The sequence below is a fragment of the Populus trichocarpa genome, chromosome 9 (assembly GCF_000002775.5).
Source record: "Populus trichocarpa isolate Nisqually-1 chromosome 9, P.trichocarpa_v4.1, whole genome shotgun sequence".
Taxonomy (NCBI): Eukaryota; Viridiplantae; Streptophyta; class Magnoliopsida; order Malpighiales; family Salicaceae; genus Populus; species Populus trichocarpa.
The window spans coordinates 5199309-5270223 of record NC_037293.2 but is presented as its reverse complement, the minus strand read 5'-3'; the positions used below and the strand labels follow the sequence as shown (position 1 = coordinate 5270223).

The 70915-nt window shown below is 32.7% G+C and overlaps 7 protein-coding genes and 1 long non-coding RNA gene across 21 annotated transcripts; 3 read left to right on the top strand and 5 right to left on the bottom strand.

The window, feature by feature from the left end:
- Positions 1-5084: 5084 nt before the first annotated feature.
- LOC7482347 (protein SMAX1-LIKE 6) lies at positions 5085-9862 on the bottom strand. 2 transcript variants are annotated; one of them, XM_024608207.2, is made up of 4 exons: positions 9624-9862; positions 8186-9414; positions 7254-7500; positions 5085-7124 (listed from the first exon to the last, which is right to left on the bottom strand). In XM_024608207.2, the coding sequence occupies exons 2-4, from the start codon at positions 9391-9393 to the stop codon at positions 5235-5237; spliced, it is 3345 nt and encodes a 1114-aa protein (XP_024463975.1). In that variant the 5' UTR covers positions 9394-9414; positions 9624-9862; the 3' UTR covers positions 5085-5234. The 2 variants fall into 2 exon arrangements, with proteins under 2 accessions (XP_024463975.1, XP_024463974.1); XM_024608206.2 differs by having other exon boundaries at positions 8186-9821.
- An 18801-nt stretch (positions 9863-28663) lies between these two features.
- Positions 28664-41900, bottom strand: LOC7468557 (phosphoinositide phospholipase C 1). Of its 11 annotated transcripts, none has more exons than XM_052455645.1 (11): positions 40172-41900; positions 39475-39569; positions 38991-39389; positions 33171-33970; positions 32774-32967; positions 32360-32495; positions 31807-32264; positions 31379-31496; positions 30215-30358; positions 30030-30116; positions 28664-29773 (listed from the first exon to the last, which is right to left on the bottom strand). In XM_052455645.1, exons 4-11 carry the CDS (start codon positions 33468-33470, stop codon positions 29462-29464), a joined length of 1749 nt encoding a protein of 582 aa, XP_052311605.1. In that variant the 5' UTR covers positions 33471-33970; positions 38991-39389; positions 39475-39569; positions 40172-41900; the 3' UTR covers positions 28664-29461. The 11 variants fall into 11 exon arrangements, with proteins under 11 accessions (XP_052311605.1, XP_052311608.1, XP_052311609.1 ...); XM_052455648.1 differs by having other exon boundaries at positions 38991-39569; positions 40172-40230; positions 40422-41900; XM_052455649.1 differs by lacking the exon at positions 39475-39569 and having other exon boundaries at positions 40172-40230; positions 40422-41900.
- Positions 35694-37747, top strand: LOC7468558 (peptidyl-prolyl cis-trans isomerase CYP20-1). The gene is made up of 7 exons (XM_002313342.4): positions 35694-35838; positions 36026-36104; positions 36462-36509; positions 36604-36627; positions 37010-37192; positions 37266-37341; positions 37446-37747. The coding sequence occupies exons 1-7, from the start codon at positions 35764-35766 to the stop codon at positions 37582-37584; spliced, it is 624 nt and encodes a 207-aa protein (XP_002313378.1). The 5' UTR covers positions 35694-35763; the 3' UTR covers positions 37585-37747.
- Positions 41901-42048: 148 nt separating the features above from the next.
- On the bottom strand, positions 42049-50124 carry LOC7468560 (SMR domain-containing protein At5g58720). Of its 2 annotated transcripts, XM_002314066.4 has the most exons (11): positions 49258-50120; positions 48505-48530; positions 47977-48099; positions 47009-47088; positions 44660-44892; positions 44340-44416; positions 44170-44226; positions 43286-43353; positions 43097-43203; positions 42933-43003; positions 42049-42512 (listed from the first exon to the last, which is right to left on the bottom strand). In XM_002314066.4, exons 1-11 carry the CDS (start codon positions 49871-49873, stop codon positions 42390-42392), a joined length of 1581 nt encoding a protein of 526 aa, XP_002314102.4. In that variant the 5' UTR covers positions 49874-50120; the 3' UTR covers positions 42049-42389. The 2 variants fall into 2 exon arrangements, 1 of the variants encoding a protein (XP_002314102.4); XR_008060060.1 differs by lacking the exon at positions 42049-42512 and having other exon boundaries at positions 44170-44246; positions 49258-50124.
- A 1093-nt stretch (positions 50125-51217) lies between these two features.
- LOC7468561 (inositol 3-kinase) lies at positions 51218-54802 on the bottom strand. Of its 2 annotated transcripts, none has more exons than XM_002314067.4 (2): positions 53696-54795; positions 51218-52140 (listed from the first exon to the last, which is right to left on the bottom strand). In XM_002314067.4, the coding sequence occupies exons 1-2, from the start codon at positions 54563-54565 to the stop codon at positions 51856-51858; spliced, it is 1155 nt and encodes a 384-aa protein (XP_002314103.2). In that variant the 5' UTR covers positions 54566-54795; the 3' UTR covers positions 51218-51855. The 2 variants fall into 2 exon arrangements, with proteins under 2 accessions (XP_002314103.2, XP_024464931.1); XM_024609163.2 differs by lacking the exon at positions 51218-52140 and adding an exon at positions 52229-52471 and having other exon boundaries at positions 53696-54802.
- A 2765-nt stretch (positions 54803-57567) lies between these two features.
- LOC127905795 (agamous-like MADS-box protein AGL62) lies at positions 57568-58764 on the top strand. The gene has a single exon (XM_052455942.1). The coding sequence runs from the start codon at positions 58006-58008 to the stop codon at positions 58477-58479; it is 474 nt and encodes a 157-aa protein (XP_052311902.1). The 5' UTR covers positions 57568-58005; the 3' UTR covers positions 58480-58764.
- A 4838-nt stretch (positions 58765-63602) lies between these two features.
- On the bottom strand, positions 63603-64410 carry LOC7481477 (uncharacterized). Its single transcript, XR_002983572.2, has 2 exons — positions 64127-64410; positions 63603-64039 (listed from the first exon to the last, which is right to left on the bottom strand). It is a non-coding gene; the product is annotated as an uncharacterized LOC7481477 (long non-coding RNA).
- Positions 64411-69768: 5358 nt separating this feature from the next.
- LOC7468563 (agamous-like MADS-box protein AGL29) lies at positions 69769-70621 on the top strand. The gene has a single exon (XM_002313344.4). The coding sequence runs from the start codon at positions 69835-69837 to the stop codon at positions 70438-70440; it is 606 nt and encodes a 201-aa protein (XP_002313380.1). The 5' UTR covers positions 69769-69834; the 3' UTR covers positions 70441-70621.
- The last annotated feature ends 294 nt before the right edge of the window (positions 70622-70915 follow it).

The following is a 70915-nucleotide window of genomic DNA, read 5'->3' as shown; positions in this document are numbered from 1 at the left end:
GATTTTTGCATATCCCCATGAGAGAAGACTTGGTGGTGTTTTTGTCAAGTACTGCATTTCAAATAAGGATTGGATAAATTTTGAATTGTTTTTATTTAAAATTAATTTTTTTATAATTTTAGATTGTTTTGATGTGTTAATATTAAAAATAATTTTTTAAAAATAAAAAATATTATTTTAATATATTTTTAAATCAAAAATATTTTAAAAAATAAAACTTTAAGAATAGTTGCTTTCAAATGTATTCATCCTTTCCCCCATGCTCTCGATGACTATTGGCCGGAGGAGGGAAACCTGTCACGACATTATTACTCTTTACGACGACTTAATGTAGACTTTTGTTCCAGGAAAAGAGAATAAATAATATACAATGCACTTCCTGTAAATTAATGCATAGCTCGTCTTTGAAATCCAGTATAATATTGTTTTTGATATTAAAAATAATTTTTTTAAAATAAAAAAATATTATTTTAATATATTTTTAAATAAAAAACATTTTAAAATACAATATCATACTTTCAAACACTCCACAGATACATTAATAAAATTCCTGACTTTGATGGTTGATGTTAGTCTGATCAAACCCGAGCACATTACCATTAAACCCTAAATCTCCATCATATGATCCAAGGTTCAGGAATAAAAAATAAAAAAACCCTTGGATGTTCTAATTAGACAAGGCATCCTAATTGTTATAGGATCTTTCTACCGTGAACCGGTTCTAAGTGAAAGTACCCGGAAAGATCAATTTTGAAAATAGAATTACATTACTGCAGCTAAGTACTTAAAAGTTAAAGCACAGATGTTTAAGATTTGGCAGAGGAAAATTCTAAATTTAAGCGATGAATATGCCACAGTATTTGTAACCAAAACATGTCTGTAGTGTAATAAAAATTGATTTTTAAAGTTTTTTTTTAAATATATTAAAATATGTTTTTAAAAGTTATTTTTATTATTGGCATATCAAAATAATATAAAAATATAAATTAATACTATTATATATATAGAAAACATAATTAAACAACAATAACAAATATATATGACCAAGTGAAAATACCAAGTTAAAGTTTAAAAGGTATAAAAAAAGGCTAGAATTAAAAGTCACGCAAAGTAATAGTCTTGTATAGTTATATAATAAAAAAAATGTTTGAGAATGTTGTAATAATTATATTTTAAAAAGTATTTTGATTAGAAATGTATTAAAATAATATTTTTATTATTTTTTAAATTATTATTTATATCAGTATATTAAAATAATATAAAAAATTATTAATTTAAAATAAAAAACAAATTTTTTTTTAATATTTTTAAAATACAAAACAAACCAGCAATAAATTTTAAAGCTCTTTACGCGCGTGTGTGTAAGAGGTTTGAATAACATTTGTATCAGTTGAATTATATTTCATCAATATATAATTTTTTTTATCATTATGATAATAAAAGCATTATATATTTGAAATATGTGATGTCCGATGTGCGTAGAGAGTGGCGTTATGAGATTTATTATTTTTTAAAGTAAATTTTTGTTAAGAAATATATTAAAATTATATATTTTTTATTTTTTAAAAATTATTTTTAACATCAACATATTAAAATGATATAAAATACTAAAAAAATATTAATTTAAAATAAAAAATTAAATTAAATTAAAAATTTTTAAAAACATTTTTAAAATGCAAAATTAAACACGAGAAACGAGGAAGAAGAAACAGAGAATTGATGGGTCGAACGGACTTCCAAAAAGGTGAGCTTTGATTTAAATATGACATCACTGCTTAGTTCACCAATCAGTATGGTCCCTGGCATGCAGCTGAAAAGTCAGAAAAGTACGTCAGTTTGGCTTTGCCACGCTGCAGATTTTAAATGGCTATTCTGCCTCACTGCTCCTTGGTAACTTTTTTAGCCAGCCGCCTCGGACCTTTTCTCCTGGGGTTCCGTGGACGGAAAACTCAAAGAAGCTAGCTTCAACCAAAACCCACAGTCCACTGGGCCACAAGCACAGGCAGGATGACGACGGAGAATGCTCATGTTAGAATTTTCTTGCCAAACCCTCCTCTCCATTGGTGGTTGCAACATCAATAGATAGTCTTCTGTCTGAACAAAATCAAGGATTTGATACTTTTCATTACAATAGTATATTAAAACGACTTCGAAGGACGTTTGGTAAAAATAATAATTCAAATCAATGTTTTTTCAAAGAAGAAATGTAGTCTAATTTAGAATTCATAATTTAAAAAGTTCAAATTTTAAAATTTGATTAACTGTAACAATTTTTTATTTAAATGAAAAATTATATACTTATATTTTTTCTTTGAATTAAAAGTTAAAAAATACTTAAAACAATTTGTAAAAAGCTTGTCAAACACGTCCTTCACCGAGTCTTCCTATTAATATTTAATCAAACCTCAGTTTCCATTTAGTATCATCATAACATGTGAGATTTATGTGCATGTAGTCTAAATATATAATTATAGTTAATAAATTCTGCCTAGCTAGCTAGCCACGTTGACACATTGACTTACTAACCCACGACATCATTTTAATATATATATATATATATATATATATATATATATATATATATATATATAATATTTAGGTTAATTACGTTTATCCAACTAACCCATAATCCAGCTTTCTGAATTTATTTTTGTATTTTAAAAGTATTTTTAAAAAAATTTAAAATTTTATTATTTTTTTGTTTTAAATTAATATATTTTTGGTATTTTTAAATCATTTTGATGCGTTGATATCAAAAATAATTTTTAAAAAATGAAATGACATCATTTTAATGTATTTCCGCGTGATAAGCACTTTGAAAAACAACCGCAACTATACTCCCAAACAATTATCCCTGTTTTTTTCTGCGTTTTAAAAGCGCTTTTGAAAAAATTTGAAATTTTTTTATTTACTTCAAATTAATATCTTTAGTGTTTTCAAATTATTTTGATGCGTTGATGTCAAAAATAATTTTTAAAAAATAAAAAATATTATTTTGATACATTTCAACACGAAAAATTATTTAAAAAACAACCACAATTATATGCAGCACCATAGATCCACTGTTGAAGCAATTTTAGTAAGGTTTCACCACGGAATGATTATTTCATGGTCAAAATACTTATGAGAGAAATTGCTCAGAAATTATAAAAGAAACAAGAAGAAGAAATTACTCAGAATTTGTAACGGACGAATCCAAAAGAGACAAACCGATAATTATTACTGATTACAGAAAACCATCGACCCCGAGAAAAAAAAACATCAAACCATGAGACTGCATTTGAATTGTTCTGTCGTTTATTTTAACTGAATTAGAAGAGTGTTTGTTTTTGTTTCTAAAGTGTTTTTTTAATTATTTTTTATTCAAAAAAAATATTAAATTCATGGGTTTTTTTAAATTTTTTTATGATAATTTAATGTGTTAATATATATACAGATAATATTATTTTAATATAATTTAAAAAAACACTCTGCACTTTATTATCATACACACACTATGAGGTCATTAGCGACTGCATATTTCAAAACTAGATGACAAGGAGAAGCAATATTAGCTATAAACTAATATTATATAAAAATTATCTCACAGTATATTGAACAAATACATGTCATTAGCATTATTTATTTTATTTAATAAAAAAATATATTTAAATCAGTGTACACGTCATAATAATGGCCATGGCTCATCCCACCTCGTTCCATTTTCAACCTGTCAATCAATTTACAGTGTGATTCCAGGTGCCTCGCCGCCTTCTTCTTCTTCTTCTTTGTATTGTTTATTTTTTGTCTGCAATGGGCATTTCAAAGTGGAAAATACACGTCACGATGCATAAATCAACTTTAATAGCTGAAGGGTGGAAAAAGGTAATGGGCACTGCTGCATAAATAAATATTCACGAAATACGGAAGAAGTGATCATTGAGAACCCAAAACTGAGTTTAGGACCATCACATAACACAAATTTTCAGGAGTGGAAACAAAAAAAAAAAAAACATGCAGACAAAGGGAGCTTGTCATGCTGCCCCCATTAAGGTGGCAGTGCGCTCTGGACTATCCTAACACCGATAGGGTTTTGGATGTTGAAAGAAATAGGATGTTGATACAGTGAGCTATATGCTGTATTGCTTTCAACTATCTAGTAGAGAAAAAAAGGCAAACAGGAGCTTTCAAATATAATACTTTCAATTAGTTTGGGCCTGCCTGTCTTTGTTCTAGACAGGCCAACTCTACATGATGGTGAGAGAGTCTGAACTCACCCTGCTGCAAGCCTGCGATCTTCAAATGGGGATAAATCTTCCGAGCTTTGAATCCTCCAGGAGGAAGGGAGGAAAGTTTTTCTGATAATTTATAAATGATGCCAAGCCTTTTCTGTTCATTCACCATAGCTGCAAATACAATGTTTGTGTGTGTGTTGAAGGAGATGGATAGTTTGGTTGGGCCTAACAGATGGAATGGTTCAAAGTCTTGAATCTTATCATCCATATTTGCCTTTGCCCTATTGCCGGGCAAACCTGAAGCAAAATCAACCCTCTCTACCACTGTTATCACAGCAGCTATCAATAGCACATGGAATGCTGCTGCACACCTGAACCTCTCTACTTGATGGTGGAGCCACTACCTGGCGCACTAGACAAATTGAAATACTTATATGATACATGCAGGAAAATCCATCAACTTGTTCTTGTGTTTTTCAGAAATTCTCGACATACACTTGTTTTTTCGGAGAAACTCCTGTCACTCCCTGGCGCACTAGACAAATTGAAATACTCACATGATACATACAGGAAAATCCATCAACTTGTTCTTGTGTTTTTCAGAAATTCTCGACATACACTTGTTTTTTCGGAGAAACTCCTGTCACTCCCTGGCGCACTAGACAAATTGAAATACTCACATGATACATACAGGAAAATCCATCAACTTGTTCTTGTGTTTTTCAGAAATTCTCGACATACACTTGTTTTTTCGGAGAAACTCCTGTCATTTGTAATTGTATTTCAAGTATGGCATGGTTGATAGTTGAAGCTGCTTTGGCAAGTGAAGGGCCAACTACTAAGAGGCATCCCCTTTTCTTCCACAAAATATTAAAAAAAAAAGTTATTATAAAAAGTTACACAATGATAGCTGCACAAAAAAGATTCTGGGATCAATTGACCAAAAGGGCTTTCCAGATACTAGAGCTATACGCTACTATACATATAATTACAAGAAACACTAATCAGTAAAAAATCAGTTCACAGATTTATTCTTGAAGGCAGGCATATTCCAGGAGCTTGCTCTTTCACCACAAGGCCTTTACAAGTAACTAGCTTTACAATACACTGGGCACCAGCTTGGGATTTCTGCTTGGCTTCACTGAACCCTCTCCCAACAACCTCTTCAATCCAATCCCCCATCGCTCTCTTCTTCTCAGACAACCACGAAGCTGCCAGTATCTGTACCATGACTTCATGATCAATCTCCAGCAATACCTCGGATCCGAATACCCTCTGACATTGTTTGCTGATTTCCTTCATTGTCTTCTCAGCAAGAGAATCAAAATCAAATGGCTTGAATACCACCTTTTCATCCACTTGATCAGAAAAATATTCCAACCAAGCTTGTGAGCTTTCAGAAATAGAGTCACTGTCATTGTCACTGCAGTTGGCACACTCTCCTGTATCTTCTACAGGAAGATTCAAATCCAGATAGGATCGCAATGGCTTATGGGCCCGTTTGCTAGACTCGCAGGTGCTTTCCTGCTCCATAGAGTCACTGGTTACATCTAGTTTTCTTTTATTTCCAGATGAGACTGCAGAGGTTACTTCTCTTGACATCCTAACCTTCATTTGACTGCTTTTAGTGGCAGCCTCTGCAACATGTTCCACTAATATTTGCATTTGCCAGCTTTTAGCTCTGAGTATCATTTCCTCAGAAAACCTAATGGTTTCTCTCTCTGAGAGTAAGTTTGTATTACCCACTGTAATTGTTGAGGTTGCCACAAAAATTGTACTGTTGGTGCTAACTTCTCTTCCACGTGAATCTGGAAATTTACCAGTCCTCAAAGCGTAGGACAAGCTATTTTGGACCAAAGGATCAGCCTTGTCAACATTTTCAAGAAAGATTAACGAATGGGGTTTCTTGCTCAACTTTGAGGCAATATAATCAACAAAAGTTGTCGACCTCCCTAATTCATCATCATGTAATTCTTGGCTTTCAAGCATTGAGTTTGATGATTTAACCTTACCATGGGAGCCCAAATCCATGGAGATGAAGCTTTGGATACTGCCAAACATTACCATAGCAAGTGCTGACGCGATTTTTTTCTTTCCAATTCTGTCAGGTCCAAGGAAAGCAAACGATATATCTCCTTTGGAATTTGAACCATGGTGTCTTCCATGTCCAGCTTTGCAGCGGGATACAGCTTCGCTAATAGCAAGCGTGGCTCTATCTTGCCAACCAACTTGTTCAGAAAGAGCTCTCATCACTGATTTGAAATTTCTTAAATTGAATTGCCCTCCGGAAGAAGGGCCAGAGCAGGAAGAAGATTGTGCAATTTGAAGTGAAGTATTGTCATCATACTCCACAGAACTGGAACCTGAGAAGTGCTCCTGATGCTCCCTAGGGTCACATAATTTTGTAGTAATCAGCTCTCGAGTGCTTGATGCATAAAGTGTTCCCAACCCCAAATCTGTGGTTACAGAAGTGACAGAAAAAGATGATGTCCTGTCAGTGGGCAGACTCACATTGGCCATAGGGTTAGGGGTAAGCCAAGGGCTCTCTTTCTCTTCTTGCTGACATCTTGGAACTTCTTCAAGTAGCTTAGATTGGTGATTAACATTCTCAACTTCAGAAACCGCACAGTATTTCCCTGGAAAGATCTTTTGCTTGTCCAAACAAGCGCCAAGATTTAGATATGCACATTGATTCTCGTTTAGTGATGAATCTCTGCTGCTACTATTGCTTCTGCTCTCTTTCCTACCTGTTAGGTACTGAAAACCCTCAGCAATGGCGGCCTGGGATGTGGCTTGGGAAACATCAAATTTGGAGAATGGCTGAGCATGATGGAGACGTTGACAAATATCATCCCATCTATTTTGCAGACCCAAAATTTTAGCATTCAATGAAGTACCGTCATCTTTGGTCTGCACTGAAGATGAAGCACACGCTTCCATAAATATTGCCACTAATACCAAAGAAAAACAGAAAATACATAGTGTGCTGTGTGTGCATGGTGAGCTAAGTCAAAGATTTGCATCCACGAAGTGACACACCTTGACCATGTCCACTGCCTTTCTCGTGTCAAGTTCAGCCATTTGTAGCGAAGAAGGTAAGTTCTCTGAGCACTGTTCAGCAACTGATATTGTTGGTCCCATCTTCAGAATAGCAGCAACATCTTGCTCATACTTTGCATTGCAAAGGTGACAACGAGTGATTGATTGGTTTATGCTGTTTGATGGAATTTTGAAATCAGATGGGGTAGAAAAGAACCCACCAAACGGAACAAAAGACCCCAACAAGCTGTAAGTGTCATGAGCAGGTAACTGTGAGATTGAATGGGTAAAAGATGGTCAGAAGCTAAACTGTATGCACAGCATACATATTTGCATAATTGATTTTTGAATATCACTAGCCATTAACATGGTGTCATATCTCATTTTCAACAAAAAGATAAAAATGAAAAATATAACCACAAGTAAAAAGATCTACACTAAATTTGACTTCATGGAACAAGAATAATGCTTCGGTAGCAAGAATAAGTGCCATTTGAACATGGTAATACTTGGCACACAAGCAATATAACTAACAACAAGCACAAAGGAATAGAACCACCTAGTAGCCAAAAAAAATTATGTAAAGAAAAAGCTTAGAAAATGCATATACTAATGTAATCAAGACAACAAATTAAAACACGAGTAAATAAGTCTAAAACAGCAGCAAACTCTGGCTCATGGAAACAATCATTAACAAATAAAATAAAAATAAAAATATCAAATTCAGGCCAATCTTTTTCCGCCATATCCTTTCCCCTATCTTCTTCCTACAGTATGCTACCATCAGAAATGCACACATCAAACTTAGACTCCACCACCCTGCATAGAAATTCTTGCATCCAAATTTTAAAAATATCCAACGAAAGCATAACATTATTTTCAGCTTTTGACGCAACAAAAAAGAAGGGTTATCACAGGATAAAACAACTCACCTCGATTTCGTGCCAAAACCTCCAATGGGACTCTTATAAGAAGTAATAGGCAGAATCCTAAGATCCCAATCCTTTTCCACACCGGAAAACCGCCCTACAGACTTCAAATATGTGTCATAACTATCTGCAGCTCCCACCAACCAGATTTTCTCCCTAAAACCCTCCAATAAACCCGTCAATTTCGAAACTAAATAACTCAAGGCATCCCTACACACATTTTCACCAACCAAAACCTTGAGATCTCCAATATTCACAACAATCCCCGGACCCGAACACCGCTCCAATTCCTGACCCAACTCGTCAAACTTCAACCTCATCTTCTCTTTGTCTCCCCCTCCTTCACTAACAAAATGAATAACCTCATCTTCAACGCTAATTACACTCACCCCACTAATCTCACTAGGCAAAACGCCTCCTTTGTTATCTTTATTTACACTATCAACAAAACCCTTTAAAGCATTACTTGCATAAACCCCAACAAGTAATAAGTTTCTTCCCTTCCCTTCTCTCCTCACTAAAGCCTCCCCAATTCTCCTACAAACATCATCATCGCCGACATCATCATCAAGCCCACTACTAAACGGAAAACTAAACCCGGGTGGTCGCCCAGGAACTGTACTATTCGAGCCTGGTAAGTTACATAGAAATACGGGGGCACATCCAGCCCGTGAGAATTTCGAACTTTGAATAACCGGCGGGTGAACTATTGCCATCTTTATATCACAACTCCTAAACCCGGCTTCCCCAAATACGCGACTCACAATCGGATCATCCAAAATCGATAAAATGAAATGTTTCATTTCAACTTTCAAAACCGACGCCGCTTGCTGGTTACAGTGTATTTGGTGCATATGAAAATTATCAGGGTGTCTGCGTTGATTCGCCTGTGACCGTTTGATCGCTGCCATCAGGGAGTTCGATATTGGCGGGTCCTCCTCGAGCGTCTTCGAAGATGGTAACCGGTCTAGAGAGACGCCAACGCAGAGGTCGAGGACGTGAAACTGGCGGCGCGAGGAGTACGCGCTCGTGGTGGTACGTGAGCAGGCGTTCTTGAGAGTTGAGGCCGGGAGAGCTAGTAGAGCAGAGACAGCGTGCAGAGAGGTCGTCTGGGAGTGGCTTCTTCGACGCGCCACCGCAACGGCTTCGTCTAAAGCACGCGCCGCCTCTTCTGTCAAGCATTGCCTCGCTACGCCTACCGGCGTCGGCATCGCCGGCTAGCCAACAGAGACCTGTGCGTGTATATGTGTATATATTGAGGAAGATAAGGTCTGAATTTCTTTATGATTTTAAGGTTGTAATAAAAAATAGGACAAGGTGTTGTTTACTTCGACAGCTTTATGAATTATTTATTGATGAAGAGAGTGGGGAGAGGTGAGGTGGAGTCGAGTCTGGGCGTGTGGGTCCGGTTAGTTAAGCAATGGAACAAAAGAAAACTCACCGTTGAGTCTCGGCATAGATTCTCTTCTTCTCGTGGGTTTTATTTACCTCCACTCTTCTTCTTCTTCTTCTTCTTCAGGCGTAGAGAGAGAGGGAGAGAGGGAGAGAGAGATGCTGTGCCCACTGAAGCATGTCACACGGAGCAACAATGACAGGAGAGGGGATGGCAGGAGTCAGTGTCTCTGCTTTTTGGGTGTTAAATTGAGGATGGAATATGAGAAGATTGTATTTGATAAGGTGATAGATTTGGTTTTGGATGTCTTTTTAATTAATTAGCATATTAGGATGACCTTGCAAGCCTGCACCACCACACATTTTTCTTTTATTGTTTCGGACAACCAATGATCTCTTCAGATGATATATTAGTGGATTAATGGTGAGTTTAGCAGCGCGGCAAAACATTAATCGTTTAAAATTTAATTATTTTTTTAAAAAAATTAAATTGTTTTGATGTACTATAATTAAAAAATATATTTAAAATATATATATTATTTGAATATATTTCTAAATAAAAAATACTTTAAAATACAACCTTAGCATAGTCCCAAAAAAACTCTAAGTTTATCTAATTATAAAATAATTATTAAAAAAATACAAATAAAAAAAAATTATAATACTAATAAAGTAACTAGATTAGTTGTGAGCTTTGTTACTTTAAAGAAATAGATAAATATAAAGAATAATAATAATAAAAACAATAACTCATAAAAAATAATAAAGAATATGTTCACCTAATATATTTTTTTCCTATTTATGTTTATTTTTTAAAAAGTAAATTTAAAGAGGAATTAATAGAATATCAATAATACTTTCTAAAATCATAAAATTTCTTTTTATATATTCTATATAAGGAATCATTAAAATTTAAAAGTCACTTTTAATTTTATTATTATTATTATTATTTTGCTATTGCTATTGCTATTTAAACACTATGAGATATTGATTTCAACTTGATTTTTTTAAAATCTAAACTATTTTTTTAAATTAAAACTTTTTAATGTTTGTGAATCGTTCTATATGTTGATGTAAAATATAAATTTAAAAATAATTAAAATAAATATTATTTTAATATATTTTTAAATAAAAAAATATTTTAAAAAAATCTTATAAACACATAAGGATTCGCAAAGATGTTTGATAAAAAAAAAATTATAATCCTAGAAGTAATCCCAACTCTATGGGCTAGAAGGGAGGGTCGTAGGTTACAAAAGGTGCTGGAAAAACATATAAACATGGAGGATCTCGAGCGTTGAGAACAAGAATGTACTTTCTCAACTTGACAACATGTCTTTATAGAGCTATTTAAAAAAAAAAACTATCACGTCAAGAAAAATTATCAGAAACAATAAAACGTGATGGCTCAATACTGCAGAGAACATGGTTTTGTCTTTTAAACAAATTTAAGTTTTCTTTTAATGTTTTATTTTGTATTTAATTTCGGAAAAATTCTTTTATTTTCTATATATATACACTTTATTTTATAAACAAATATTTATTTTAAAGTTATATTTCTTATATATTCAACATTGCATAATATATATTTTTTCTTTATTTTATTCACTTAGTTTTATAAGGATCTCTATTTCTATTATGTTTTAATGATTTTAATAAAAAAAATTAATAGACATGAATGGGTAAATATTTATTTTTATAAAATTATATATCTTAATTTATATTTAATTTTTAATTTTTCTTTTAGTTATTGTTATTTTTTTTTGTTTATTGACACTAATGATTATCGATCTATTTAATTAGATATTCAAATAAGTTTTTTAATCTATATTTTAAAATTATTTTATATAAAAAAAAAACATTAAAATAATCTATCCATCCATAATTTTAAAAAAATAATTATGAACCACGATAGAGTGACAATCAAATATCTAGTATCTATCAAATTAACATAGCCAAAAAACAATATCCGAGGAAATAACGAAGCTGCTATGCTGCGTTATTGAAGATAGCTAAATCTAGTTTTTTTTACAAAAAATATAAAGGTTATATTTTTCAAAACAACATAATTTACTAAAAAAGTTTAATAAATTACATTGTTTTATAGAGGTGATTACTTTCGGTTCGGTTCGGTTTTTATAAAAAAAATAACCAAACCGAATTTTTTTTAAAAAAAAACCAAAATCGGTTCAAACCGACCGGTTTCGGTTCGGTTTGGTTTTTTAGGAAAAAAACCAGTTCAAACCAGTTTGGCTCATTTTTTCAGGTTCGGTTCGGTTTTTTCAGTTTCAGACCTATAAAGGTTATATTTTTCGAAACAACATAATTTACTAAAAGAGTTTAATAAATTACATTGTTTTCAACAATATAACCACTTAAGATTTTTTATATTTATATTATTCACAATAGTATCATTTAAAAAATAAACAAAATTTCAACAAGTTATATTATTTTCAACATCATAACTTATTAAGAATATTAAAAAAAAAATTGCACTTGGGGTTGCGCTCTATTGGAAAGATTCTGGGTTTTTTTTGTGTTTTTTAAGGTTGTGGATTCGTTTAACAAGGTTTCTAAAGTGTTTTCTAAATGTTTTATGTCAAAAATTGGTTAAAAATAGATTTGTTTGTAAAAAAATCTAGGACCCTGTTTTTTCGGCAACCACAATAGCCGGATTCTAGGGATTTTCAGATGATGTGTTAACTGCTGATGCAAGCGACACATTTTTTTATAACTGGGGCGGATAGCATGTCGTCCGCCCCATTAAATTTAAAAATAAAATAAAATAAAGGCCCGCACACTTGGGCTGACCCAACATATTCGCGCAGGGCCCGTTGCTTGATAGGCAAAGCGCTAGGCCTCGCTTGTCAGGCTCAACAACATCTAGCCTAATTCTGCTAGTTCTTTATTTTTTAATTTTATTTTTTGAAAAAATTAATGCCTTATTTTATATGTATTTTTAAAATAATTTTTTTGTTTATGTTTTAATTAATACCTCATTTATGTCCCCCCCCCCCCCCCTCATTTAGCCTTTTTTAGACTATGATTATTCTTTAATGATATTGGGTGTGTTTAATTTTTAAAGAGGTTAGTATGATTCATTTGTAATTTTAAAAAAAACTATATAGATTAATTTTTTTAAAAAAATATTGATTTTTTTTCATAAGATTTTTAACATGTGTAGCCTTGCATGGTATTTTTTTACTTTTATCGTATTCAATAAATTTTATGTGTGTCGGTTTCTATTACAAATTTATTTTGATTAATCAATTCATTAAAAACAACTAGGTAAATTACTCGTGTTGCGATATTAAATATTTTAATCTAGATTTATCTCTTGGTTTTTTCAGTTTCTTTTTTGTTTATTGTTGATGATTTTTTTTTTCATTTCTTTACATAATGATTATTTTTTTTAGTTAGATGCGTGCATAAGTTTTTCCATTTACATATGGGATTTTTTTATGTAAAAATACATGTTGAAAAATTCTGCATGTTTGATTTTTTTTATCATGTTTTTACGCTTTAGATTTTGATCCTTATTCCTATGATTTCTGATTTTTTTCCCTTGATTCATGTTTTTTTATTTTTTGTCAGAACAAGAGACTCCTCGATACTTAAATCAATAAATATAGAAAAGGAAAAATATACCAAACATAAAAATATTTATTACTCTACACTTGATTTATTTATATCATTCCTATTGTTCATATCTTTATTCTTTTGTATTTTTTGTATTTTTTTCTCTACACTTTTTTTTAAAAAAAATTACCACACAAAGACCAAGAAAATGGTGTTTCACTATAATGGTTGCAAAATGTTTCCATTCTTATGTTACGTTAAAAAGTAGCTTGATATCTTATATGTTTTTATTGACGCATGTGATCTCTACTATGTTTTATTATATGCGAGCATCAATTTTTTGATTCACGGTTATATTTGTTACTCGATATAAAAAACAACCGTTAATAACACCTTTACATTAATTCTTTTGTATTAGGAAAAAAATTATTCAACTTGTAGCGATGCGAGTTGAATAGACACGTTAACACTTTATTTTTTGTATTTATTGACACAAATAGTTCTCTCGATGTATTTAATTAAATACATGCATAGACCTTTTAATTTGTATATTTATTTGTTTTTTATATAAAAAAATTATCTGACACGTGTTAAATCAAGATAAAATAACTAGAAAAAAAATAAAGGGTTGGTGTTTTGGGGGTGAGGATTTTGTTTTAAAATAAATTAATGCATCAAATCCTAAGAAATGCATGAACAATTATTGAAGTCTTTCCAACCGTAATTTTTAAGTATAAAGTTTGTGTATTTACGTGGCACATGAACCTTTGATTAATTGAAATGGGAACGAATACAGATAGAATCTGTTTTGCGTGAAAAAGAAAAAAGAGAAGAGAAATGGTACAGTTTGGGTAATCGTGCTCGTGAAGATGTTATCAAATTTAAAATAAATATAGATAAAGGGTTGCATTATTAAAAACAACACAATCTTTAAAAAATAAATTTAAAAGATTGCGTAAAAAAGAGCAGCGCAGCCTTTATGTTCTTTTTAGCACCTCATTTGTGCCCAAATTGACACAAATGAAAAGAATACAAGAGTAGCACAACTTTTTAATTTTTTATTGTATTTTCAAGGGCTGCGTTACTTTTCAATAACACAGCCACTTACACCCTGTTTGTTTACTTTAAAGGATTTTTTTTTAAAAAATAAATTTTTAAAAAATAAATTATTTTCCATTATTTGTTAGTGTAAGTTACAAAATACTTTCTAGTGTTTAGTTATGTCATGAAAAATAAGCTGTAAAATAACTTATTAATATTTTATTTTTTTCAAGTTTATTAAAATAACGAGAAACAAATCTTACAAATTAAAAAGTTGAATGAGAATGAAATTGAAAAAAAAATATAATTTCATAAATTATATTAAATAAAATAAATAATAATCAAAATAATAGAGATCAAATCTAACAAATAAAAAAATTAAAAGATTAAAAAATAAAAATAAAAATAATTATAATTTCACAAATTATTTTAAATAAATTAAGTAACAATCAAAACAACAAGAACCAAATTTGATAGATAAAAAATTTCAATTAAAAAAATGATAAGAGAAAAGCAAATAACAATCATAAAAATAAGGATCAAAGTTAATATAAAAATCAAATTCTAAGGGATGAAATTGAAAAAAAATATTCAAAACAAAATATATATAGCAATCAAAAGTTTGAGGACCAAATTTGATACAATTAGCAAATAATATGATATTTCTAAATTTTTCACAACTTTCAAAAAGTGTTTTCCGTCCAAAATATAAGGAAAACACTTTTGTGAAAACCAAGCTAATTTTTTTTAACTAAAAAGTATTTTTTATTGATCAACTTTTCTAATAATAAACAAATACAAAATAAATTTAAAAAATAATTTTAAAAAAATCATTTTCCGATATATAAACGGTTCCTTAAATTTCATCATGTTGCGCTACTGAGATTAGCATAACCAATTAAATTTTTTTTGGTTACGCTACTCGGATTTTGTCGATTCCTAAAAAAACAATTTCAACTTTGCTAGCTTGTAATTTTCCCCACCTGTTCTATTAAAAAAAAACACTCCTTTTTTGCTGCATAAAGTTAACAGAGTGTTTGTTTTTTTACATTTAAAAAGCTTTTATGAAGATTTTTGAATTTTTTTTACTTTAAATTAGTATTTTTTTATAATTTTAAATTATTTAAATATGAAACGTGTAAAATAAATTCATTCATCAACCAATCCATCATTTTCAGACAAACCCACTTGACTGTGTAACTCAGGGACCCCTGCCTCTCTTTACACTGGATCACGGAGGTTTACAGGCACGACAATGAGAGGTCTTTGTCTTGGCATTTTATTTTCAAATCTGTACACTTACTTACACATTATAATTATAACTATTTCATTGGTTGGTGCTGCTGATTGGATTATTTAAAAATAATAATAAAATATATTAAAATATTATCACTAATATCACTAATATTATTAATATTATTATTTTCATCATCACAATTATTTATGCCATAATCATAAAGACCATCATAATAAACTATTATTAATACCACTGCTAATATTATTAATACTATTATCATTAATATCATTATTGTTATTATTATTACTATTACTATTATTGTTGTTGTTATTATTATTATTATTATTAACATCATTATTATCATTATCGCTATTACTATCATAAAAAAAACTACTAATATTACTACAATTATTATTACTATTAGCAGTATTATTATTGGTTTCATTATTCCTATTACATTATTGTTATTAATATCATTATTATTTTAATTATTGTTAAAAGTAATTTTCTCATTAATACTGAATGAAAATAAAATATTTATTTTTATTGTAATTTTTTATATGATTTTCTCAAATTCACTGTTCTTGAGTTTTTTTAATATAAATGTGTAAAAACAATTGATTCATAAATTTCTAATTTTTTTAATTTAAAATTTGCTATCAGAATTGTAACAAGATTTTACTTTGGAAGCAATGCTTCTCATAAAAAAATATTTTTATAAATAAAAAAAATGCACGGGTGAGAAAATTAGGTTTTTTATTAGATTTTTTTTTCTTTTCAATTCAAATTATTATATTTTTCTGGTTATTATTGCTTTTTATTTAATGAACTATGCTTCTAATAAAAAACCATTTTATTATCAAAACAAAAATATTGCATGAGTTAAAAAATCATTTTGAATTTTTTTCCTCTATAATTTTTTTCATTATCTTGTGTGCTAATAGCTATTTTTTCATATAGTTCAATAAAAAATAAACTTCAAAAAATTCATTGCAATAACACAATATATAGTAGATATCACTGGTTCTAGTATACAACCTGTTTATTTTTACATTTTAAAAGTGTTTTTGAAAAAATTAATTTTTATTTTATTTTATTTATTTTAAATTATTTTTTTATATATTTTCAGATCATTTTAATGTGTTGGTATTAAAAAAATAAAAAATATTATTTTAATCATTTTAAAATAATTTTATTTTTTAAAAAAACAAACAAAACCATAAATAGTTTTTCGTCCCTTCCCTTCTCGAAAGGGGAGGATGCGGAAAAAACAGGCATTTGATTTGACTTTTTGTTTCTTCCAATGAATTTGCCCACATTAACGTCTTTCAACTTCTTTCTTCGCTGCAGTTAAACCTGTAGAATATTCATGAAATAGCATAAAAATGGCCCTGTACTTTTCAATTTCACAGCACACTAGATTCGTGTTATATGCCACACTGTGGACCGGGTCAAAAAAAAAAAAAAACATGAAAGGATGATCAAATAAAGATAGTGTTTTTAAAGGAGTAAAATAATATTGGTTAATTTAATATTATAATTAAAAAAAGTCAATAATAAAAAAAACTAAAAAAACAACAACTAATCAAAAAATGAATATTTTTCAATATTATAAAAAAATACCATTTAAATATTTTTAAAATATATCAACTATCTTATTTAATAATAATAAAAAATTTGAAGTTCAATTACCGTCAAAGCAAACATTAAAGGACAAGTTGGAAAAAAAAGAAAATAATTTTTAAAAATGACAAAAAAACCTAACTAGAGTTAGCATACCAAATTCTCGGCTTTGTCATAAGACATAAATAACCCTACATAAAAGAAATTGAATAAAACAATGAAGGTCAATTCTTAAGTAAACTAAATGATGAAAGACAAAACAAAAAAATTAATTTAAAAAAAGTAAAAAAAAACTAAGTCAATTTGGGTTAACTCGACTAGCCCATGACTTGAGATATGAGATCGGGATAACCCCGTATAAATGAAAGAAAAGAAGATCACGGAGCTCAAGGCCCAATAACCCAATACTAAAAGATAAAATTAAAAAAAAATTGTATTTAAAAAAAGAACTTGAAAAAAAAGACCAAAGATAAATTACGCTGATATTCGAAAGTTGTGACTTGGTATTGAAACCAAGATTATCCAATAAAAAAGCAAACACAAAAAAGTCATAAAGCAAAATTCATAATCATCCGGAACTAAAAAAAAGTAGCAATTAAAACAATAAGATTGAATATGGTATAAAAACTAAATGAAAAAAAAGGCTACTAGATTGAAAAATAAAATAAATCAAGAAAATAATAAAAAACAAAAAAATATAAATCAAAAGAATGAGGGTTAACTTAGATACAAGAATTAAATGAAATAAAATGTTGATAGATGAAATTAAAAAAAATAAAGAAAATAATAAAAAATTACCAATAAAAAAAACAAGGATCAAACTAAATACAAAAATAAAATAAAATAAAATGTTGAGGAAATAAATTGAGAAACAAAATCACTTAAAAAAACATCAAAAGTAGAACAAATAACAATTAAAATAATAAAGAGCAAAACCGGTACATATATAGACTCAAATGACAAATTTAATTTTTGAAAGGGTTAGTGCAAAATTCAAGGCAATAATAGAGGAAAGAGAGAGGAAAGAAAAAACAGATCACTGAAACCCACTAAACACACGTGTATGATCACAAAAAAAGAACGGAGCAATGCTTCCAATATTATTGTGGAAGTCAGTAGTTGACTACCATGAAACACTACATGTGTCATCCAAAAAATTTGAAAACCTCTCACTTGCTTGTGCGTGATCAACACACATGAGCCACTTTTATTTTTTTAATTATATTTGTATATGTTAACAAACTAGATTAATTCTCATTGATTCAAATGGATTATAATTAAAAAAAAAAACAAAAGAACTCTAAGAAAGCACAGCATAGGCAACTCTAAACAATAAACACTTGAAATGATTTTCATTTCATTTAAATGGCAAGCTTTTGTTCCAACCAAAATAACAAAAGCTATTATTTTCAAAATCTGGGATCACAATTCACTCGGTTTCTCTTCCAATCTGGATTCTCGAAATATACATGAAGTGGATTAAATTAAACCCCAAGACGGTAAAAATAAATTAATTCTCACTCAAAGGTAAATTAAAATTGAACTCCAAGAACTGGGGCACACAACATGACAATATTTGTATCAATCATGATGAAATTGCACAAGGATGATCCCAGCTGAAGCACGTGAAACCTGCATTTACCCGGCACGTGTCGAAGTGCAAATAATTGAGATAAGGGAATCGAATTAACTGGATTGTTCGAAGCTTTGAAATATTTTGAAATCGATCGCTTCGGCACTCATTATTCAAGGAAGGCGTCCGTGTGATAAATATTCTGAAATACTCTGATCATCTGATTATCAGCATATTACAATTATTAAAAATAACATTTTTTAAAAATGTTAAAATGATGCTTATGAATCGTGTAAGATGAATACATGTGTATTAAAACTGACCACATCTTGAATTTGCTTCTTAATGATTATGAATTTGAGTTTTTTTAGGATCACTGAAAATTTACATGCTTATTAATTTTAAGATCCATAAAATTAGTTAAGATATATACAAATAAAGCCAAACACTCACGTTAAAAAGAAAAAGACAAAAAAAAAGAAACGAATAAGAAGCGTTTCCTTTGTTAAAGAAACATTCGTTGAACCTTGAACATGGAGCTACGCAAGGAGGTTTTCTTTCCATTTAAATATCCATAGAACGAGAAATATAATCCACAAGGTCCATTGAATCTAAAGATGGGCAGAAACAAAAATAAAAAAACAGAAATTTGACTTGCACCAGGAAAAAAAAACACATCTTTTCCTCTTCTCTTTTTTTAATCTCATGGTGGCCAAAGGTAGTTGAAGCACCTCTTTTTTACAGGTGCATGCAAGTCAACTCATTTAATAAACTTTATTCCCATATGCCCCTCTTACAAGCCTAAGTTCATCGAGGTCCTAATCCACCAGAACTTTATTGTGCTTATGTTTAGAGGACATGTGCCGAGCCAAGAGGCAGAACTGTGATCTTGGAATAGTTGTTGTCCCAAAACACAAACCCATTTGCTCTCTCTCTCCTATAATGGTGGTTGGATGGCCATGGATCTTCAGCCAAATCCTCCATCGCTTTCATTTTCTTATCCCTCGACCTCAATAACCAGGAGGGCCATCCACCGCGAAAAGCTACTTGCTTGTGACAGCTTATTTTGGACTTACACTAATCCACTTGCAAGTTGCCAGGTCCAATCACCATTACCATCTGTTTGCTTTTCAACTTCAGAAACACGTCCCAATTATTCATCAATCTGGGGCTGAACCGATTTTCTTGTCTCGAGAGATAAAGCTTCCTTCTTCGATTTGTTTAAAAACAAAAAATATATATTGATCAGAACTTAACAGTTGATGAAGATCCCATCTGGTTTTCATAGTCTATATATGTGAGATCTGAACTCTAGTTTCTTTCTAGAAAGGATTACTTTTTTGACAAGTAGCCCACTACCAACAGCTTAGTTCATCACTGCGTTGCATCTCTCAACTTGGCGCAGGCATGGCGAGTGGATATATATGGAAGGACTGATTTTATTCTTTGAAGTGGTGATGATAATGGAGAGAGGAGAAGAAAAGGAGGAGCCAAGTAATTAACCCTCACTTTCTGTGTAAAGTGGGTTTTGCTTGAAATGGAATAGTAGCATATCATATTTTTTTTTGACACCTTTTCCACTAATTGTCCGTTCCTAGATTTGCCGTCTTCTCTCTTTTAAGCCCAGACCAGGGCTACCCGAGGATCTTGTCTTATAGCTTGTTTCGTACGAGTCCAAGTGGATTTCCATTTTCCACCATCAGGCCAGCTCAAAAGGTTCGAAATATATAGCATAGATGAAAGGCATGATAAGACATCGCACAAAGCAAAACGTGTTTCTTTGAAGTTCGGTCCTGTAGCCTTGCAAGGTCACTTAATGAAGAGGTTGTTTTAAAAGTGTGTTTTTTTTTTTAAGTATATTAAAATAAGTGTGGCCTTGTAAATTATAATTTTTTTTTTTGGATTTGATCTCTTTAAAAGTGTATTTTGTGGGCTCAGGTGAACGAGTAAAACCCCAATTGTTACAGACTCTTACAAGAGATGGACGTCTTGACTAGAACTCGAGACCTGCTGTGCAGATCTCAAGTTCTTTACCATCACGTTACGCCTCTTGAAACTTATAACATGTGTAATTAACTTATATCTATGTGGAAAAAAAACAAATAAATATATTGAATAAAAAAGTATTTTTAACACTGAGATGTAATATATTATCTCTCATGTTTTATCCAAATTTGATTATGTAGTGAAAGTATTTTAAGTATTACACATTCAAGAGTGTTTTAACCGAAAACTTTCCGAGAGAAAAAAAATCAAGAACTTCCCCGACTTCGAAAATATCACTGTCACTTCTTCTGATGAATTTGGATCAGGTGCCACCAATTAACCTATATATTATTAATAATAAAAATTTTAAGGGGTATAGTTTAATTGGTTAGGATCTAAATTTATTTTTTAGATATTACTAGTTTAAGTTTTATAAATTTTAAAGTTACTAGAGAATTACATAATTATTAATTTTAAAATTTATGAAATTAATCGAGATATACACCGATATAGACTTATATATTAATTAAAAATAAAAATAAAAAAAGGTTAATCATATAATCGTGAAAATTACTTGTCGTAACTGATTTTTTTTTTTTTTTAATCGACTTGATCCTTTCCCGGTACCTAGTCAGCCAGTGTAATCGAATCTTGACGTGTCAATCAAAGCATATTGGCTTGAGATATTTTGATGTGATATGGAGGATTGCGAATGTCCTCTCTATAGTTGAGAGCCAATTGTTCACATAAGGCAGCCATAGAAGGAGAAGCAATGACTTTAGCTTAGGGGAGATGTTTACTTTGTCGACAAGATGCCACGCTTTGGACCCTGATGTGACACCATTTCCTTTCCTAAAACAAAGAAAAACTCGAGTGGGGAGGTAGAAACAGGAGGACAGGAATGATGAAAGGAAAATGGGGCGGTGTTTTGTGGGGGTGCTCTGTCATTTTTCTTTCAAGCATTTGCTATACTTAAAAGAAGAGCAGTAAGGAGCTAGGTTATCTCAAAACCCTGGAAGAATAATTTTATAAATGGAATCATAAGAAGTAGAATTGCTGCAATTGTGATATTACTATTCAAATCCAAACTCTCTTGGCAAACCCCAGGTTTGAGGTAACCCGCCACCGTCAAAGAAGACAACAATCCTCGTGATAAATCCTGGGTTTTTTTAGATTCTCGATGAGCATATATATTCGATCTTCCACTAATTTTTAACTGAAAACTGCTAAGGTCCCTTGCCACAAAATGAAACAATTCTTGGTTTCTTATTGTTGGTTTCAGAATTCTTGAATTTGCAGAGAAGAATATATTATTTGATTGCAGCAAATTGGGCTATTTTATAGCCTTTACAAAAATGAAAGGAAAATAACAGACCCACGCTTTACAAGCCTATAACGTGGCAACTAGAATAGAAAATAAAAAACAAACTTTATTCTCCCTGAAGACCAGCTCTTCCTAAAGACTAGGACTTCTTCTCTGACTTAAAAACAATTATATCTAACATTCCCTCCCTTAAGCTAATGCGTCTGCACTAAGCTTACTTCAGTTACTCCAAGCATTCCACGAAGCTTCTCATACTGCTCCAGCTTTATAGGTTTTGTCATAATGTCTGCAATTTGATTTTGAGAGTTGCAGTAGCTCAGCTCAACAATTCCTTCATTCACCAGGTCTCTTAAGAAATGGAATTTTACATCAATATGCTTGCTCTTCCCATGAAACACTGGATTTTTAGACAACTGTATAGTGGAGCTGTTATCACACATAATCACAGTACCTGATTTCTCTTCAATTCCAAGCTTTTCTGTCACCCTTCTGAGCCAAACACACTGACATGCACACAATGCTGCTGCTATATATTCTGCTTCCGTGGTAGAGAGAGCGACTACTGTTTGTTTCTTTGAGGACCAAGAAACAGCCCCTGACCCCATCATAAACACAAACCCTGATGTACTTCTCCGATCATCTAAATCGCCGGCATAATCACTATCTGTAAAAGCCATGAGGCTCAACCTGCTTTCTCCCTTTTTATAAAGAATTCCAAAATCAGTTGTACCTTTTAAGTACCTCAAAATTCTTTTTGCCGTAAGCCAATGTGACATAGTGGGACTGGACATAAACCTGCTTATTAAACTAACACTATACATCAAGTCAGGTCTAGTTACAGTCAAATACATGAGGCTTCCAACCACCTGCTTGAATAGAGTTTCATCAACCCGAACTCCTCCCTCATTCTTGGATAACCTTGTACCTGGTACTATGGGATTTTTCACTGCATTAGCACTCTCCATATCAAACCTTGCTAACACTTCTCGAGCATATCTTTTCTGACATATGAAAATGCCATCTGCACATTGTTTAACTTCTACTCCAAGAAAATGTTTCATCTTCCCCAAGTCAGACATATCAAATTCTAGCATCATTGATTTTTTGAATTCATCAAACATGCTCTTATCATTACCAGTAAAGATCAAATCGTCAACATAAAGACTTACTAGCAATATTTTACCTTCTTTCGACTTTGTGAACAATGTGTGCTCACTAGGACACTTTTCAAACCCTTCACGTGTGAAATACGCTTCAATTCTGCTGTACCAAGCTCGAGGTGCCTGTTTAAGGCCATATAATGCTTTCCTCAGCCTGTAGACTTTCTCTTCCTCTCCTTTCTTTGTGAATCCTTCAGGTTGCTGTACAAACACCTCCTCTTTAAGCTCCCCGTGAAGAAAAGCACTCTTCACATCAAGTTGAAAAACTTCCCAGCTGGATTGAGCAGCCATTGCAAGTATCATACGGATGGTATCAAATCTTGCCACTGGAGCAAAAACTTCAGTGTAATCTACTCCATGTCGTTGTGCATAGCCTTTTGCCACCAGCCTTGCTTTAAATTTTTCCACATCCCCATTTTCGTTAAGCTTGGTTTTGAACACCCACTTAACTCCAATAGGTTTAACTCCTTTAGGCAACACAGTGAGTTCCCAAGTCTGGTTCCTTTCTATGGCTTCAATTTCGGCTGACATTGCTTCTCTCCATTTTTTGCTCCGAACTGCCTCTTCAAACAAAACTGGATCATTTTCAGTCACCATCATTGCATTCAAGTTGTCATCTTCAAATAATCCCTCTCCTGTTTCATAGTCTGCCATCCAACTTGGTGCTCTTCTTCCTCGTACACTCCTTCCTTCAGTCAATTCTCCATGTGTATCAGGATTTGGCTCATTTGGAGGTGATTCTCTCAGACTGCTACCCAAGCTGTTTGTGTTGCTCTCGGAATTGTCTTCATACATTCCATCATGTAAGTTGCTGTCAGAGTTGTCTGAAGAAGTTCCACCATTTTCTTCATTATTCTGGTCATCCTCTCCATCACTTTCATCTTCATCTTCCCATTCTAATGTGTCTTGCTTGATCTCTTCCTCTGTTCTGCCCCAATCCCATTCTTCTTCTTCTTCAAACACAACATCTTTACTGATGAGGATCTTCTTTGAGACTGGATCATATAATCTCCACGCCTTGGACTCATCACTAACACCTAGGAAGACACATTTTCTGCTCTTATCATCCAGCTTGCTCCTCATTTGATCTGGTACATGAACGTGTGCTATGCATCCGAAAATCCGAAAATAATCCACCACTGGTTTTTCACCATTCCATGCTTCTTCTGGGGTCTTGTTTGGAACTGCAGCTGTTGGGCATCGATTTTGAATATGCACACACCATCTTGTTGCCTCAGCCCAGAAAGCTTTAGGAACTTTCTTCTCAATTAACATGGACCGAACAGCATTCATAATCGTCCTGTTCTTTCTCTCGGCAACTCCGTTTTGCTGAGGAGTAAAGGCTGCTGTCAACTGCCTTCTGATGCCTTGTGATTCACAAAACTCTTTAAACTCCTTTGAACAGAACTCACCACCTCTATCTGTCCTTAAACAAGTTATGTATGCACCTAATTCTTTCTCAACACAGGCTTTAAAGCTTTTGAATATAGCAAAAGTTTCAGACTTTTCATGTAAGAAATAAACCCAGGCTTTACGAGTGAGATCATCGATAAAGCTTAAGATGTACCTTTTTCCATTATTTGACGCTGGCTTAATAGGACCACATAAATCCGAATGCACAAGCTGAAGTTGCTTTGATGCCCTCCACAAACTCCTCTTCGGTACAGACATTCTATGTTGCTTGCCTGTTAAGCATACCGTGCATATCTTCTGTGAAGATTTCAAAGAGGGCAAGCCAATCACCATTTTATTTAAAGAGAGTGTTTGCAGTCCCTTGTGATTCAAGTGCCCAAAACGACAATGCCACATATAAGCTTCTTTCTCTGATACATCTTCAGCTTGTAAGCATAGAGAGTTTCCTGGTATTATGGAAACTGACAGATAAAACATTCTATTGCTGCTCATATCAGTTTGCATAATCAGTCCTCTCTTAGGATGAAATACTTTACAAGTTCCATCCTTAATTAAAATGGCTAGCCCCTTCTCTTGAAGTTGTCCTATGCTTAATAAATTATTTTTAAGTTCAGGAATGTAATAAACATCAGATATTACCTGAGTCATGCCATTCAATTTCACCCTTATGCTTCCTTTTGCTACCACTGCCATTCTCATGTCATTCCCAAGTTTCACTGTCCGATTAACAACTTCTTCCAAATCTGAGAACCATTTCTTGTTTCCAGTCATATGATTACTGCACCCCGAGTCAAGAAACCATACCTCTTCTTTCTTTGTTTGATGAAGCTCGGTGTAGGACATCAACAGTAGCTCATCTTCTTCTTCCAGCTCAGCATAGTATGCTTTCTTTTCCCAGTTTGGACACTCATCTTGAAAGTGTCCCAACTTATGGCATTTGAAACATTCGATGAGTGCTTTGTTTAGAGGTTGTCTCCCTCTACCTCTACCACGTCCTCCTCTAAACACACCTCGACCTCTTCCTCTGCCATATCTATCTTCCTGAGCCACTTTCAGAACATGCTCCTCCTCTTGTTGTCCCTGCATTCTTTGTTCATGGACAAGCAGACTCCCATGCAATTCATCAATGCTCAAATGACTCAAGTCATTTGACTCCTCTATTGAACAGACGACATAATTGAAATTGGGGGTCAAAGATCTAAGTATCTTACTGACCACTGTGCTCTGCTCAATTTTCTCATCATTGGACTTCATCTTGTTCACCACAGTTAAGGTGCGTCCCACGAAACTGTCTACCTTTTCTCCTTCTTTCATGGCAAGTAACTCAAACTCCCTTCTCAAAGCTTGAAGTTGTGCCCTTTTCACCTTCGTAGACCCTTGAAATTTCTGTTTCATGGAGCACCAAATGGCCTTTGACGTCCCCTTGTCAAGAATTGTTTCCAGGATTTCTCTTCCAATTGCATGAAACAGGTAGTTCTTGGCTTTCATATCTTTGAGCTTGGCCTCCTCCACGGTCTTTCTCTGTGCTTCACTTGCAGGTGATGTCCCTATTGCTGGTGTGGGGATCCCTTCCTCCACCAAACTCCACAGCTCTTTGCTTCTCAAAAAATTCTCCATCGTCATTGACCACCAATCATAGTGGCCATCGAAGAAAGGGAAAAACTTGTCTGGGGTTGTCATTTTGATCTCTCTGTGTTTCACTCTCACTCAATTTTCTCACAATTTTGTTCGCTATGTGTTTCACTCAAATCTCTCACAATTGCTCGCACACACTCTCACAATCACTCACACAGATCACTCACACACGCACTCTCTGTGATTCACTCGCACACACAATGTTGGGCTCTGATACCAATTGTTGGTTTCAGAATTCTTGAATTTGCAGAGAAGAATATATTATTTGATTGCAGCAAATTGGGCTATTTTATAGCCTTTACAAAAATGAAAGGAAAATAACAGACCCACGCTTTACAAGCCTATAACGTGGCAACTAGAATAGAAAATAAAAAACAAACTTTATTCTCCCTGAAGACCAGCTCTTCCTAAAGACTAGGACTTCTTCTCTGACTTAAAAACAATTATATCTAACACTTATTGCATGTATTTTACCTTTTTTTTTAAAAAAAAAAAACCTGGGTGGAGAGATGGAGCTCGATCTAGATAGATTCAAGCACCCCGAGCAAAATACATTCATAAGTTATTGTGGTCAAATACAACGTTATTTTCTTCTGGTACAAAGAAGAGGAAGAGGGAGAGATTGAAACCCACGATTTCTATGTTACATAGGGGAGGTTGCACCACCCTGACAAGCCCAGATATAGCTCGCCTTGGTTTTTTCTTTCACTTTCCCGCCGAGCAAACAACGTCAACTAGGTATGGGCCAGGCATGGAAAATTGATTGTTCTATATTAGTGCCTCATTCCTCAAATAGAAGAGTTAATTAATGAGATGAAGGTTAGCTGGTGAGGGATCCGATGCGAGAAGCCGATGACCATTCGGGCCATGTTCAATTTATCCTAGGGTTGTTTTTAATTTAATTTATCCTTGTAAACCTAACTGATCAGTTTTATCAATTCCAAAATATATGCTAAATTTCCAACCTACCATTTTGATAAGATTTTAAAACTAAACTATCAGAAGTAGTCATCCGTGATTGCTAGTTAAAAGCCTATAGAATTAGGGTTTAAAGATTGCAAGGTTTTTTACGTATTTGCTTGCCAAAATCCACAAGAGATCACAAGGAACTGAGACGTTCATTCTTAATTAAGAACCAGGAAGTCTGGGTTTCAAATTGGAAATGACCTCAACGTTGCTGCTACAAATTAAATGGAGAAGAGTCAAAAGGGCTTCCTCGATCGGGGGTTGAAGTTCGTGTTATGATGTGAAGCAAGCAAAAACCTATAACGCTCCTCCACCCTTCTGCTATCATTCTCTACGTGGCCCTGGTCAGGTGCAACAATAGCTTAAGATTACGTCTCAGGTTTTGATTAATTCAATGCAGGAACTTTGGAAAAGTTTGCCATTATCTAAAAGCTGAGATGGAATGCCAAGAGGTGGTGGACACTGGACAGGCAAAACAAGGATGTCTCGAGGCTGGCTCTTTTTTCTTAACTATGAATCATCCAATAATTAATAGCTTTTGTCTCTCAGAGTTTGTTTATGAAAATATTTTTTTATTTAAAATTATGGTTGAAATTGTTCTTGTATGTTAAATTACTAAAAATAACAACTAATTTATATATCAATTTGCATTGTATTTAAAAATGTATTATCATAACAACTAAAAAGAAAAAAACTTATTTATCCAAATCAGAATTCGAAGATGGTTTCACAAAAACAAGTGGTGGAAGGAAGACTTGGGAAGCTAGTTTGAGGGATGCTAAGAACTAGCTTGACAGTGTGGTTGCGGTTGCTTTTCAAATAACTTTTCGTGTCGAAATGCATGTTAATGATTTTTTTTATTTTTTAAAAATTATTTTTGACATTAACACATCAAAACGATCCAAAACATACAAAATATATTAAATTTTAACAAAAAAAATTTGAATTTTTTAAGAACACGGTTTGCACCGCGTTCCAAAACGGTCTCTAAACCAATAATTTTAGGAACAAGAAGATGGAAGGAAGAGAAAAAAAAAAGAAAAAAGACAAATAGGATACTTGAAAGAATGTGAAGGTGGAGACGATTGATAGGTATTTTGGAAGTGTGAAAACAAACAGATTTTTTTTCTCTTGATAAATATCGGTTATAAAGAATCACCCCACAAACAAACTCCCTAATGAAGGTTGTTTGACAGTAAAACGTATTGGATGGTAGATCTGTGAAAATTATTAGAAGAAAATTATGTTAGATCTGAGAAAAAAAAAATGAAAGAACAACATGAATGAAAAAAGGCACGATGGGGATGAACAAAAGATGGAGAGGGTGGGGGTATTTTGGGAAGTATAAAAACCAACGACTCGATTTTGGAATCAAAGGTTGTTGGTGGAGAAGATTTGAGTTGTAAACTCAGTAAAAATCATGTTAACAATGCTATTTCATGATCTGTGATCAAAATAGAATAAATTATGGGTTTCACAGATTTTAAATTATATTTCAAATTTAACCAAAAATCATTAAATTATGATCTGCCTCAAAAGCAAGTCAACCACAAAAACAATTACACTTAACTATATACTTTATGCATTAATGATAATATCTAGTTCCTTGTTACATGTTTATACTTCGTGGGGCTCACGTTGTTTTAATAGACTTGAAAATGTATGCATATTGGAAAGAATCTATGGCGGTAGTGCTGTGAAAATGCATGAATTGACTAGCGACATGGCATTCCAGACACCGGAAGAGAATTCTGCAGTCATGGTGAAAGCAGGTGCGCAGAGGAGTTGACAGAGAATCTTAGGAGAGTTTCACTAATGGATAACCAAGCTGTGTAAGAGTCATGTGCAGCAGCACCCACCAACTTAGTTACCTCTTTCCTCTGCAATGGAGCGTGTATCTTCTGCTTCAGGAGATATTTCAGACTTTCACTATCAGTCTTGATGAGGAATTGATCATGTTCCAAATAATATCTCCACCTTTCAACAACCATCGAAATAGCCATGAATTCCTTCTCATGAATCGATAATCCCATACGCTTCACAATTAATGCCTTACTGACAAATGCCATGGCTTAAAACAGCTCCCAGCCCTGTAAAACAAGGTCCGTTGAAAATCTTAAATAAGTTTCTTAAATCACCAGTAATTACCTATAGATATCTTATTGGTGTTTTATTTTGACCCTTAACACTCTAAAAATACGTAAAAAGCAGATCAACACGAGCCAATAATATTTAAAATATGAAAAATAATAAATTGGATCCTGATTATGTATATATACAGACACTAGTTCCTCTAAATAGACTCCCTGGTTCAATCCGCTGATGGAGACGATCAATCTCGTGATTTTTGTCACTCGGAACATTCTCGGGCGTCTTTTAGGTCAAATCTCATAAGAAGCCTTGCACTCTTGTATCTCACTCCTGTACGATCATGCAACGGAACTGCTCGAATACCAGTTCTCAACTCTGATATAGGCAAATATGTTTGGCCAGCGAAGTCATGACTTCCATATTTATCATCGTCATTGACTTCGATCCTAAGCACTGACAATTCAGGAGCAGGCACTTCGAACTTAAATTCCTCGTTCCATTCCGGTAGCCAGCTGTTTTTAACTACCTGTGTTCTACTGGTTTCACTAGCATGGACCCCAACAATTCCAACCTGTGAATCCAGTAACTGGTTATCAGAAGTAACATTTTTTCCATGGTCATGTTCCAAAAGAGGGAGATCTATTCTGCCAATGAGTAATGCAAGTGATGTGCGTTAAGACGATCATAAGAAATTCGGGAAAACTGCTGGCATGTCAAAGATCACAAACAAGTACAGAACTCTAAAGGTGAAACATTTTCAAAACTTGTGACTTGAAACTCCTACAGGCGCATTTAATAATTATCACACATATTTACTTTGATCTTACTTTTACCAAGAAGTCAGGTGGAGAATATTGATCAAAATGTGTGTGGCGAAAATCCAAATGCCACCCTTCCCCAGAGTAGATTTTCACCTGATAATTAGAAGGTGAGTCCGATCCAGATGCTTCAGTATTAAGGAGATGAGAAGTGGAATTTAAAACATTTATTGTTACTATTTAAGTCCACACACCTTCAATATTTTATAAACTGTTGAGGGCACACTAGGATCAAAATCATCATTTTCCCTCAATAAAAAATCAGGTTTTTTCACATAACCACAGCCACCATTGGCTCTAAACATTCCTTGCATAATCCGAAGGTGGTTCCCATAGCCCTGTCAAGGAAATAAAGGTCAAGAAAACACACAAGGCCATAACACAGAGAGTGGACATCTGTCCCAACAGTCAATTGAAATGGAGCTCAAACAATTCAAAATTCTCTTCCTGTTGAAATTGATCAGTCAAACCTGAAAATGGAATGTTAGCAGAAGAAAGCAAGCATAATTATTCCATTATAACTGGAGCTTCCAGGAATACAAACACCCAATTTAGATTTAAGACAAAGTTTGATGATAGTGTAGTCTCATACACTGTTGGTGTTTTTTTGTTTTTCAAATAACGTCGTGGCCAGAGAATCACTGTTCTTTTATTGGAAGAAGTTTCCTAGACTTGAATCATAGTGGCACGACTCTCCAGCATATAATACACTACCGAAAATTTTAAAGCATGCTGCATGTTATAGAGATGCTATATCTTAAAGCAAAATGACCACAGATTTCTAAGAATTCTTAAAAATTTACTCAGAATACTCCAGAATTGTCGTCATTGATCACTAAAAGAACTTGCATTTTAGATATGGGACCTGATTTACCTCGACAATAATAGGCTGTTTTTTTTTTTTTAATAGACTAGTATTCCTAATCCCTTTTGATGAAGAAAATGCTCAGAGCCAACACAGTAACAAGAAAGTCATAAACTATACGTATCTTGCCTGCAAGAAGCATATTGCAGGATCTTTATGAGACCTGCTTTTATTTGTTGCATCGGCTGTACTGTTGGAACAGTTTTTCTACCTAAATAACTTTTGAAATGAAGTTATATAAGGCTTTTCTTTTCAAGTATTCATTTGAGAGTGTCTTGTTCGGTCTTATGTCCTCTAGAGAGTGATCAATGACAGGAATAATGGAACAGAAAGCTACAATTCCATCCTCGCTTCTTTTGAAGTGAGGTGTATTCTAATATAGAATCAGAAGATATGCATGAGAAAATTAGAAATAGAATTCAAAGTCGGAGATATCCCTAGAGTACAAAGTATCAGTACTCATTCTATCAACCTAAGAAGCTAAAAGACAAACCTGCATATTAAATGCAACCATTTGAGCTCCATGTTTCCATCCGACGAAAGGATCGTAATTAGATGAATCCAAGCGTGTACCTTTGGGGTATACCCGCAACAAATTGTTCTTGGTGAAACTAGTGGAAGAAATCATTAGACTTGCTAATTAGAACTGACAATTAAGATGGCAAGCAAGGTAAGCAATACCGGTGGTTATAATCAGTAGGAGCACTGGAACAAATTTAGAAAAGCATGCCCTGCCTCCGTAAGGAGCAGAAAATCAAGGTGTTAAGACTCCCAGCACTGCAATGCTGTCCCCGACTTAACAACGTGGGTTTTTTTTATATCAATGAAGCACAGAATCCTTGTCGATGAACAAAGCTAGTTTTTTTTTTTTAGGGGCGGAAGAGAAGGATAAACTTATTCTGAATACATGATCTTATTTACCTGACAATGTCTTTTCCATATGTTCTTGTAGCCTTTTCAAGTTCTTGCTCACTCAAGCTCAGACGTTTTACTTCTTTCTCATCTATTCTGAGCCATTCTTCTAATCCACCTTCTGGCTTCCCTGAAGGAATGGCAATTAAATCCCTGTATTTAGGTATTGTCATCTCCTCATCTTCTCCTTGAAGCTGTTCTCCCTCATCAATCTGATCCTGCTTAGCGAAACACATGGATGAGCAACTAAAAAGGTTAATTCTTGAAGAATGCAACTTCTCATCACCCCCTTGTTCCTCTGATGATTTTTTTGACTCGTGCGGAGTGTTGCTGTCTTGAGTTTCAAGATACTCTCTTGGCGGTTTAGTTGAAATCAAAATCTTCTTCTTCAATGACTCTGGTGATAATTTCTCTAATTCATCTGTCTCGGGACGGTACAGCATGTCTCCGAATGTTTTAGTGACCATCTATTGCATACCAATTTTGGTTACACAAGAGGTACACTCGAAACCATGCCAGCAATAAAAGAACATAAAATCCCATGATATAAGTTCACTCTCACCTTAGCAACCTTATCTTGAAGATTGGCAGTCAGGTGGTCTTCAAACGTTATCACAACAGGATATTCGGATACCTGAAAGGCAAATTCCTTAATTGCACGCAAACATCTGAGGAGTTTCACTGATGTTGTCAGGGTCCTGCATATATAAAAGAAATCTTATCAATTCATAATTTTGACAATAATAGTTAATACCGAAACCTAAATATAGCTTCAGAAGTAAAAGAAACAAAAGGGTTTTGCGTATCTTTGTTTACTAGAGCCGATGCAATTAAGCATGAATCATTTTCACATTCTTATTTTCAATGAAAATCACATATTTATATTACGAAACAAAACAAACCTCGAGCATAAATTAGGTAGACACAAGTAACACAATATGAGATCTAGAGATAAAAGTGAAAATTAATTCCATACCCTCCATGGCGAACCACCACATCGTTGTTCCTGGCTGGCCATAGATCTAATTCAATTACTCTTACACCATTTTGCAAAGCTTTTTTGATAGGTCTAACACCGCTCTTACTGCTTAATTGATTCCCAGACAGGTAAGAGTTGTGGCCTGTGTACATGAAATAATGAGCTAGTGGAGCAGTCATGTCCTGGTGCACCTGAATTAAGAAACATCGATATCACACACAATTACCATTATAGGAGGCACACACGAAACAGAGAGGAGGGGGGGGGGGATTTGGAAAAGTTATATATCAATATTGCCTATGACACGGAAGATTTAAATAATCAAGATGTTAAAGATGGATGCATGAAAGATGTTTGGTGTTATTCTGGAAGTGCAAGAGGAGAGGAGTATTACACATGGAGAAAGAGGAGTATTCAGGTCGCCAAGAAGATATCGATAGAAGGCTTCTAGATTAAGACCCTTTCTTGGGAAGATGTTGAGATGCTTGAGACTATTAAAGATCGCCTCAGCGTCTTCTTCCTTGGCATTGTTTTGTCCTTGAACCTTTGATAGAAATTTAAGTAGATCATCCTTTGACATGGTGCCATTCTGTGAGTAGTCCTGGAAAAGTTTTTTGACATCATCAGGGGGTTCAAGCACCCTGTGCATGAAAGTTCTTATGCAAAAGATGCAGACCGTGAAAGGCTGCTCCATTTGTTGAAGAAAAAGAGATGAGATCCTTGAGTTGATGTTGTTTATGCTCCCATGTATATTGATTCTGCTTTATTTGGAATGGAGAAAGAGTAGAATATCTTCAAATGGCTGTACATCACAAGAGTGTTGGTAGAGCAAACTGAGCATCTAGGACGCGCAAATTGTAAGAAAGCTACAATTTTCACAACCCGTCCTCTTCATTTGTTGTTTCAGAACAAACAATAGTGGTCAGAAGAAAGTAGTTGTAGTAATTCTACGAATCTTACTACTGAATTAAAGGAAAGAATATCTTGTCGCTGCTATTAACCTTGAACCACAAACAGATAAAAAGAATGAAGTGGTGGGGCAAGGAAATGCATCCGTCCCTCGAGTTATAAAATTCTTGGCATTTAAGCTGCAGAGTTCACTGGAGAATACAGAGGTCATTATCACACCCTGTTTAGACACCCCATTCGTACTTAATAATATTCCCATCAGAGAAGGGAATAGCATATGCAACTCTGCAAGAAAATAAACCAAGTTATTGAGTTCTCTGCTTTTAGATTGATTTGCTGCTATCCTTTTGGTTTCATTTTAGGTTTACAATCACGTTATTGTAGTTTAAATGATCTGTAATATCAAGAATGACACTGCTTTTATAACGGTTTTGCATTTTCATCTGGGCAAATTTACTTCCATCTGGTTTTGCTCCTCGCCATATTGAATTTGAGATTTTATAGTGCTAAAAAAGGAGAAAGCAATGAAGTTCCAACTCAAATCACTTTAGGAGATCAGATGCAGAAAATTGTTAAGCCCGAGACATTTAAGGCTCCACGTCGACTACGCTCATGCATGCGGTTCATTCCCCATTGTAAATAGTGCAGAGAGCTCTAAGCAAGCAACTTAAAACATTGAAATTCAGAATGTCTCACATAAATGAACATGCCTGATCGCGTAACCTAAAGAATTCTACCAAGCATTTAGAGTGTAGAGTATGCAATATGCGTAAAAAGTAACTATTGTTGTTTAAAATATAAATAAATTTCCATCTAAAAGACCATAATCAAAGAACAGCCATGAGTTCTCCTTCAATATGCATGCAAAGAACCTTAGATTATTTGTCATGAGAACCAACTCTTTTAGCCAACGAGCAGTCAAAACGTGAAAGCATATACCATAGACTAATCCCTCTAAAAATAGCACAAACAAGTGGATGATTGATTCCGGGGTTCGGTTTTGTTGTGTAGCACAAACTTGGAAGGAGAAACTGGCAAGTCGGCAGAGGCATTGTAGATGCAGGGGCGGCGGTGGATATGGGAGAACCCACTTGGGTACAGTCGCACTACAAGTCTTCTCTTCTTCTGCTCGAGAAATGGTAGTCAATATTAAGTGCACAACTCGATTACTAATGATCAGATGATGGATTTTTAATGGAAGTAAAATGTGAAATCACTAAAAAAAAAATAGAGGGTGAAAAGTTTAAGTTTGAACCTAGAATGCAAAATGTAATGGCTTCTAAAATAGAGGACGGTGGGGGTAATTAACTTTATTTATATTCTTCTATTTTTATTTCAAAATAACGTGAACTAGTGAAATGACATAATTAACAAATAATCATATTTTTACACGAGAGGTATTTTAAATAAAAACATGAATATTATAATTTTACGTTTATTTTTTATGTAATTATTATAACAATAAACATGGTATTTATTATAAATAGACTAAAAAATTATATACTTAATTAGTATATATATGAAGAGTGATAATTAAATTCAAAAGAGAAAAAAAATGAGATGATTGCTGATCCTCCCGTAATCATCATTACAAAGTACTATTATATTATTGAAAAACAAACTTAGATAACATAATGTCTATTTCTTATATATATAACTTCATAGTTTACATTTTAATTAATTATATCAACATAAATTATTACGTTTATTTAATTTTTTATTTATCTTAATAAAAAAATATTGGATAATATTTTAAATTTGGAAAGAACTAATATATTTCACCCTCATCATATCCTAAATCTTAAAAAAACATCAATCCAACAGGTACTCGAGGATGAAGGCCCTGAAAGATCAAAACACAAATCATAAAACCATAGCCCACCAAATGTCGGCCTTTTTCTGAGCCAGGAAGGGCCCTGGAGACTCCACGTTTATCAGCCAATAGGGTTTAACTAAAATATCCACTAGCCACGCGGCACAATTCCATTGGACTATGCCGCTCCCTTCCTGTATAAAAAAAATAAAAGATCCTCTCTGCAGCTACTCACTGTCACTAGCAAAAAAACCCTGAAGTAGAGATGGCAAGATCGGGATCGTTGGCTGTTACTCTGCTGTGGACTTTAGTCCTTTTCGGAACTCTGACTCTCATCCAGGTAATCTAAGATCGGTCATGTTGATTAATAATTATCTAGGTCCGTCGGCTATAATGGTTCTATTAGATCGAGGCAAATATTAAGAGATTTTGTTCTGATTTTCTGTGTTTTAATCGTTGACTGGAAGATTGCATTGATTGGTGAAAATTGTGGTTATAAAGCTGAAAATCTGAGTAACCTTTTTCAGGCGAAGAAGTCGAAGGAAGATTTGACGGAGATTACCCATAAAGTTTACTTCGATGTTGAGGTTGATGGAAAACCAGCTGGTATGTTCTTTGTTTGGATTATATTAAAAGAAAAGAAGCAATTGGGTATTTCGATGAAGAAGTTGCTAGATGCCTATGTGACCCATTTGATCTGTTTATGCATGCTGTCGTGTTCTGGCTCTCAAACAGACTATTTGACATCAGTGAGATAATTCTTGTGCTGCTACATTCTGGATCTAAGGACAATATAGTTGGCAATAACTAACTTTTTCATTCATTTAGAGAACGGTTTGAAATTATTGGAGTTATTATTAACTGTTGAACTCTGCAGTGGAAGCAATATGCTGTATAAATTTCTCTGTTTTGCATTGCTTTGTTCTCAAATATTGGGCACTAAAACATGACATCTATTCTCAGGTCGCATTACCATCGGACTATTTGGCAAGACAGTTCCAAAGACCGTAGGTATAATCTTATACGTGGTGGTGTGTTTGGTTCCTTGATTGTTGTTGATCTTGATTCAGAATGTTGTTAATTAGTTGATGCTTCCAATTTGCAGAAAATTTCCGGGCACTCTGCACTGGTAAGCTGCTAAACTAAGCATCTTCATTTATCTACACGTTTCTATAGATGAATTATTTCCTATCTCCATTGTATCGTTTTTCTATTTCCAAAGTAGATGGACTTGCTTTTTACAGAACATATAACATTTCTGCCATTTTCATTTCTGAATGTCTGATTGTCTAATTGGTGATGAATATCTGGACTGCTGACCTCGGAAATTCTTGAAAGCCCTAGAGAGAACAATAAAAGTGGCCTTAAGTGTTGGGCCTTTTTTAGAAGAAATAGAAGACAATTAGTTTTTTATTGTGGTTCGTTTTCATAAAATGACCCCCATGATCTTAGCCTATTGCAACTGAATTGTAAAAGCTAGGTTCATGCCGCACCATTATTCTTTATCGCAGGAGAAAAGGGTGTTGGAAAGAGTGGGAAACCTCTTCACTACAAGGGGAGTGCATTCCACAGGATTATTCCCAGCTTTATGATCCAGGGAGGTGATTTTACACTTGGTGATGGTAGAGGGGGAGAATCAATTTACGGGGAGAAGTTTGCGGATGAGAATTTCAAGTTGAAGCATACTGGACCTGGTAGGTGAAATGTTCGGTAGTTTTGATAAACAGCCTCTTGGTTGCGTGATAAACATGATCTTTTTTTGTACAGGAATTTTATCAATGGCAAACGCTGGTTCTGATACAAATGGCTCACAGTTTTTCATCACAACAGTGACAACTAGCTGGTAATGACATGTTTATGTTTTGAACATTTGGTGTGAGATGCAGCTGCAATGCTCCGATTGAATACTGAATTGTCTGTACTACTGAATGATCAAACTATGTACAGGTTGGATGGCAGACATGTTGTGTTTGGTAAGGTCATATCTGGAATGGATGTGGTTTACAAGGTTGAAGCTGAAGGCAGGCAAAATGGCACACCCAAGAGCAAGGTTGTTGTCGCGGACAGTGGTGAACTCCCTCTATAAGTGCCCCCCCCCCCCCCCCCCCCAGACCAGCATGTCCGGTGATAATGGGTGTTCTTTTCACATCATGTAGAAGAAGACGGCATATGGCCTTTATGAAATGCTTTCACGTAAGAACAATGTACCAAATGCAATACTAGTGATGGATTGTTATTTGGCGCACGTTTATTTTGAGTCATCAAAGTGCCGAAGATGGTGAGTTAGTTAAATTTATATAATTTTTAATCCAATCAGACATATATTTATTACTGGGTAGTAGCGGATGGTTTAAAGTGTTTTTTACTTAGAAAAATACATCAAAATAAAGCTTTTTTATTTTTAAATTTTTTTTTTGATATCAGCACATTAACACGATTTGAATACATAAAAAACATTTGAAGTAAATAAAAATAATAAAAATTTTATAATTTTTGAAAATAGGTTTGCAATACACTTAGTGCTGCTGTTTAACTGTAGATTTGCAAATTTTTGAAATTTATTTTGCTTTAAATTAATTATTTTTGTGTTTTTATATTGTATTGATCTCAAAATAAATTTTAAAATATAAAAAATATATTATTTTAATTTATATAAAAAAAACAAAACTACACAGACTAAAGAACCCTTTTAATAATTTTAGAAAATACTCCGTGATTTAAAAGGCTAAAATTCAATTGCAGCAGCATATCCCGTGTGCATGATTAAGTCCATAAATTATTAAGTGGAGTTGTTAATTTTCATATATGAAATTACATCCATTGAGATTATTTTATTTGTTTATTTTTATTATAATATGCAAATATTAGGGGATCGGCATCTACAGTGTGATCAGCTATGCACGAGCCTATCAATAAAAAATCAATAGCACACATGACATTACGATGCCTCGACTACTCAACTATTCCAGTATGTTTTTACAGACTGACGTTCTCTTCCTTTCCCCTAAGTTGAACTGTCCACTTGACCAAATTCATGCCATTAATCCACATCCTAAAACGAGTTTACCTTACTCGAGCATCTAAAAACAATAAGATAATGGATTGCTTAACTACTGATAAGAAGAATATTTTAACTACTGATTGTGGTGTTACCAACCAAAAAGAGAGGCATCATATTACATTGATGGCAAAAATTGCTATTCTACGGAATTAGAAGCACTGACATGCGCAAAGACACGACATAGGTATTGTTTGGTATTGTGTTTGGAAAGCGCTTCCGAAGAAATTTGATTTTTTATTTTTGTTTTAAATTAATATATTTTTGATATTTTTAAATTATTTTGATGTGCTAATCTCAAAAATAATTTTTAAAAAATAAAAAAATATTATTGACATATTTTTCTGAGTGAAAAATACTTTAAAAAACAACCATAACCATAATCGACACTAAGAACGAGAGACCTTTGCTGTCTTACCAGTAATACATCTTACCTGATGTAGTTGCCTTTAGAGCTTTATCAGTTGAAAGAACCCATCCCAAATCTAGATGTCTCAAGGTAATTAGAAAGGAAAAGTTTGTTCTGCATCACCATCACCTCGGTATAGAACGACCATACCGTTTTCTTCATCACCGTCACAACCTCAGATGAACAAATAATATGACAATTAAACCTCCCTTTTTGATATATATATTAGAGAACTACGACCCTTTAACCTCAACCCTCGATACTTCGATTAACATTGAAAACGTCATCTCTAACTGCCTTTAGAACCAGTTGTTGATAACCTGTATTATGTCGACAGTTCACATTTCTTCTCTCTTGCTCCTCCATCCATGTATATTTCAACAACAGAAAACACAACTGGTACATCTTCCCATTCCCAGTGATTCTACAGAAAATTTCATCTAGAATTTATTGTCATAGATGAACAATTTCCAGAGTTCCAAATACATAAATAATAAAAAACAACTCACCATAGTGGTCGATAAAGGAAAAGACGCTCTTTGGAGTATTTATGGAGCTATCCTATGGCCAGAGAATTTGTTAGGGAAAGTACGGTTGTTAAGACCTAACACCCAAGGAAATAAGATGAAAGAATTGATCAAGTCAGTCTCACAAATCGAAGAATAAGGTTTTGGAAAAAGGGGTTTGTTGTTTTTCACATTCTTCTCGTGAAGCATTATTTGATGGCTCAGTTCTATGATGTCCTAATTTTGGATGTCTTCGGGCCCCCCCTGCCTGTCTACTAACCCAGATAATATACAGTCACAACACATGGAACCGCGGATTGATTAGCCTTGCAATGAATAATTTTTTCCATTAAGGTGACCAGCATAAACCTAGCCTCTGATAATGACTGCCAAATTTACCCCCTACAAAATTCAGGACATGTTATTATTTCAGAATTAAAAAACATGAAATCTAAATTAATCAATATATCCATCTTCTACCTGTAGCCCCCTACAAAAGAAACTAAATTAGTTGCTACAGATTAAATACCGCATTAATTCATTACCTTTTCCCTCTCTTTGCCACATCATAAATAAAGTACCGAAATCACAGACCTACCTTATTGCGATTTCCCTCCGTCAGCCTCTGTTAAGAGTTTTGCAAGCAAATATAGCAAAAGAGAAAGTAAAAAAATTAAAAAAATAAACAGAACATAAATACCTTATTACGTCTGCATACAATGCAGTAAAACACAGTCCCGCAGGCTTGAAATCATCATCCTTATAAAACATAACAACAAACACCGCATAAGCATACATAACCATCATTATCACCGCCTGACCTCGAGCTCCATCTCCACCACAACCAACCACCAGGACACTAAACAAGACAAGCACGACAGACCTCAAAAGAGTTCATTATTAATTGACTGACTAAGCATGATTGATTAAGCAAAGATGATCGAGATTACTTTAACTGATTGATCCTTTGATTTAATTTGACTTCATTTCAAGACTCGTTGCTAGCGCTCTCCAACTTGCTTTCTCCTCCATTCTTAAGGCGACGCCGTTCCTCAACAATGTTGGAGACTTTGAATGATAAATCGGAGTAAATCGACATTACCTTGGTGATATTTCCATTAATCTCGCGAATTAATGAAACGTTTTTAACGAGATTATCTGGAATCTTCGACTGGTGATTCGCGTTCACTTGTTTAATCAAGTCACTGTTGTGATCCAGTACGCTCTGCACGTGCTTGAAACTCTTGCTCAGGGTATCCCACGCCTCCGCGTCACACTCTTCTTCCTTCTTTGCTCCTCCTCTGTCGTTTTTTATACGCTTTTTGTTTGGATTTGGTGAAGCTGTAACGGTTGTGTTGTTCATGCTTGAATCTTCTTCTTCCTCCACCAGTGATGATGATTCAAGCTTTTTCAACGCTTCATATGTGAGTTTAGCTTCTCTCTCTCTCTCTCTCGATTTCGTCACTCGGATTCTGTTTTATTCAGCAGAAATAACGAAAATTAAACTTGATTTTATATCTTGTGGTGAGAGTGAAACGGGTCGGGTCGAAGGCTAACCGACTTGAAATGGCGGTCTGTGGTTGTTGAAGAATTTGACAACCCAGTCATGTTTTTGGAAACGATTGGTTCTTGCCATTTGGTGAGTCTTGATTGGTCTGTCAAAGGACCATTGATAGCTGGTGGTGTAAAGTGGATGATTATTTTTCAAAAACAGCAAAAAAGAGGTGCGCCTCTCTGTTTTCGCTTTAGGGCTGACCTGGTATATTGTTTTAGTGTCCCAAAGCGCTGCCTTATTGGCCGACTGGGTGAGTTTAATGATGTTAATTAAAATAACAAATATCTTCTCGTTCAAATAAACATCTCTCTCTCGTCGATTGATTTTTGGAGCTTTGGGCGCGTCAGGACACGCGCCTTGAGACGCGCGATGACGTGGAATCCTTCAGCATGAAATTATAGTGGGACGGCGGCTTTTGATGTCAAAATGTGCTGGACAAGAAAAGAAAAGTCAAATCTGAGAGTCTAATGATGCCATGATGGGCATCATTAGACTGCTTCTTGATAAAGGACCTAAACCCAACTACTTGGGAGATGGAGACTTAGTCTTGTTTTGTTTCAGGAAAGGAAGTGAACAGACAAAAAAAATATACAAGGAAACGTATCAACGGTTGAGGAACTGGAGTCGTCGTGAAGTCTTCCTAAATATTCTGATCTATCCTAATCTCACTCCTAACAAATTAACAATTACCCTTTGATAATCTTGAAATTCTGCCAATGACAATAATCGATTTGTCACTCTATTACCTCGTAATTCTCTTGATGCTGGATTCTGAAGATACGTCATGTTTCATGTTGTCAGATCACGGATCTTCAATTGGTTGTGCCCAGATGGTAACCTGCACCGCTAATATTGTTGGAGGGTAAAGAAAATAATTACAAGTTCAGAATGGTTGGAAACGACTCAGAAACACAACCATGGACTTATTCATTACTTTCCCAATTACACAGCCTAGGCTTTACAGGACATCAACAGAAAAATTCTGAGTGATGCAATGCAAATCAAGCTTGGAAGACAGAAGATTGTTTTGTGAAATTCCAATAACTCTATTAAATAAGAACAAGTAATTTGGTCAATTTATGACTTACAATCCCTGAGCATAATCTACCAATGACAGTTAGAAAGGGAGGGTTCAATACAAGTTCAGAACACAAAGGGGAGCTTAAGCTACCAGCTTAGGTACACCCTAGTCTAGCTCATCTTTCACCTACCTCCATAAAGGAACGGAGCTACTGCATGGATATTAACATCTGAAACCTATTCTTTAACATTTTACAGTACCTGATCCGTGAATCCCTATTGATTGTTAACCAATATAACGAGAAAACCTGTTGTGTGCTCGACTGCTTAGCTTGGGATACAATTAGTCAGTATCGCTATCTATATCTGGAAAGCTATACTCTTTGTATCCATCAATCTTGATTAACAACACTCCTTGGTTTTCTTCACTCCATTCAATACCTTCATTCTCCAGGAGTCTTGTGACCTACATTCATTAAACAGAAAAATACAGTATATTGTCAATGCAGGAGACCTAGATGATTCAGCAGGTAGCTTTTGCATGTCAGAAACTCGCTTTTCAGTTCTTCCATCCCAATATTTCCCAAAGTCAAATGTTGTCAAAGACGAAAGAAGAAAACTACAGAGGTAAAGTAGTACATTGTTTTTCCCATGTGACAAATCGACATGAGAATTACAAAGGCTAACCCATCATGTTACGGAATAAACAAGGCAATTGCTACCACATTAATCAGGAGCCAAACTAATACAAGACAAAAGGACATGGATTTTGTTTTGTAATTCATTGCCACATTCAGAACGTCAAACCTTGAAAACACAATTAACTAACTAACTTTCCAATGTAAGATAGCAAATTAGCTGGAAGTGGGATAGGAAGAGTCCATACCGCTTGTTTGACTTTTGACTTTCCCAGACCACGACTCCCACATCCTGTGATTACTCTGAGAGTTTGAATTGCTGGGACCAGACGACAAATATTCATCACACACAGCAAAATTGAATATCGAGGTAAGTCTGCATAGAAATAAGGAAGTGCAGGAAGATGCTTACAGCGCACATAAGTTCCAAATAGAAGATGAAGTTTCAAAACCCTCATTGCTTGTTTGACATGTTGCCCATGCAAATCAATTGTTATGACATTTGTTATGCCCTTGTTTCTGCAGAATACTAGCAAATCATGGTCGATATACAACAATAAATGTAGAGTTGGAAAAATAACGAATCATTTCATGCACAGACCTAGCTTTAAAGATATCCTGGCTTGCCTTTTTATCTGCCTCCTGCGCCAACTTAGTTTGTATCCTCCCCTGTCCAAATCAAAGATAGCAAGTCAACAATTTATGGCACAAATCTCACCAGTTAGATGTACATAAATATCCTGGGAATCTAAATTGTAACCCACCAACATAATTGCAAACACAGCCCAACAGCATTCAGACCCAGCCCACAAGTAAAATGAAAAAGGTGGGTGGTGTTTACAAAAGAAAAGTTGACAACCACAGCTTACTTGATGACCCTGTTTTGACAAATTTGTATGACATGCAAGACATGATTCTGTGCCTTTAACAAGCAAAAATTCAAAACCAAATGAAATAATGGAAAAAACAATTGCCAAAAAAAAAAAAATCAAACCAAAAGATTTATATAATTTAAAAGGAGATGCCATAGTAAATGCATCTTATAATGTTTTATCACAGATGTCACTAGAAATAAAAAACCATTAGAATTTTTTCAAAAAAAATTGGAAGATAGGCTAGGCAGTCCAACAATAATAGTACTCCTTATCACTTTCAAAGAAGTAATAAGTTGTCACTGGAAAGAGAGGGGGGATGGGGAAGACCTAAGATAACATGGGGGAAAGTGATATTTAAGGATCTAAAATCAAATTGGGATGGATTTGGTTTATGATCGAGCTAGATGACACAAACAAATCCATGTAGCAGACCCCAATTATTTAGGACTTTCTCCATGACCACTCAATTCATTTCATGCATCAGACACTATATGACTTTTTAGTTTACAAAAATAAGAACTCCTAATGGATAAACCAAGAAGAAGATGGAATATGGATGTTGACATTAAAATACAAATGCAAATATTCTTCCCTAAAGCAGCTGACTCACCTGATCTGAAAGGTAAGCTGCATACCCCCTCTCTCCCTTTGAATATGCTGCTGCAGCCTGAAGAAAAGTTCATCTTCCTTCAGAAACAGATTTTGTTATAAAAAAGGAGAGACCTAAATTCTTATATGGCATCTAATGTTGTGGAGCTTGTAAGTAGGAAATCTTCTTACTTTTTGATAGTATGAGGTCCTTGAATTCCAGTGTCGCTTTGCAGATTCTCTAAGAAGATGATATTCTTCACCATTGGCTACAATTCATAGAGAAGTAATGGTATAGAAAAAGGCCTGATGAAATTTAATCATCCACATATAACAAGACAGTTGTTTAAAGTTTTCTTTTTGTCAATTGCAGTTGTGCTGTCTGCAGAGTAGATTGATAAATTGCAAAATGGTAACAGAAGCAAATCAAAAGTGGATAAAGAAATGATTCTACAAAGCATGAGAACTACAAATAACATGAATAAAAATTAATAAAAATCAATGCCAAATACCATAGTTATTCTGCTGAGGAAGTGCATCAATAGATGGAAAGACATCAACAGCAGGCCCCAGTGATTGCATTTTCTTTACTACATTCCTCCAATTCATAGTGCTTGGTTCATGTTCAGAACTCATGGGAACATTGAACAAACATTCCAAAACCTTTTGAGGGAGATTTGACTCATTGCTTATTGGGGTAGTTGAAGATGGAGCTTCGAAACTAGTAAGGGCCTGATAATAATTCCTAAAAAGGGAAAAACAAGTAAGCTTCTGCATTAGGTGCCTTTTACAGTTGATCCAATGACAAGTTATCTGTTCAAGTGTGTCTGAATAAATGATTTCTCTTTAGCAATTTGTAATGATCCACATTCAACAATAGCAGATACATGCTCTATTGAGGTCAACAGTTTCAGAAGTCTTCAATTATCATCCTATCGTCTGGGAAGTGACGATTAACATTCTGCATGAGTTTGGCCCTCTCCTTTTCTTTCCTTTTTCATTATTTTGAGAAAAAGAAACAGTTACTCTCAGTTGCTGCTGGAAATCCTATGCTATAATTACATCCATGCTCTAGACATTGAATTTTGATTAATATTAAGCTTAAATTTCTAAATAAAAATGTGATGTATCTGATTAACATTAACATTAACATTAACATTAATAGAATGACTGAGTGCATCCAACAAAGACGTTTAAGGTTTTTTTATGGAAAAAGTTGAATCAACATTAAATGTAAGACACGATTGTTAAGAATGTTAGACAAGAATCGACAAAATATAAATGGAGGCTATGATCCACTGACAAGAGAAAAACACTTAATCTTCCATTTAAAAGGATAACTTTTCTACATCTTTTATCAGTTCTATTAATACTTGCAGTTAAAAGAAATGCAGTTTTTAATATAAAAAAAATATCACCAGATTAAAAACTAAAAGAAAACAAATTTAAGATGAGGGCCAGCAGAACAGAAGAGACCTCCAATCCTTCGAGCATAAAAAAAAATCCTCTGAAGACACCCTGAAGTGGTACACCATAAAGAAACGTTCTTTACCACCACAACAGTTTTACTATTACTAGCTAAAAGCTCAGGGAAAATTTGCAACAAGAGAAATGCTAGTAACACTCACTCTAGCATTCTCTATTAGACACTCAGCCAATTAAAATATACACATCACACTTCTTCATTCTAATAAAACTGGAAACTGCACATAGTAGATTCCTATGTTAACAAGCGATACAAACCCACATTGACTTTTAACCTTTTCCAAAATTTAAGTTATACTACCTAATTTTGTTCTAGTTTTCTCTCCTTCACCTTTTCTCTCTTAAAACTCCCTATAGCAGATTCCATTATTTTGGTTGATAATTAAATGTACCCTTTACCAACAACTTTGGAATCCTGTGAATTTGTTTACTGGGTTATTGCGGGATTTTGAAAAAAGTGTCCACGAATTTCTTTGATCTAGATTGAAATACATGTGTTTTTTTATGAAGAAGCTAATATTGGATTATTGCTGCAAGAAATTTGCTTGTAATATCACGATTTATGCATTTTCTGTTGGTAAAGTTGACAGATTATCAACCTCATTCGGGTCATTTATTTTCTGGGTTTTTATTCTCTTGGTCAAACAAATTTAACTTAAATGCATTTAGACAAGGACGATTCAATGTTTGATTTCTTTCATCTTGTATAACCTGCAATACTACTATTAATATAATTATCTCTATCTGGTTTACTTAAAAGAGCTCTTAGTTGTTCCAAAACAATAAGGAAACATGAGATAAATTATTTTTGCAAAGTTGAAGAGAAATCTAAAGTTGAAAGACAGATTCTAAAGTAAAAGTAGTGGTTTTGAGGACGAGACTTCATACTTCCAAAAATCATCTTGTTTACACTTTATTTAACCACAGTCAGTTACTAATTTTACAAGGGAAGAGAGGTGTGATGTGGATGTTTTAATTGGCCGAGTGTCTAATAGTGGGTGCTAGAGCAAGTGATGCTACACCTCTTGCAACAAAAAAGCCCAGAAAATGGTTGTCCCAACAGTTGTTTGTTACAACTTTAATCAAGAGAAATGCTATGATTATTCGGCACTCAAAGTGTAGTTCACCTTCACTCACATAAAAGTGGAACCAACATGTAATTATCATTTTTGTGGGTGAGAGAACAAGACATCAGGAGTACCAAACAATTCCTAGAAATACTACTATTGTGACTTAATAGTTACTCTTGAAATATGGCAAATATGGCCCAACACTCATATCCACACCTACCCACACATGCACAATATGCATATCAGAATATAAAAGGCAACTAGTTGAGCAATGGTGGTAACAACAATAACAACAGAATGGATTACCTGTAACCACAGCCCCAAACACTATCCTGAAGTTCACTTTCAGAAGAATGGGAAGTGCAATCAGAAGCCACATCAGTCGACTGTTGAAAAATTAAAATGATCACTATATATATATAGCGAAAACCAAAGCCACAAGTTTCCATATTTTGAAAAACAAATCATCACAATTAGAAATTTTTAATATGTATCATTTGCAATATTGTTTGATTAAACAAAATAACACAGGAAGACAACCAAAAAAAAATATACTTCATATCAGCTGTTGAATCCCTAGGCTATAATGCCCTAGATTTACCTCTTTGCAAAATACCACAGGGCAGCTAGAATGCTGAAAGAATATAACTAGGACTCTTTTCTAATAAAAAGGGCATGGTTAATATTTGGTTATTTGTTAACGGCTAGAACTGAACGTACATCAGTATTTAATTGGAATAGCATTGAAAATTCAGTGTGATTGTCATGAAAACTACACATTTAGAAGCCTGCATGCTAAATTAATGAAGACAATACAGGGACATAGAAAAAGAACAAAACAGAAGGATGGAGGTTACTGCATTTGTGAACAAATCACATAGAAGACACCTATAGAGATCAAAAAAACAAATGGGATAAGAATATTTCACAAATTACAAATGCACCATTGACAACCTCTTCTTACTTTCAGAATCAATCATCCTAGTGTAAAAGAAAGAAAGAAAAACCTCATCAAATTCCAATTCTAGCAGTAACCTTAAAAATAATCATGTCCTCAACAGAACTACTCTAGAAACAAACACCTACGAGCTTCTTATGACCTTGTGAGGTTCCAAAGATAATAATTAAGACCGAAAAGGCTAGGGAGAGAAATCAATTTTAAAGCACATAAACCAACCGAAAGTTCCCTTGAGGAAAGGAATCAGCAGTGTTACAGGAAATGTGGGTTAGCCAGCATTTCCAACAGAATAAACAACACATATGGTAACACTTACATTGTCACTGCGCTCAGCAAGAAATCTGGCATCTTCTTTATAGTTTACAGAATCTTTAACATGTCTACCACTTCTTGACTGTTCATGGGAGGAAGCTGATAAATCAAGCAACACATCCAACGCCTGAAGGATAACAAGCATATGAAAACATAATTCATATTTTAGAGAATCAGTGCTCCACAGACATAAAAGTAGAATAGCAAGTTGCAACAGCAACAAACTATCATTTCAATAACCAGCTCATTTTTAAGGAGATATGAACATTGGTAGATTATAACTATGATAACTCTGGGCTTCATGTGCTTTACTGCAACCAAATGTCAAAAGCATTGGTAGATTATTCAGAGAAGCATAATTATTTTCCCTCCGATATGAACATAGTATAGATGCTGAAGGCAATGGAAGTAATCCTGGTGTACAGAGTGGTGAAGGAAATGGAGATGGTACTTTCATAAGGAGTGATATTGGGAAGAAAAACTGACTCCAAATCTAAAAATATGAACAAAGTCCGAATTACAATTTCCTTACCTTTTCAACATCATATCCGCACTGACCTGCCAAATCAAGATCTCAAGTCAAGTGTTGTCCAACAATAACAAATTAATTATGAAATCCTTCCACTAACTAATAATAATAATAATAATGAGATCTGTATATACACGTACATCATGATTATATAGCCCGTTACCAACATGATTGAAATACACACACAAACTTATATAATAGATTTGAGACTACTCTAGTTGAGTAAAACGGTGGTACAAATAAATAACAAAAAAAGTCTTAAGTAAGAAAAACCATTAAAAACTGCAGTTGAGAACTAAGTTTAAATCAGTGAAACTAAAAACAACCTGAATACTAGCTTCTAGTACACTCCAAAGTTTCGCCTCCCAATCCCAACCCAAAACCCTCAAACTCTTTAACATTTAGCAGTCACCAATCAAAATATATGAACGCCAAGGGCAAACATTAAAAATACTCCCACGAGTAACCAGGATAAAACTCCCCAGTCCCACTTGTCAGTGGATAACTTTTACACCATCTACTTCTACTATCTTCGTATCCAATCAAAGCACATTAGGGAAGTACATTGAACACCAAAAATAATTCATACCAAATCCATACACACTCCTTTATCCCAAATTTTACTATGCGTTTCAATTTTTCACAAGAACATCAACCAACAAATCCATATTTACAGTTCACTTGACAGAAACTAATCATTCAACTAATTTTAAAAAAAAACTCTAGGGCTACAGACAAGAAAGGGTCAATACTTACAAAGAACATCTCTAACAACACCCATGCTGAGCTCACAATCATTACCAAGCATCGAACACAAAAACTGTTCCGCCTCTTCTTTCTCCACAACACCATTCCCAAAGTCCTTTGCTTTCATAGAATCCCTTCTCGGGCTGGCCTTAACATACTCCTTCCCTAAAACCGTCGAGACCGTCCCCGTAACCGCCAAAACTCTCTTCTGCTTGTTCCCTCCTCGAAACCCTTTCCTATTCACCAAATTCCCCTCCAAAAACCCATCCCTTGAAGCCGAACTCGAACCCGCACTACTACTCGAGCTCGAACCCAAACCAAAACCCGATAACCCACTCGAAAAGGAACTTGTCGATGGATCCTCACTATTTTCCATGAAATTCTCCAAAATCTGCGCCGCTTTGTTAATATCTCCCTTCGCTTCCCTATAAGCCTCTTCGGCTTCTTCTACAGAGATCGAGTCAAATGCTTCCATTAAAGCCTCAACTACTTTGGTTCCTTCCTGTCTCTGCTCCGGATTTTGTTGCCGTTGCGATTGTTGACCCTGACCTCCGTCAAGTGAGATGGGTTTAGAGGCACGTGAAGCGGATCGCTTCTTCTTCTTCTTATTGTGTTGTTGCATCATATCCTAGGGTTTCGAGATTGAAATTAGGAGTAGATTTAAGAGAGATTGGCGATTTTGATTATTTGGGAGCCCTAGATCATGGGAGGAGAGAAGGGGGGTTTCGGGCGAGAAGATAAAGAAGAGGTTCACTGAAAATAACCGCAGTAAGAGTGGGGGGGGAAGGTGGAGGTTGAGGGAAAAATCAAGTCGGTTATAGAGGCATGGCATTAGCATCACAGAATCTCTGCTACAGCGCGTTTTCTTAGGGTCTGTTTCTTTTAAAAAGGCTGCGTTTTGACCTCACGCTCTTGAAACAGGTCCTTGAACACACGCTCAATTATTGTCTTGTCTCCTTTTCTTTTATGGATTTCTTTACCTTTTCTCCTGCTTTAATTTTTTTCTTTTCTTTATGTAAGTTGGATTTTGAGTTGAGTGTGTTGTAGGTGATGTGAATAAGAAATGTTTATTTTTTATTTTAAAAGTGTTTTTGAAAAAAAAAAAAAAAAATTATTTTTTTTATTTTAAATTAATATTTTTTTATTTTTTTATATTTTAATATGTTAATATCAAAAATAATTTTTTAAAAATAAAAAAAATATTATTTTAATATATTTTTAAATAAAAAATATTTTAAAAATAACTACAACCATATTCTTTATTCTTTACAAGATGACCGTGGTGTGCCTCCTCCACTTTTATGGTTTTTGAGAATAACCAAAATCGCAAACATTCGATTATGAATTCCACATTACTTTAATCATAATCATTCATTATCTATTTTATTATTCTTGTTTTTTAACATGTTTTTTAAAATATTTTTTAAATGATTTTACAAAAACATCTGTTATGTTTATTTTTTTATTTGAAATTAAGTTTAGATGTGTTTAAAAATATGTTTAACTTGAAAAAATATTAGCCTAATTTTTATTATAGTACTTTTTGATAGGTTCCATGTATTTATATTAAAAAAAAACATTTATATATATATATATATATTTTTAATCTAAAAATACTTTTTAAAAGTATTGTACAATACACACAAAAGAAAATCCATTAAAAATTAATAAAAGTATTGTGACATGGAGTGCTTCGGATTAACAATATTTATGGGACCATTAAAGTTGGCAACAACCCAAAGATAATAATTTATTACTTTTACTTGAAAAATTATTAAATTTAGATGTTATTGTTTATTTTTTTTATTTGAAATTGAGTTTAAATGTGTTTTAAAAGTATTTTTTTTAATTTCCAAAGCATCAAATTAATATTTTTTAATAAATTTTATATACTAATATTAAAGACAAAAAAAATACTTTAATATATTAGAAAAAAAACATTTTTGGAAAGTAAAGACACCCTAAAAGGTAAAGATAAAGCTCATTGAAAGATAATGAAAGGATTGTTGTGACATGTTATCGATGCCACATCTAGTGCTTCGGAATAACAATATTTATGGGACCATTACAATTGGCAACAACCCAAAGGATGTTGATTTGAGAGAAGCAGATCTCCACAACGTGGCCATCTCTTTCCGCCGACAGCTTCAAAGACATAACAAAGCTGGACCAGTTAGTTTACCACTACACGGATCAAGGACGAACCTTGGATTGCAGGAGCACTAGTTTTAAACCTAGGAAAACTCGAACTACATTTCTGGTGCAAGATGATCCAGTGTTCAAAGTTCCAAACTTTAACACCGCCTGATGACCCAAAATTGGAAAATCGTCGTGCCGTATCAACGGAGACAAGAAAAATAGCCTTACATGCTGCTCCGCTATACAGAAAGAGACTACCCAGCAAGTACAGTATATAGAAACTTTCACCGGTAGGTTTTATTACTTTACGGGCACTAACAGCTTTTATTTGGATTGCTCTTCTAATATCAGGCCAAATGAGAAACAACAGGCGCTCAGTTGTAAAAGAGATATCTATGCTAGCCGATTTATTAGATTACAACAAAAGAACAACGTGAAGGGGAAGAGCAGTTTCGTGCCCCATCCACTTCATGGTTTTCCCTCAACTGTTTGAATTGGTTCTTCATACACAGAGTTAACCAATAATTTAGCCTGCGCCGTGTAATGTGGAATAGGAGTCTGCTCCGTCTCCTTGGGAGAATTTGATGGAGTCCATGGACGAGCTTGACTGGAACATGGGGGTATTAATTTTGCTGAACCAAGGGAAGCGTGGAACTGTTCATGCCCAACTGGCTTCAAGAAATCCAGCTCATTATCACTTCTCTCACAATGCAGACACTGCATTTTCCTTCTCTGCACCTCATCCTTCACTCTCTAGAAAGAGAAAACAGAAGGAAATAAAAATCCTCAACAAAACATACCCAGCTTATTGCAAATAGAGATCGAAGATATGGCAGAATAGTGGCGAAAGTTCATGCAATTCATTTTGTAGCATTGAAAATATTTATATTTTCCTACTGTGGTTCTTTCATTTCAAGTGAGAGTGGTTCTTTCATTTCAAGTGAGAGGGGGGGGGGGGTTGTTGTGGACAAGGAAGAGCCTATGACTACCACCACACCAAAATTTCTACGATACCCCACACTATCTCTGCCTTCCCAAAATTTAGAAAATTAATTGCCGTGGTTTCTGATCCAAAACATCCACCCTGTTTAGAAAGCTATTAGCTTAACTGCCAGTAAAAAAGTTCAAAAGAAGCAGATTCCTAGAAACCAACCACGTCTGTCATGCATATTGGGAAGAGTCATGTCATAATCACAAAATTTCATGTATACTTGAAAGAACAACCATTTCATTTCAAAAGCAAATAATATAAAGAGCAGAAGAAATGCTCTTAACTAAGATTCCAATGGTCAAGCAGGAATGAAGTTTAAGAATACTGTAGTAACATGCCTGATGAGACTGTTACTTTCTTTTAGAGACTGGTTCTAGATTATTACTGGCAAATTATTAGAATCATTGTCTTTATGCCAAAAACTGCTACTACTGTTAATCTACTCATCTTTCAATAGGTGCATAACAAATCTTCGAATCAATTAGATAACAATAATCAACTTGTATGTAAGCCAAATTATCACCATACGCTAAAATGTCATAACACAAAATCAAACACAAAAAGTGTCTGATTCTCTAGCATTCTGATATAACCATCATCTTTCAAGTAACTTGATGATCTACCCAAGAAGAACCAAGTTCGTGCATTGCATCATGTATTTTTAAAAAAGCTACCATCCCTTTCCATATCTACAATCTATTTTTTTTTATCATTAAGGTGTCCGGGCCAACTTGCGCGCATCTCGACTAATCCCACGGGCCCTGAAGTTAACGACCATGTAAGCCTCCAGTGACCCTGAAAGGACTCGAACTCGTGACCATTAGGGAGCAAACCCCAGGCTTGATCAGTTTAGCTACCCTTCAGGGTTCCATATCTACAATCTATTGATACTAAAAGTGATGGCTTCAGTCTGCAGTCTGCCCTACTGAATTATATGGAATTTGGGGTCCAGCTATAAGCTAAGATTCTTATAAAAAACTTTTGAAAGAACCCACATTTATTCTCTGCAAAAGATTTCAAAGGCAATGATTTCTCAACAAAAGATAGCTGTTCACAAATTCCCTCTCCAGCATCATGCAGCCAATGCTCGTTCCGAAAATTCACACCGTAAATTACATTTGACAATTCAATAGCAACTTATCCCACTCATTTATGATTTTCAAAAGTGATTTTTGTTTCCAACTTTCTCATAACAATATCAAACAACTTCCAATCAAAAGATATATTCCACAACAAAGCAAATGCATCAACCAGCAACTAGAGCATCAAAACAAACTCCCATAGCAACAAAAACAGTAGAAAAGTTAGGAAACAAACCTGCAACAATCTTGAATCAAACTTAGGCAATCCAATTTGTTCAACAGTGAGAGAACCAAACAAGTTCCCCAACAAAGCAGCATCAGGCACAGCCAAACCTTGAACCAACCCCGCCACAAACCCGCCTAAAAAACTATCCCCTGCACCGGTCGGATCCTCTTGATTCGCCGAAAAGGGTGAAATCCTCAACTCCCCGTCTTTCCAATACACTTTACAACCATCTTTCCCAGTGGTCACCACCACACAACACCACTTCCTCACCTCCTCCACATCCATAAACACCGCCTCCTCCGATGACGCCTTCAAAACCCCAATTCGCGGCAACATCGAATAAAATTCCGTCTCCTCTAACTTTACAAGCTTAACAGTACCATCAACACTATCAAACACCCTGATTAATGCTTGAATATCAACAAAAACAGCATCACAAATCTCAATCATCCTCTCAAGCGTCTCGGGAAGTATTTCCCCGCCAACACCAACTGCCATTCCAAAATTGGACCTCACATCAGGAAGATCCGATGGCCGAATCGGGTCACAAGCACAGACCCGTTTCAAGACCCGATCTTGATGACCATTCTCAAGAATACCTAGATCAAAATAAGCATGAAAAACAGTAGTTTTTGAAGTGGGTATGACAATTGGGGTATAATCAACCGGGTATTTAAAATCTTCCCCAACTTTTGAAACTAAATTACAAGGAATCGACATTCCATTGACAACATTGGAAATGAAAGAGGCTGCACCACCAAGTGATTCGGCTTTGACGGTGTCGTCTTGGATCAAAACATCGTGGCAGTAATTGCCCACAATCAAAACACGGGTTTGCTGCTGTTGGGGTTTGTGGGCTGCTGCTGCTGTTGCTACCATTGTCGTGAAGTTGATGTAATTGTTGATGGTCTGCAGGTCATAAGTGAGAGAGAGCTAAACTAGGAAAGATCATGAGAAATGAAGGAGTGAGACAAAAATGGGGTGCTTTGGTTATGTGTCGAAAGAAAGAGGACGCGCGCCAAACATAGAAGAGAGATATCGCTGTCTGTTTATTTTGGTGGGAGGCGAGGATGGAACTCTTTGTCTTGAAGCGCTCAAATATTGAAAGGTATTGATGCAGGGTGGATGATGATGGTGTTATTATTAAATTCTAGTGGGATATTGAGAATTGTGTTCACTCTCGATAAAAATTTCCTCCTCTATATTTTTAATTTTATTTTATTTTTCTTTTAATTGGGGGTGTTTGGAATCTTGATTATATCTTGAAAATTTTGATTTTTTTAAGTTTTAAATTAATTTTTTTATACTTTTTTATTATTTTGATGTGCTAATATAAAAAATAAATTTAAAAAAATAAAAAAATATTACTTTTATATATTTATAAATAAAAATTATTTAAAAAAAATAATATTTAACACACTCCAAGCAACAACAAAACTAGTATCTAATAAATTTTATTAATTTTTTAATGCATATACCATAATAATGTAATAATATAAAAGACACATCTTTACAAGTTTGTGTCTCGAAAAAGTTTTTAAGTTTGTTTTGTGATTTAGAAAGTGCTAGTAAATTAGATAAAGATGTACTGGATAGATATATTATTTTTTTGAAATTATTTAATATATTTTCAAACAGTATAAAAATTATTGTTTATTATGTATAAGACAAATGTTTTTATTCCATAAAAAAGAATAGAATAAGATTGATCAATTCTATACAACTACAAAACGTTACATGGGTTATATTTTTTTATTTTTTTTAATTAATATGAGTGTTCGGGTCAATTTGCACGTACCTCGACTAATCTTATGGGCCCTAAAGTTAACGACTATATAAATCTTTAATGGACCTGAGATTTGTGAGACTCAAACCAATAATCTTTAAAGAATAAATTTAGAAATTGACCAGTTAAATTATACCCCTCGTGATTATATTTTTTTCGTTTCTTCATTTCTCTCTTTATTGCCGGCAAAAAGAGAGAATCATTTTAAGATAAAACACTATACCTAAAAGAAATCTAGGGTATCTTCTTTTCTACATGCAAACCAGAATCCACCGCAAGTAAATCAACGTACGCTTTCTTCTTCTTTTCTCCTAATTTATTTGATAAAAGCCGTAATTGATTTGGCTTCCATTGATTTTGAAACTAGAGTTCTTGATTCAGGGGTTTTTTTATTTAACGGACACGTTTTTTTTTCCTTTCTATCTTGATTAATAAAACGACACCAGTTGGTTTTTTTGTCTCTAGGCTTGATTTGACATGATCAGACCGATTCTATCTCTCTCTGTACTTATCCATATTGTTGCTGAGAGTTTTTATGGGTTTTTTCTCTAAATATTCTTGGAGGTTTTTTTTTTTCTGGTAAAAAACAAGTTATTCTGCATTGGAGTTTTGCACTAGAGGAGTTCTGGAATGAATTTGATGAGATCATCTGCCATTTTGTTTTGGCCATTTATTTCTCGACATGGAAATTTCATATTATTTTCTGGGGTTTTATTTGATCAATTTGTATTTGATTGTAATTTTTTTGGTTTTATTAGTAGTAGTGGTCTGGGCATTATTGAGGATAGGTTAATCGTCAAATTGAAGAATTGAGAGAGAGAAGAGTGATTAGCAAGGCTCTTTTTTTCTCACTAACACAAGGTCAGATAGGTAAATTGATAATCAATTTGTATCAGATAGTTTTGCATATACAAAACATCAATTGATCTTAATTAATTAATTATAAAATTAAATTAAATTAAATTTTTGTTCATGCTCTAGATATAAGATAGATCATTACTACTATATGAATGTAGGAGAACGAGCATTGATGTGTAATAGGATACATAAATGATTAATTAAAAGAAGGCTATTATTATCTTAGCAAGCTTTTTAGTGCTAGAAAGAGACATAGAAAAGGGAATGATTCTGCCAACCTAAGAAGAAAGAATTGATGAAATCTAGGTTAGAAAGCGATTTCAAATATGGAGCCAAGCTAGGTTTTTTTTTTTTTTTTGCCATGCCGGAATAGTTTACATTGTTTATTTTTTCTATTCAATATTACTAGGATTTTCTAGTTTATATATATATATATATAAATGGTTGTAATATTCTTTTGGAAAATTGATATATAGATTAATAAAATTGAATATTTTGATTATCTCCCTATATTTATAGTGTTTTTAGTCTTTGAGGGTTAACAAGTTTTTTTATTCCTCACTCTTGGTTGCTTCAGTTGGTATTATAGTCTAACAATTCCTAGTGATTTTAGTTAAAGATCAAAGAAGACATATATCAAAGCTCGCTGATTCTTGATGATTAATTATTATGTATTGTTGAATAACTATGTTTGGAAAATGTTGCATAACAAGACGTGTTTTTGTAGGAGGGGACAAGGAAACTCTCTTTTAGAAAAAAAGATATCATAGAAATAATGGTTGTTTTTGTTTGTAATGGTTGTTGTTATTGAAGATCTCAGTGGTTGGATCCATAATAAGACATCCAATACAAATATATTGTATTAGGTATCCATGTTTAAGGGTGTTATGTTAGGGACTCATAATAAGATAACCCGTATAAACGTGTTAGGGATCCATGATAGGATGAACCGCACATAAAAAAATATTTGTGGTGGGTAACAGTTTCTAACCGAGATCTAAACTCAATGACAAGTTCTTTTCAACCCAAAAAGACTAATGTATAAGTTTTTTAGGAAAATAAATATTTTTTTTATTTAATTTTATGTTTTTCTATTTTTATTTTCTAATATTATTATGTTTTTTCTAGTTTTCTTTTCCTATTCGAAAAAGAATAGTTTTTCTAGTTTATTTATTTTTATTCAGTATTACGAGGGTTATATATATATATATATATATATTATCTTTAAAAAACATAAATTTATTTTAAAAATATTCTAAAAATAAATTTATTTTTTATTTTTATTTCTCTCCGACAAAACACGTTTTTATATATTATATGCTGAAATACGAACACAAATTTACTCTCATGTTAAACAGTTTTTTCAAAAGTAAACTAATTAGTTTTTTCCTCCAATCTCCTCTCCTCCTATCCCTTCCCCTCCCACTCATTTCCTTCCCAAACAAACTAGTATCCCTAACATTACTTTATCATAAATTCTGGAATTGGAAAATTGTAAGATGCAAACCAAATACATATATGTATTACGAGTGCAGGTTTAATATGGAAATTTACAACTTGAAATGATAATGCCCTTGCCTATAGCATTTAATTCTTTGAAGTTCATCTTTCTATATATAGTGTCATCATGCATTTAATGCATTTAATTTCTATTACTGTGTCCTAGCTTTTAACCATGGCAACCAAGAAAACAAAAGGAAGGCAAAAGGTGGAATTGAAGAGAATTGATAATCAAGATGATAGATTAATCACCTTCTCAAAGCGTAGATCTGGGATTTACAAGAATGCAAGCGAATTGGTTGTTTTAACGGGGGCAGAAATTACAGTTATAGTATTTTCTCCATCAGGTAAGCCTCTCTCTTTTGGTCATCCTTCGGTTGAATCAGTTATTAATCGTTTTCTTGAAGATCCATCAAGCATGGATAGCACTTACCATCTTGTGGAGGCTCGCCGGAGGATGAGGATTGAAGAACTGGCCAGAAAATATGATGAAATGCAACGTCAATTGGACGAGAAGAAGGAAACAAGCCACCGGTTAAAAGGCAAAAGAAAAGAAAATGATAGCAAGGGCTGGTGGGATGCTCCCATTGAAGAGCTTGACCTCAAGGATCTGATTGAGTTGGAAAAAAAGTTTGAAGGTTACAAATGACCAATAAAATCGCAAAGAACAATGATGGTGCTTCTTCTTCACAGGCACCAGAAATAGGCTATTCCCTTGCAAATGATCCGAACGCTTCTGTTTTTGCTGATAGAAACCATCAAGGTGGGGGGGAGTTCTAAACGACTTCACCCAGATGAAGGCAGTGATGGGGTGTTGTTTAAAAATTAAATTATTTTTTATTTAAAATAAATTATTTTTTTATTTTTAAATTGTTTTCATATGTTAATGTTAAAAATAACTTTATAAAAAATATATATATATTATTTTAATATATTTTTAATAAGATAGTTTATTACCTGTATAAGGTTTATGAAGAAATTCGAAATCTATCGAGTCTTGTTTGTTTACTTACGATTTTTATCTTGTGTGCCTAACGTATGAATTCAATTACAATACACACACATGCACCAAAATTTATATTTTTTCTTTATAAATTAATTTTCCATTGTTTTTCAAATGAAGAAAATTCATGAATTATAATTTTTTTTCTTTTTTATACAGGAACTTTTATAAGTAACGAGGTTATTTTTTCTTATATTTAATAGGTGCCATAAATTTAGTTTTTATTATAAATCTAATATAAAGATATTCCTTTTTTAGTTAACAAGATAAGTACTCTTTAATGATGATTTAATTTTTACATGCATGTTTTTTTAGTTTCACAAATTTAATTTTTATTATATATCTAATATAAATATTTTTTTATTTAACAATTTAATTTTTTCATGATAATTTTTAATTTAAATGTACAAAAGGATTTTTGAAGAGGATTTGACTAAATTATCCAATTCATGTACATCTTTTAAAATTGATATTCTGCCATTAGATAATAATAAATACAAAATATTAAAATGAGTATTGTAAATTATGGTTTTATTTCCTATGAAAGATAGTTGTAATCTTGATGCATATTTTTTTTAAAAAAATTATGGTTTTATTCTGCCATTAGAAAATTATTTTTTTAGTTTTAAATTTTTTTAATGGGTTTGGAAAGTATATTTTAGAGGTTATTTACTGCTTTTCTTTACAAATTTTTCATTTTTTTTCAAATGAAGAAAATTCATGAAGAATACAATTTTTTTCTCTTATATACAAGCACCATTTAGTAATGTAAAAGGTTAAAATTATTATTTTATATTTTTATATTTAGTTAGCACCATAAATTTATTTATTTTTATTATAAATCTAATATAATTTCATTTTTAGTTGACAATATTAGTTTTCATTGATAATTTAGTTCTTGCATGCATATTTTAGTAGTATCATAAATTTGATTTTTATTATATATCTAATATAAAACTTTTTTAATTTAATAATATAACTTTTTCATGAAAGTTTTTAATTTGAATGATATAAAATTCATATTTTCCTAAAAGACGCAATTTCCTTTCCCTAGGCAAATGAGAAGTGTGAATGCCATGTGCCTAAATGAAAGAGAAAGCCTATAAAAAACTGACCCATCCATGCTCAGCCCTCTTCTAGTCGTCGATACAATAGAGGGGGGAGACCACACATCATTTCTGTTTATTTTTATATTTTAAAAGTATTTTTTAATTATTTTTTATTTTTAATTAATTTTTTTGATGATTTTATATTATTTTTAATATGCTAATATTAATAATAATTTAAAAAAATAAAAAAATACTATTTCAATATATTTTTAAATAAAAAAACATTTTAAAAATTAATTATTATTTTAATATCAAACAATCTCTTAACGAGTAAGAAAAGAGAATAGGCTAATCCAAATAACATATAAAAGGAAAATGATACACACACCACCACTCACACACTCATTTTAATTGTTTTTTTAAACACTTTATCAAAGTAGTCAATCGGCTCCAAAATTAGTTATAGTCAGCTTTCTATTAGATTTTTTTAATGTAATAAAAAATAATTTATTTCTTTACTAAATGAAAGGAGTAACTAGAATTTAATATAAAAATTAGGGTGTTATGATATTTGTAGTCCATGAGATGGATCCGTCTCTAAATACAAACTCATAAAAATTAATAATATAAACTCAACCCATTAATATTTATAATATTTACATAGAAAATTAGTTTAACTAGGTATATCTAACCCACTGGAATCCCAGAAATAATTTAAGTAAACTGGATTTATAATTTATAAAATATTATAAATCTTCTACCATTCTTCAAGGATGTCCTACATGCATGCTTTCAATAGATAGAGAAGGATATCCCGCGTGTTAAACATGAACATTTCAACCACGTTATTCCGCTATGCCTTTTGAGTTTTAACGGTTGCAGGCCATTTTTTAAGACAAGTGTTTATAAGATAGTGTGGTTGTGGATATTTTTTAAAATAATTTTTATATTAAAATATATTAAAATGATAATTTTTTATTTTTTTAAAATTAATATATCTAAACAATTTAAAATATATAAAAAAATTAATTTTTAACTAAAATAATTGAATTTTTATAAAACACGGTTTGAGAACGTTTCCGAACGATGCACCCCCACGGACCAACTTTCGACAAGAAATTACCACCACTTGAGCAGAACACTTTTCAAACCATCCATTACTCCATTACTTAACATGTATATAATTAATAAACACACATCTCCACTCACGATGGCTATCATAAGCTCAGGAATATACTAGTTCTGTCCACACCGAATCATAACCTTTTCCCTTTGAATCGGATTCCACTGCATTTCCGGCCCACTAAAAATGGACCGTGTGGCCTTTTGAGTTAGTGGGAAATGGTTGCAAGTCAAAGATGGTGAGCGCGTCAAAACCATAAAGCAGCAAACAACAATTCGTGCGAATTCGATTACCTAAAGGCTACGGACATTAGAAGGGAAAAAAAAGCCGATGCAGTTTACCTTTTGTCTACTTTCTGATCCATTTTGCAATAACATTTATATATATATATATATATATATATAAATCAATCTAACAGTATGAGGCCACTGTGTGCTTAAAACTGCTGTTTTTTTATTAGTGCCGTCTAAATAGAGATTTAGTCAAATTTAATTACTTGTTTATGTTTTTGAATAGTTATAATATGTTGATATAAAAAAAATAAAAAAAATATTTCAATTTATTTTTAAATAAAAAACCATAAATAAACCATCAAGTTGAAAAGCATTTGGCATATTAATCAAAGCCAGTTGATGCCCAAGAACTCAATTGCTTAAAGGAACATTTTATTCAAGATAGAGGTAGCTCATCTCTTCTGTTCTTCCATAAAAAAAGAAGCCAGCCTAATTTCCGATTCACTTGCATGCTAGTATCTTCATTCTTGATTAATTAATGCCTTCCCAACGAATCCACGTGTTACGCAACATAGCCGCTGTCAATTCCTCTTGCTTCAACCCAGGCTGGCTTGAGTTCTACGAAAATCACAACTCAAAATTATTGTGTATTTTGTTTGTGTTGAATTTCGTGTTGAGTAATGGCATGATTGCGCGCAACTCTAGATTGGATCGCGATGCGTTCCCGCTCAACTCAACAATAGATTAGGACATGTCTGTGTCCAAACTTATCCTGAATCAGGACGCGCCCACGTCCAATCTCATGTTCAGCCAAGAATATATTCTGCCCAACTCCATGTTGAGCTATAGGGTGTTCGCGTCCAATTCCCTGTTAGGTCAAAGATGCGATCACACCACTTCATGTTGGGCTATGGAGCGTCTATCCTGATCATTTTTTTATGCAATTACAAGTTAAACTCAACTTCTTCTGAGTTCAGTGTATGAGTTGAACCTAACACTTCTAAGGTTATGTTGGATATCCTGGGTCTGGATTAATATTCATACAATCAGGGGCGGAGCTAGGATTATTTGTTAGGGGGGGCAAAATTAATATAATAAGATATAATATTTATTTTAATTTATTATACATGAGTTGTAAAACAAAACCTACATAATTTAGTTTTATTCAAATAACTTACTACAAATATATAATAACCTTTGTATAAGGTAAAAGGTTTGGAGCAATACCAAATTGAGTCAAAGCAATGAAGTTAATTTCATCTTCATAATATATCCATCACTTTAATGTTGTTGGTCTTTATACCTATCAAATATAAACATACAAAGTATATAAGAATCATTAGCTAAAACAAAACATTATTTATGTTTGATAAACTTTGAAATAAAGCAAAAAATAATAAAGAATGATTCTTACATATTTATTTTAATTGTGCTCGTCGTTCTTTCATATAATAGAATTCATCGATTATCATATCAATTGTGAATCTTTTAGCAATTTTTTTTCTATATAGACAATCAAATAATTTGCAAGAAAATCATCCTCCATCCGATTACGAAGTCTTGTTTTAACAATCTTCATCGCTGAAAAAGCTCGTTCAGTAGGCTGTGAGTTATCAATATTTTTTCTTTTTTTTTTGAAAAAAAAATTAATTCTTCTTATTTTGTTCATGGTTCAACCTAAAATCAAAACATATATTGTAAGAAAAAATTGATAATTTTAGCGGTTCTGCTAAAAACAAAACATAAAAAAAATCCAAGTATAATCAAAACAAACCAATAAAATATATCTAATTAATTAAAAAAAAATCAATATAACAAGAATTCAAAAAACAATTGATAGAACTAGCAGATCTAAGAAAAAAAAGAGCAAAAATGATAGAATTATTAAAAAAACCTCATCAAATTATTAACAAACATCTCAAAACAAAACAAAAATATATTTTAAATTTAAATTACCTTATTTTGTTTGATGAAAGATAAATTAATTAGTAGCTCTGCTTCAATTTTTTGTAGAAAATATTTACTCGCGATTTATGTTTTTGATTGGCTGCAGGATTTATATTAGGGTAAATTGGTGGCTTTGTTTTTTATTTCATAAAATAATGCCTTTATATTTTTTTTCTTTTCCATGTAGGTCAAGAGTAAATTCAAAGAAAATCAAAAATAAAATCACACTTAATTTAGGAGGACCACCTTTTTAAAATAAAAAATATAACACTTCCTCTTATTTAATTACCTAATACAGAAAAAAAAAAAAAAAATATTGCAGGGGCAAGTATTGCAGGGGGGGCCCGGGCCCCTGCTTGTTCCCCCTTGCTTCCGCCCCTGCATACAATATATTATGCATGACATGGGTTAAAAGAATTTCTAGAAATAATTCATCCATCACTTAATAAACTTGTTAAGACTGGTTTGGGTACGTAAATTTGCTTCTGTAGCCCAAAAAAAGAGAGACATGGGATTTTTAACTATAGCGATCAGGCACACTGGGAGAAAGATCGCAAAAAAAAAACACTTTGATTTACACTTTACAGTTGCAAAAGCAAGAAACAAACTGAGCACATCCGCTTATTACAAATATTGCTACAAGACTGGTAGGCTAATTAAAGTCTCAGGACTGAAGGGAGAAACACAAATACTCGTGCCGTTTACCAGAAGATCGTCAGGATTTCTTGACATGCTAATGAAGGCATGTTTGGACTGAATCTTGCAGTAAAACTGCTTAGAGTGAACATTTGGCGGTAAATTTATGTAAATATTCACCTCTTCGAGGGTTTGATCCCACTCAAATACAGTTTTATCTAAACAAACAAGAATCGCACACGCACAAATATCAGAAATCAGAAAGAATATAATTTAAATAGAAAGGGAGAATTAGAGGTGCAGACCTTCACGGACGAAGCTGTGGCGCTTCTCTGGAGCCAATTTCTCAGCCATTCTTTCACGTTTTCGCCGATTTTATTTAATTTCTATTCTGAGAAAGAGAGAGAGCTGTGTATTTGTTGAAATCATAGTCCATTAGAGAACAGAGAGAGAGAGAGAGATAAATCAAAGAAAGGGACTAACCTAGAGAATTTGAGCGGGCGAGCTGCTCTCCGGTAACGGAGATGCATTGAGACTTGGGAGTGTTTTTTTTTTTTTTTTGGAGGGTGATAATGGGCTTTGTGGACTTTCTCTGGTTTACTCAAACGCTCTGGGGGTTCTGTTTTTACTAATTTAAAAAGTGGTGGATTGGGCTTTCTCTAATTCATTGTCATCCTATTGTTGCCCTGTGAACTATGATTTTATTTTGTTTTTTGTTTTGCTTAAATATTTTACATTATATATAAGATTTTTTTTATAAAATATTTTACATGTGAAATATTTTTCAATGGTAATAATAGAAAAGAAAGTAAGTGATGATGGAGAAAAGAATGGTGGTGAGGCAATAATAGTTATAATGAGATGGTAATGGTGGTGTAAGAGAAGATAGTGAGATAATCATGGTAGTTGTGAGATAGCGGTAGTGGTATTGAAGATGATGGTAGTGATAGCAGAGAAGGTGATGATAAGAAGAAATTAAGTGATGGTTGAAATAGTCGGATATTATTATTATAAATAAATTACTATTCATAAAATATTTTACAAAACTTCATGAGTTGAAACAGTGGCGGAGCCAGAGGTTTTTAAATGAGATGACAAATTATTAATAAATACTATATTATGTAGACATGTATTAGAAATCAATTCAAAACAAATATACTAACTCATATAAAGCAAAATTAATTTAAAAATACTTTTAAAATGAAAAAACTTACATTAGAATTGTTATCTTTGAGTTTTCATAATAATAAAATTAAGTTGAGTTACGTAATAATTGTAAATCTTTCGTAAGAAATTCATAGTAAATTACACATCAATTCATCAAAATCCATTTCACACCCCATTAACATGTAGCATGATGTACATAATGCATGGATATGGATCTGGATTGATAGTCTAAATTTATTATGACAAATCATTTTTAAAAACAAAAAAATTATTTTTTTCTTCTTTTTTTTAAGAAAAAACCAACATGCACTGATTAAAATCAGGCTTGCACACACTTGTTAATTCTTATCCAGCAAAACACAAATTGTCTGACGAAAACGAAAAAGAGAAAAAAAAACAAATAAAATATGAATTATTTAATCATCTGTCCTGATTATTTTATAGGAAGACATAAGAAAATTAACATCATAAAAAAACCAATCTCAAGCTAAAAAAAATTTAATTCTACAAATATCAATCTTCACTTGCTGACAACAATTTAAATGTTTGCTTGTTGATCTCGTGAAAAAATTTAGTTCCATATCATAACCAATTCAATTGGAAATGATATAACCTTTAATTAATTCAAAACAATCAAATCAATGCCTATTGTTCAAAATCTTGCAGTCCAATCCACTACCCTTTATCTTTAATTGATTCAAAATATTATATATATCAAAACCTCTAAATTATTATAAACCCTAATATTTTCAATAGTTAATTATAAAAGAATAAAACTAAAATTAAATAATGAAACAAATAAAAAAAATAAAAAAAATTATGCTTGATTGTACTTGAAAAACAATTTGTATAAGGAAGAGAGGAGCTAAAAAAAAGAGTAAAAAAGCTCTTGAATAGTTAGCGGAATAAAAGAAAAGAAAAGGAAAAAGTTTGGGAAAATAAGAAATGAGTTGGGTGCTGCAGATATATTATATATATTATTTATCATTTTAAGACACAAGTCAAAAATAATAACTGCATGTATCAACCCCTCACCATATTATTATATTAATATTATAATATAAAAAAAAATTAAAGGAGCAATTGCCCCCTTTTGCTCTTACGTGGCTCCGCCACTGAGTTGAAAATAGAGATAGCGGTAGTGGTATTGAAGGTGATGGTAGTAAAAGAGATAATGATAAGAAAAAAATGATGGTTGATATAGTTGAATGTTATTATTATAAGTGAATTACTATTCATAAAATATTTTATAAAACTTCATAAATTGAAAATCTTTTCCAACAAATAAACTAATTAAGTTTTAAGGTTGATTTTAAAATATTTTTTATTGACAAGTTTTCCTATTATAAAATATTTTATAGAAAACAAACATATAAAAATATTTTTGAAAACAAACACAAGAAAATATAAAAAATATTTTCTATAAATATTTTAAACAAAACAAATGGATCCTGTAGGCTATAAATATTTTATAATGCAATTATATAGACTCTTATTCCAAAATCATTAGAATAAGAGATATCGTTCATGACTTAATCCACAAATTACAGATCATGTTCAGAGAAACATCAGAGGATGATCCAATCCCAAAAGTATTGTATGCAAACCAATTCTTATTTAGTTAATTTATAATATAATGCTTATAATTTATACTGTTCAGCCTCTTAATCATGCTCTTTTTTTTTTTTTTTTGAGATGTATAGTCATTTTAGTTACTATTTATGAAAACACGTTTATCTCCATATACATTGTATGTATTCCTTTATTCAGTTGATTTACAATGTTTAAATTCTATCTCTTCAACTGTTAACAATTATATTAAATTAATCATTTATAGTTTCATAATTATAGTTTGTTAATGCAGATTTACATATACTCACTATAGAATATAAAATAATAAGGCAAATGATTTACAAACAATCAAAGTTTTCAAATTAAATTTCTATACAGATTGACGTGTCAAGCTACAAGTGGTCAAATATGTTTTCATGAATTTTATATGATTGCCTCCAATAAAAAATAATTGTTTTATATGTTTGTATAATAATTGTGTATGAAAAATTCATTCGTATAATATTTCTCGTAAATAATACTTCATTATTTAGTTAATTTGTAATGTTAAAGAAATACAATGTATGGTTATAGAGTAAAGTAATTAATGTTTGGTTTGTGCACACCTCTGATTAAGGTTAATAGTTAACCTCATGCACTTATTTGATATTTGATATTGTTATTTAAATAATATTTCTTTTTGTTGTTTAATTTGTTTTTTAAAATTCTTTTTTGAACTGTTTTTTCACTTGAAAAAAATCAGATTAATATATTTTTAGATATGTTTTTGATAGTTTTGATATGTTGATATAAAAAATAAAAATTTAAAAATATAATATTATTTTAATACATTATTAATAAATTTTTTTTATAAAAACACTCTACACCGCATTACCGAAAATATATTTCAGACATACATATCAAGAACAAACAAATTTTCAATGTTATTAAACAAATTTCCATACATGATTGTATAAAAACAATAATTAGAGTTATTACTTGTATATTATAATATGTTGTATTATTCTCAATAACTCTAATACCTACCATGATAAGAAGCAGCGTTTAAAATAATGATAGCTTAATAAAATAAAAATATCCTAATTAGAGGAAAATAAAAAAAATATTTATTTTATATCAAAGAAACATCTAACTCAACATGTGAATCTCCAATACATACTTTTATAAACTCTAATATTATGTAATACTATATTTTATAAACTCTAATATTATGATAAGGAATTATTAAACATGGGAATTTAAGTCATAATTAGATACCCTCAAGGATATAATTTTATAATGTTTTTTTTAACAATTTATAATTAATTGAAATAAATATAATTGGTTTTGAATGAGGGACGCATAACAAATGACCTGTACTTTCTAAATTAAGAGAACAAAGAACTAACCATAAATGTTTTTTAAATGTGGCCAACAAATGTCATTATGACACTTGTTAATAGTCATTTATAGTTTAAATCAACATATAGTTTTGTTTTTTGCAGCATAATTTATATTATATATAAACACTTAAAAAGTTTCCATATAATATAATATTCATTTAATATCTTTAGTTAACATCTATAAATGTTGGATTTTTATTCCATTCATTAACTTGATTGAAAAAACAAGATTAATATGTAGAGAAATTTTATGGTGTTTAAAATGTAATTGTTAAGAGAGAGATAAACAAAAAAAAAAAACAAGAAGAGAATTACAAAAATATTTTTTTCAATATGAAATAGATTACTAATTTTTTTTTTATCAAAATCAAATATGATTTTCTCTATTTTCTTTTTGTGTATATCTTTTTATATACTGTAAATATTCAATAATTAAAGCTTGAGCACTATAAAATTTTTTATGTATGTAATCAAATAATGTTCAACATGTGTTCTAAGAACAATCATTAGCTTTTGTCATTTATAAATTATATAATTTATAAATGGTATGATATAAAAGATAATGATCACTCGTTTACAATAATATGTCGGGTTGTTTTTTGCGACTCTAACACCCGACAAACGCAATTAAGATCGATTATATAAAACTCGTATTAATTTTTACGGCTTTAACAACAGACAATTGTGATTAATTAAGATCAATTAATTAAAACAATGAATCATCCTATATGATCCAAAGATCAGGGAATATGCAAATTAGAGGAAAGTAACAAAAAGACTAATTGATCTATATCAAAGAAGCACATAAACTAGAAAACTTAACATGATGGGTGAGTTGGTAATATATAATTTTATAAACTTTAATATTATATTAAAAAAACTATTTGAGACTAGAAATTAAAGTCACTGATGAACCTTTAGAATATTATTTTATATTATAGTCTGACAACCAATAATTAAAAATAAAAAACCAATGAGGTGTCTATGTATTGCCATTTCTAAATTAATAGAACAAAGAACATACCATGATCTTTTTTTTTTTAAATGTGGCCAATACACACCATTATTACATTGGCAAGAGTCAGTCATTTATAGTTTAAAATCAACATCTAGTTTTCAATACTGCAACATAATTTATATTATAAACACTGAAAAAAGTCGCCATATAATATAGGATTCATTTATTTATTAACTTGATTTAAAAAAATGCAAGAATAAAATATGTAATCAAATAATGCTTAACATGTGTTCCAAGAGTAATCATTAGCCTTCTCCATTTAAAAATTATATAACTCCAATTAAATATATTTAAATTGAAATGACAACTTTATTACATAATAAGGAGTTTTTGTTTTTATAGTTATAAATGCTTTTTAAAATATTTTTTTATTTAAAAAATATTAAATTGATAGTTTTAGTATTGATATTTCTGGATAGTTTTGATGTGATAATATCAAAAATAATTTTATTAAAAAAAAAATTATTTTAATATATTTTTAATTAAAAAATATCATATATATATATATATATATATCCAGTGTCGTCTTTATAGAGGGATTCAAGGGAAATAATCAAAGCGATATGGAACTAAATCTCGATAGATAATGATAATAAAATCACTCTACCACTTATAATATCTAATCGGGTATTTAAGTTATTTATAAAAAATTCTATCCACCACTTAATGAGAATTTATACTTCAAGGTGGCCCGTTCAAGGTGGCCCGCACGATATTACCATACATACACTTAACACATTCAAGTTTCCCTTCCTATATATACATCTCCATTCTCCAGCAAAGTACTGCATTCAAATTTCTCTTCCTACATCTCCTTTCTCCAGCCAAGTAGTGCCATCATACATATTCTATCTTGCATCTTATTTTTTTCATTATGGAAGCCAAGAAAACAAGAGGAAGGCAAAAGGTGGAAATGAAGAGAATTGTAAATGAAGATGATAGATTAGTCACTTTCTCAAAGCGTAGATCCGGGATCTACAAAAAACTGAGCGAGCTTATCACTTTAACCGGGACAGAAGCTGCATTCCTCGTTTTTTCACCTGGTGGTAAGCCGTTTTCATTCGGCCACCCTTCAATTGAAAATGTGCTTGATCGTTTTCTTGAGAATCCATCGAACGCAGATGGCACCCACGAACTTGTGGAGGAGTATAGGAGGGCGAGGATCGAAGAGCTAACACAAAAGTATGATGAAATGCAACAGCAGTTGGATGACGATAAGGAAAAAGGCAGCAAGTTGAAGGATAAAATACAAGGTAATGAGAGAGGGGATTGGTGGAATGCTCCAGTCGAAGAGCTCAACCTCCAAGAGTTGATTGAATTGGAGAAGAAGTTCGAAGGCTTACGAATGACCTTACACAGCAAGATGAAAGACAGCAGTAATGGTGCATCCTCTTCACATGCTCCAGAAGTAGGCAACCGGTCAGCATCTCATGCAAATGATTCAAACGTTGCCTCTCATGGAAGTAATTGGGGCGTGTGAAGTTCTGAACAACTTTGTTGAAAAGGCCTGTTACCTTTTTAGGGTTTATGTTTACAAAGATTTTTAAATCTATTGTTTTGTTTATTTTGTTTAGTTTTAAGCTTTGTTTATTTGGTTTTATATATCTAATTTTGTTTATGCCAAAGTGTGGTTGTTGGATTACAGATAAAGATATATAAAAATAAATTTATTTATACAGATGCGTTGTGTATATATGTATAACTGTGTGTATTATTAATTTTAAGGTGAATTACAGTGATTAATGGATAGTGTCTTCACACTCACCTAAAGATTTAATATAATTCTATGTAAAACCATGAACTCTCTATCTAAATATTTAGTTTGAAAAAAATCTTTAATATAATTATATATATTTTAAAAATATTTTTGTCAGACAAAATATTTAGATAGGTTTTTAAAAAAATCCAAGGGATTGCCTTGAAGTTTGCTCCCTTCCTTCACTTTTGGAAGATCA

Bases quoted from the DNA above. Each gene is read 5' to 3' on its own strand.
- LOC127905795 (XM_052455942.1), top strand. From the start codon at position 58,006: ATGGCAACCAAGAAAACAAAAGGAAGGCAAAAGGTGGAATTGAAGAGA.
- LOC7468558 (XM_002313342.4), top strand. From the start codon at position 35,764: ATGGCAAGATCGGGATCGTTGGCTGTTACTCTGCTGTGGACTTTAGTC. The intron at 36,510-36,603 runs GTATAATCTTAT...TCCAATTTGCAG, and splicing joins GACAGTTCCAAAGACCGTAG to AAAATTTCCGGGCACTCTGC. The intron at 37,342-37,445 runs GTAATGACATGT...AACTATGTACAG, and splicing joins ACAACAGTGACAACTAGCTG to GTTGGATGGCAGACATGTTG.
- LOC7468557 (XM_052455644.1), bottom strand. From the start codon at position 33,470: ATGGAGCAGCCTTTCACGGTCTGCATCTTTTGCATAAGAACTTTCATG. The intron at 32,496-32,773 runs GTATGGAATTAA...TTATATATGCAG, and splicing joins GTGGTGGTTCGCCATGGAGG to GACCCTGACAACATCAGTGA. The intron at 31,497-31,806 runs GTAAATAAGATC...TTCTTCCACTAG, and splicing joins TATGGAAAAGACATTGTCAG to TTTCACCAAGAACAATTTGT.
- LOC7482347 (XM_024608207.2), bottom strand. From the start codon at position 9,393: ATGCCGACGCCGGTAGGCGTAGCGAGGCAATGCTTGACAGAAGAGGCG. The intron at 7,501-8,185 runs GTGAGTTGTTTT...TGACACTTACAG, and splicing joins GGTTTTGGCACGAAATCGAG to CTTGTTGGGGTCTTTTGTTC. The intron at 7,125-7,253 runs GTGTGTCACTTC...TCTTCAGTGCAG, and splicing joins AGGCAGTGGACATGGTCAAG to ACCAAAGATGACGGTACTTC.
- LOC7468560 (XM_002314066.4), bottom strand. From the start codon at position 49,873: ATGATGCAACAACACAATAAGAAGAAGAAGAAGCGATCCGCTTCACGT. The intron at 48,531-49,257 runs GTAAGTATTGAC...TTGATTTGGCAG, and splicing joins TGTTGTTAGAGATGTTCTTT to GTCAGTGCGGATATGATGTT. The intron at 44,227-44,339 runs GTAAGAAGATTT...ACTTTTCTTCAG, and splicing joins GGACCTCATACTATCAAAAA to GCTGCAGCAGCATATTCAAA.
- LOC7468563 (XM_002313344.4), top strand. From the start codon at position 69,835: ATGGAAGCCAAGAAAACAAGAGGAAGGCAAAAGGTGGAAATGAAGAGA.
- LOC7468561 (XM_002314067.4), bottom strand. From the start codon at position 54,565: ATGGTAGCAACAGCAGCAGCAGCCCACAAACCCCAACAGCAGCAAACC. The intron at 52,141-53,695 runs GTTTGTTTCCTA...TTCTCTTTCTAG, and splicing joins TTGATTCAAGATTGTTGCAG to AGAGTGAAGGATGAGGTGCA.